General features: G+C 42.9%; 1 protein-coding gene and 1 pseudogene across 4 annotated transcripts; both read right to left on the reverse strand.

Moving 5' to 3' along the window:
• Positions 1-502: 502 nt before the first annotated feature.
• On the reverse strand, positions 503-40,869 carry FAM168B (family with sequence similarity 168 member B). Of its 4 annotated transcripts, none has more exons than XM_088458193.1 (9): positions 40,716-40,869; positions 37,064-37,124; positions 24,954-25,033; positions 15,711-15,791; positions 11,321-11,413; positions 8,190-8,332; positions 4,873-5,050; positions 4,285-4,410; positions 503-3,492 (listed from the first exon to the last, which is right to left on the reverse strand). In XM_088458193.1, exons 3-8 carry the CDS (start codon positions 25,021-25,023, stop codon positions 4,298-4,300), a joined length of 678 nt encoding a protein of 225 aa, XP_088314319.1. In that variant the 5' UTR covers positions 25,024-25,033; positions 37,064-37,124; positions 40,716-40,869; the 3' UTR covers positions 503-3,492; positions 4,285-4,297. The 4 variants fall into 4 exon arrangements, with proteins under 4 accessions (XP_088314319.1, XP_088314317.1, XP_088314318.1 ...); XM_088458191.1 differs by having other exon boundaries at positions 15,711-15,794; XM_088458192.1 differs by having other exon boundaries at positions 15,711-15,794; positions 40,674-40,869.
• A 1,911-nt stretch (positions 40,870-42,780) lies between these two features.
• Positions 42,781-44,161, reverse strand: LOC148474720 (uncharacterized; annotated as a pseudogene).
• Positions 44,162-57,525: the final 13,364 nt, after the last annotated feature.

Raw genomic sequence — 57,525 nt, forward strand, 5'->3', positions numbered from 1 at the left:
GTCAATGTCCCAATATTTATGGACCTGACTGTATATTCAAGTAATTTGGAAGAACATACTCCCAAAACAGCCATTTCCAGGGGATACCTGCAAACTTAAAGCATCCCCAGTATTTCTGAAAGGTGTTCCACAGCAGATATCAAAGTCAAACTTACATAGCTCCGGAATGCACAAACTACAACATTTATGATATAACTTAAGGAATATTATTATCTCCAACAGAGTTCCTCAGATTTCTTCTCTGGAATAGTCACTCTGCATTGTTTGATGTATGATCATGGTACATATTTACCATATTATTTACTGTAAAATATACATTACACCATATATTTAGGGGATAAAAGAACGATTGAAAATGCACTTATATATTACATCATATGAGTGCACTTCAACTTTCTACCCAGTCAGTTATAACAGGAGGGCATAGTCCGATATTTGTCATCATTTTTAAACGGACTGCAGTTTCCCTCAGTCATGGGATGAAGAAACAAGTTAACTGAAGTAAGCAACACAAGAGTCAATCTTTATTGAAAACAGTATTAATACATAACAATTCTTGTTACAATAAACGTGCTTTTAAATAAGTGAAATCTGAGCTGGTCTAATCACATTATACAAAAAAGTATACATAATTGAACTGGCTCAGAATGGATTCACCATCCGTCCACAATTGGAGACATTGTTTAATTTAAGAATGGTATTTTGCTTTCTTTTTGGAAGACAACATTTAATCTACATATAAAAGTATGAAAGATGCATGTAAAATAACGAACAAAAAATGTCAAAAACAATAAAAAAAAATTCAATATACTATATTTCATGTCCAAACCCTTTCAGACAAGGTGGCCAGCTTGTTTACATTAACATTACATTATTTTTAGTTACTTATCTTACATATTATTTTCCATGTAAGAATAACCCAAAATGTTTGACAGAAGTTTTGTTGGCTTTAATAGATGCACATTTTTTTTGCTGTTTACTCAGTTTCAGCTCTGACAAGACACAGAAAAAACAACATTACTTTATAAATGTACCCATTGTCACCATATTGCTTACATTTAGACAGAGAAAATAAACAAAATGCTGAACAGTGCAATATGGTATTTGACAATGAGGAACGGTCTTATAAGTGGCAGAATGTTTAGAAGAATACATTTTTAATGGCTGAAAATTAAATTTTTATGTTAGTGTTTAGAGTCAGGAAAAGGGGCACAAAGTAAGTATCAGGCCCTCCCTCAAGTCAAACCGCATCTCATTTGGTATACATACTTACTTTACCAAGGACCATAGAATAGTTGAGATTGGATAAAACATAGGGCACACTGCACCTCCATTTAAAATAGCAATGAATGAAGCCAAAAGAAGTGTAGGTAGGACATTGAATAGGGCAGTACAGACAATTTAAAGAAATGCATTGAGATAATTTGAGAGAGCATCAATTCATCTTAGAGTATTGAAGGAAAAAATAATCCATCTGTATTCCCATACATTGCTCTGCAAGTCAGAGTCCTTGAGATAAATGGATTTTTTTTTTTTTTTTTAAATCCTTCTGCTTTGTTCAACACTATCTGAATGGAAAGCTGTGCACATGTGCCAAACACGTTTATGTACCCCTAGGCACATGCCGTCACATATATTCCATCACTCCACTTACTGGCAGGAGTCTATCACAGACAGCCAGTCCCAGTGCTGGCCGAGTTCTGGCAGATATACAAGATTGCTTAAGAAAGAGTACAAGGGCTAAATGTGCTCTAAATACTGTATACCATGAGATGGCCACTAAGAAGGATCCTGTAAATGGATCATTAGGGGTAAATTTACTAACGTGAGTTTTTAGAAGTGGAGATGTTGCCCATAGCAACCAATTAGCTATTTTCCTCTAGAAGTGCTATTTAATTGTAAAGTAGAATCTGATTGGTTATGGGCAACATCACCACTTCTAAAAACTCTCACTTTAGTAAATATACCCCTAAGAGAGAAACTGAAGATTAAACACTCTAGAACTAGCAAAGTCCCAACATGCAGCAAAGCCCCCTGATTAAAATCAACACAAATTGTATAGGCAACAATCTTTTGAATGTAATTAATGTTGAATGTATATAACTCTGTATTCCTAAATACACACTTTCAGGTACTAAATTACTATATGATCAGTGTAAAGTACAAGTCTTCTATGGAGTTTTCTATGGGCAATGCAGAAATACACAATGAGATCAATCACTTCAGGGGGCATGATGTTATTAGAATCATCATAGAAGTGGTGATAATCTGGGTGTGTTGGCAAAAACGCACGCAGGATGGAACATTAGAAAGGTCTTAAAATAAAATCAATGTCTGATTTATTGCAGGTCCAGTTTCCTGGACTGTGTAGCTCGACACCTTCCTGTATGTATTATTTAAACAAAGACATTTCAATTAAAGCAAAATGTATACACATTAGAATTGGGAATGTTCATATTTCTTTATTATGTGGAATGCCAAAACAAAAACTTCTGCACAAAGTGATCAAAAAGTTATATATATTTATAAAAAATAATAAGATGACCTGTGGTCAATGTATCGTATGAACTGTTAGGGAGAACTAACCACCTCATTTCTGGGGTTTACTTTTTTCTTCACATTTTGTGATGCATAGAATTTTCTCTCTCCAATTTCACAAAAATATGAGCATAAAAAGGAGGAAATCACCTGCATTTCTGCGGAATGTGTCATTTGTCTAACCTGCAGCTAGTGCTGAGCCAATACTATTACATGTAAGCAGCCACTTCATGCATGGCAGTAGTTGCACCCAGGAATGAGATACATTTATAGTGTTACACAATAACAAGTCTGGTCACATCACCTGAATCAGCTATTCCTATTTAACACAATGTAAAAAAAAAAACTAAAGAGGATGCAAAAAAAATAAAACAAACAGTTTTCCTAGGGTGAAGTTGGGTATATTCTGAATACACTATTTGCTTTGAATGTAGTAATAACTTTTTGCTATTTTAACATGGCACCATTTAACTAGCAACAATCTTCAAACAATGGTAGAGCAACACTCAGTACACACCGTGGTCATTAGTCTTGCCTCAAGTCCGTCTGGCCTAATGGTGATAGGCCTTAAAATCTCTTCCTATTGAGTTTGCATATGATTTTTATTTTCTGGTTTTGCATATGTCACTGCAATAAAATGAGCAAGCTTAATTCTGTGGTTAAACATGCATTCAACTAGATATGGATCAAAACTTTATACTCCCTTTTTGTCATTAGAATTAGCTAAAAAAAACAAACAAACTGCAAGACTGTCCACAAAACAGGATTTTCATATTAAGACAACCACTAGCGTCCCAAGATGTTAAAATATGCAATAATGGAAATCTTCAGATCCTGAATTAGTGTTAGGCAAAGTGTTGAGAGAATTCAGAAGGAAGAAACTTCTCGCTGGAGGCATAAACACTTCAGCACCATCTAATAAGCCTCTTACTTGCATATCTTCCATCTTTCAACCTGCAAAAACAAAGTATAAAAATGTAACCAAACATATCCAGAAACAAAGGGCAGCAAGGATTCATAGGACTACTTATCCCAAAATATAGGCCGATGAAGGCATTACTAGGAGCCAATCAGAAGAGACAGTTCTAGACGGAACTTGACATCCCCAATGGGATCACTAACCAGATGTGCGTGTGCAGAATAGAGAAACCACTGAAAAAGGTTTGAATATTTGTGAATGTCATTAGGACCTCTTCTGGTTGAGAGAACCTGTATATAAGGTTTTGTTTCCAATTCAACTTCTATGGCATTTTAAATGCTGTGAATTAACACAGATATCAATGGCCTCTTAACACTTTGACAGACTCTTTCTTCATATGCATAAAGCGCCCAAAATCTGGTGCCAAATGTGGCCTGATACATATATGATTACAGTCTAAGTAGTCCTGAAGCCATTGGTGGTCATTTTGCAGGAGTATTTGCAAACATTCCCTATAATTATCTACTTGCCTTGAAGTTGGGCATCATATTCGTTTAGGGACCCTCTGGGCCAGCTTAACAGAATCGTATTAAGTAATAATTCAAGGATCAAACTACTTAAATAGTCTCAGACTGAAAGACGGTTACCAAAATAATCTAACGTAGATAAACATATTAGGGGATTTTTACCATGTTTGTAATAAGAAACCTGACCTTAGAAGAAACAAATCAACTGCTAACTACTGCTCCAAACGCATGCAAGGAGGCCCATGATTAATGGTTGGTATATCGCTGCACACCACAAGAGAGGCCACGAAATGCGCTTACACTGGTAGGTAAATCACCACTGTGGTGGGACATAACTATAGGTTGGTGTCCCCGGAGGCCGATATGCAGGCATCGTGACTTGATGAGGAGCTACTTGAGTTGGTGAATGGGTTGTCAACAACGTACCTACAAAACAAGATTTGTATCGATCCATCATTCTGAAAAAGCCAAAAATTACACTGTGCAGTAAATACATACAGATGTGTGTCCTCACCAAACTATCCTCAATAAATGCCATATAGCCCTGTTTGGCATGTCTATGAAAAATGTGACTAATCAGTGTCATGATTTCCATCGCTCTGTATTTTTCTACTGATATTAATGTCTGTTTCGCACTGCTAATGCGATAAAACACAAAGATGTACCTAGATCTGCTATCAAAGATTCCAGTAGTTGACTGAAGACAATTCTCTAGGAAAACAAAAGACAGACAGATAGGACTCACCAACCTCAAAGAAACTCTAATGGAAAATAAAGCTTCACAAATGAACATGACCCAGAAAGTCACAGAAATGGTTTCTCTTTTCGTTATTATGTACTCTAAAAAAATCAGTGAATCCAATTTGTAGTATCTGAAGAAACATTTACCTGCAGACATCGCCATTGTGGTTCCAGCTACCATCCCCATAGCCACACCGCTACCTCTTGGAGAAGCAATTTGTGCTGGATACATAGTTGCTGGCATTCCATTGGGTTGCACAACTGTAGTGTGATGGATTACGTGTGGAGGGGCTGCATACAGAGGCTGTGTATAGTACGTTCCTTGCTGCAAAAGATGGAGATATATTCATATATATATTGTTTTTACTGTAAATTAAAGTGAACTTATTAGATCCTACAATCATTCTATTGCTTAGTCTAAAGCTGGGTACACACTTAGCGATATTTTGAACGATTTGCCTGATTCTGATCGCTCGGAACAAAAAATCGTTGAAAATGTCAAGTGTATACCCACTATGGGCCAAATTCTATTAGGTGCGAAAAGCCGTGATCGGTGAAAAACTATTGCCGATTGGGTCTTTTCGCCAGCCGGAAACTATTCGCCGTATTCAAGACTTTTCGCATACGTGGAATGTCAATGCAATGTAACAGGCGTAAAAGTTTTGCCTACGAATACCCAGCGGAAAAAAGTGCAGAATTGCGGTTTTGGGGTGCAAAGGTGCGGAAACCACTCTGCACCCTTTGTACAGCCCCCCAAAGTATAACAGTCAAAAAAACGCAAAAAAAAAAAAACAGAGGAACTCCCCAAAAAAAGCACTTTGAAAATGGGGGTGAAAAAGTACAAAGTGGGGGTACAAACACAAAAACTAGCAAAAGAGACTTGTGGGGGGGGGGGGGGTCTGATAGTATGGGGGAGGTTTCTTTTTTATTGCAGGTGCATTTTTTGCGGCACTTAAAACTTTATTTTCATGTACCCCAAATTTGACAGGACTACTTATTTTCACCCAAAAAAACTGCTTAATGCTATTCTTTACCACTTGTGCAAAGCTGCTATTTTGGAGCAATTGACAGCACTTAAGTACCCCAAATAGCTTCAATAGGGCTAATCGGGGGCATCTAGGATGATCCCTAATGTTAGTGCATCTTTTGGGGGGTGTCAGACTGATTTCCCCAAATCTGACAGCATTTTTAGCCTGTTTGCGTTTCACCGGAACCCGTTTGAGTCCTTTGGAACTGAATAGGGCGAAAACCAGGGCCGCGCACAAAAAGTTTTCACATCCAAAACACGCGAAGTCGGCGAAAAAAGTACATTCTGCTGCCGGCTGCAAAATTATTGCGGCTAATTGAATACGGCCCTATGTCGGGTGCAGCGTGCTCCCGCAGGGTCATCGGCTGCATCGTCAGGTTGGTCCTACATGCAGCTCAGACGATGCAACTGACGACCCCATGCAGCGGGATGCCGACATATCGGGTACATGATCATCTAACATGTACTGACCACGCCATATGTCAGCCCGTCGGCAGGGAGGTAATCATTTGCATCACTGGGTACACACATTGTTTAGTGTGTATGGGGTACAAGGTGAAATGTCCAGCACTTAGCAGCCATCACCGCTAATTGCATTGCTCTATGTCAGGAGGGATATAGAAGCAACCTCTGGTTGATGGAGATGGATGGAGCATTATGTATCAGGCGTATAAGAGTATCCCATCAATACTCCATTGATCACAACACTAAGACCATAACATACAGATGAGGAGTAATTGTCAACCTGGAAGACAGCCACTGCATCAGAAAACACATTTTATACATGGCAATTAGTATCAGCAATTACTATTGACCTTGCATCTAAATCATGCCAGGAAAATGTGCCCCAAACATTGCAGAGCCACCAGACCCCCTCCACCGCTACAAGCTCAGTGATGTATATAGGTCACTACATTAGCACCACAGTTGCACTCATCCGTTAGTCAAGAACACTGAAGAACAAATTTGACTATATCGCTTTCATCCACTACATTGCCTGTGCTCTCTGCACCACCGTACAAACCTACGCCACCAGGTATGAATAATGGTTTGTGCACTGCGACCAGACTATGTTGCTCTGCTTTACAGAGCTTTCGCCAGATTGATCTTAATTAAGCTGGCTGTTCGTTCTTAAGGTCGAAAATTGCAGTCAATTGATCTGCAGTTACTTGATTGTACTTCAATTTAATGCACTTTCACCTAGTAGTGCCCTCAGAGTTATAGGCCATCATTGCTCATTAAATAGATAGCTCCACCCTGCTTTAGTGGCGCTAACCGGCATTCTTTGACTTAAGTGCTTCTAATTGGACTTAGCGCGCTGTTAAGTCTGACTAGAAGCACTTAAATCGGTGAATTGAATAGCTTTGGGACCTCCTTCCTGGGGCTATTTAACAATGGTCACTAAATCTACTCCCAAATGGGTCCAAATGCCTCTTGTACATAGACAAGGCCTCCTTTTGTGGCCATACTAATAAATTAAAGGCAACCTGGGCAGTCCTGTATTGTTATACACAATTAGGCAAATTTATACCTATATCTGAACTCACATGTCTACTTTAAGAAAGGCAATTTGTCAAGAGCTTTTTTCTTTTTACCAGTGAACCATTATAGAGTAAATTGTCTTTAAAAGACCAGATTGCTTACATAGAATACATATAGTACTACTAGTAACAAACATAAAAATGTACATATACTGAGACAAATAGAACACAGTTAATGTGAGGAACACACCTTAACTCTATCGCCAAACAAACTACAATAAAACCACACACACAGTTGGAGCAATATTAGTATCTGCATGTACCGCAGTGCTAGAAAGTTTGGGACCCTTTGAAATGTTCCTATTTTGCTGCATAAATGTGACCTTAAATGCATCTAGATCAGACAAGGCCAATCTTTGGCTCTCCAACTACACTTCCCAGAATGCTTTACCAGCTGATCGATGGGAAGGTATGGGGGGAATTGTAGTTTACACAACAGCTAGAGAGCCACAGGTTGGCCAGGCCTGGTCTAGATCATCACATAATTCATAAAAAATAAAGTTAAACCAATAAATAAAACACACAAAAGGATATATTTTTTAATTAAAATAATTGATAAAAATGAGCAGCAATCACTTCAAACATTTATGATAATTGTTGGTCAATCCCACACATCATCGTAGGGTAACGTTGGTCCATTCTAATGCGCAGAAATTCCCTGATGCCGCTTCAGTTTGTTCAAATTTCCCGATTTGCCAATCTGTTATTTTGAAGAAATTTAGGTGTGTGTGTTTTTGGCCATCTTATTTACCAGATATCAATAACATAATTGGTTTAACAACATGAGAATGTCACACAATGAAAACAAATTGCATATCTAAAACAAAATGAAATTACATTTAAACCTGCACATAAAAAAAATAAAAATAAATGGCAGCACAAGAGGCAGACTGTACCTGTGCATACGGGTTCTGCTGTGGGTAGGCACTTCTTACTGGGTATACTGCCGTCTGGTAAGGATTTGGGGAAGAGGAGTAAGGTGGCACAGTCCCACTAGTAGGGGAACATGACACTTTGTATGGCGTACCCGATGTATATCCTGTAGAAAATAGGACTCATGAGCAATACAGAACATTTGCCATTATAAAACACGGTACTTTATACTACTAAACAATTACAGAATATAGGTCTCAAATGTATTATTGTTATTAAATATTTACAACCCCATGAATCTAAGTGTCTGTAAGGTAAAAAAATAAATGTTTAAACATGAAAGGAGAAATGATCACTTGCAGATCTGCAGGTCAGTGCTCTCAGGCCATTTACAAGCCAGCCATCCCTATGACAGCCACCCAGACTAGAGAGCTGCCTACAGTGTGCACGAGCTGACAATGTCGGTTGTTAGTCCTCTCATATCATCTCCAAGCTCATTTCTGAGGACTCTATATATAAACCTGTGAATACTAGTAGCTCTCTTATGGAAGGCAACATGTATTTTAGATTTCGTAGCTTTTTAAATGGAAGTTTAAGACTCGGTCAAAACAATTAGCTGCGAGTTGGCATTGTCTTCTATACATAAATATGCTAACCACACACTAATTATGCATCTATGCGATTTTGTTTACTTTCTGTATTAGTCTACTTAGGTTTCCTGTTAGCTTTATCTCCTCGTAGAGCCTTATCTAACCCTTGTGGCACCTTATAAAAGATAATGACTGATTAACTGTTTCAAACGCACCAATCAAACACTGTTTATTAAAACCTAAATAGATGTATCTGAAGTGGTTATGACTGTAAATACAGTAGGTCTGGTTGCAGCACCTATACAGTCAGGCAGTACATGCAGCAAATGCCTCTATGCTACATAGTGAGGACATGGAATTACATGGGCAAAGTTTTTAACACAAATATGACACATAAGTGATGCTATTTGAGCTTTGTGGCCTTTCATCCATTACACTACATATTCTAATGGGACTCTTATTTTCCTTTGTATTTGTAAAGATGAACAAAAATATACTCAATACTTAAAATACTAGTCACAAAAAAAAAAAAGTATACATACACTCCCCAAAAAACCTGTCCCTGTTTGAGAGAGAAAACATAGAAGCCAATGTCCGATAATAAAAATCCAAGGAAACAGTCACTGTATTATGGTGCACTAACACAAGTACCACATGATCTCACGCCGCAATCATTGTACTAAACACCATCTCATACAGTAATGTATTTGAACAGCTAAACATATGCATCCTGGGACAAGCACATAAGCACGGTTCGCACAATCTGTACATGTTAAAAATCAAGGAGAGGTCTACTGCAACCCAACTATTTCACAACAGCACAGACTAAACAGGGTTTCATGAAAACAGAATGTACAATATATTACTGATTGGCTTTGAACTAATTGTACTATTTATATTTTTGTGTTGAACCTATATACTTCGCATAGACTGTACACAAAATACTTTACTTACATTCATTTTGGTTATTCAATAGATTTTTTGAGCGGCGATAATTAATGGGTGCCTGACAGAGCAAGTCAATTGTTTTGGACGCTCATTAACTATCGTGTTTGTGGCACCCAAAGTAACAGGTTTAGCCTAAACCAGGGACTTTCCGCACACGTTTGCTCACTACCTCAGGAGGCTGTGAGCAGAAATGTCGGCGCCGGTGGCTCTTGGCATGAACAGAGCAACAATTGAATTGTTCCATTAGGTGCCCTAAAAAAATAAATAAATGTATTACCCCCAATGAGGCATCGCCCCAACTAACATGAAAGTGCTCCCTATATAGACTCTTCCCACGCTACACAGTAAGCTTGTCCTGTAATATGATCAAACTCAGGGACACTGGTGCTGTATGTTATAGACCGCATTCAAATGCTGTTCATATTTGTTTAGTAGTAGTAACAAAAATCAAATATGCCCATAAAGTAGAACAAACTATCCAGCAACACAGTTGAGAAAGTATTAAAGCTGGATACACACTTTTACAATTGCAGGCTGATCGGGTAAAACTGTCCTGATCAGCCGTGCAATCTGTCCCCAGTGTGACTCTGTCAGCCGCGTACGCACTGTGCAGACATAGCAGTGTTTCCAGGCTTCTATGGGATCAGGAGGTCGAACCGACGAATATTAAACAGTACATAAGATGCGACCTCCTGATCCCAACCGTTGCTGGAGCGTTAATAGCAGTTTATCGGTTAACGCTCCTGCATCGGGACAGGGTACACACCTATACAAACCAACGGATGTTCTCTCGATATTGGATGAACGACCCGATGATTGTATAGGTGTGTACCCAGCTTACATGTGAAATCCTTCCCACATAAAATGACAAAACCAATGTCAGTCAGGAATGAACTTGGTTTAAACAGAGCAACTCCACTACCCCTTGCACTAAAGAATGTGGTCAGAAACACACACACACACACACACACACACACACTACATTAGACAGAGAACCTGAGCCCATCCCCATGGCAGTATTTACTGCAACCAATAATTTAAAGTAGGCCTGAGGTGCCTTGTTGCTAATTATGCATTGGAATGTTTGCTTTTGCACTTGTGGAGAACTGTATACTGATCATGGGGATGGATGCACTGAAGGCTCTACGTTTCATTTACTTGGTTTTCATGCCATGACACCAGGAACTACATTTTAAAAGGTTCTAAATGCAGACACCCAACCTCTCTGCAAATCTAAGCCGAAAACTAAAGGCGTTTTCACGGCAGATTTATAAAAACACTAATTTGCTTGAAATTCTGTTTATTGATACTGCAGTACTGCTCTAGTCAATACATAAACTTAACACACAGAGACAACGCTCAGGGTTACTCATATCAATAACCTGTACTAAAATACCTTCACTCCAAATCAAAATAAACAGAACTTAATCTAATGCAGAGGGCGGCAGACGTCTGCCCATCCTTGCTATATATTGCTAGGCGGAGGGGTCTTAACGAATAGCTTAGTAAACAAATTGGGTGTCATCAGGTACTTATTTTGCTTTTTAATGCATGTTATTTAAAAGGAAGAGCACAAATAAAAATAACTAGTGTTAAAGAAAAAGCAAAACAGGTACCTGAATTAATTGCACCGTTTCTCGCAGCAGAGAACGCGTGCCCGAACATGAACATTTGCACACCCGAAGTCACATATTGCGGATGTTCTACTTCTGAAAATAAAAGTTGAATTAAAAAGCAGTAGAGCACCATTTTAGTCCCAGCCCTCACACTTTAATTACATCACTGGATAATTCCAGCACAAGGATCACAAAAACGGAAAGAAAACATGCAAACCCGATTCAAAGTATTACGCAACACATCAATAAACAAGAACAACACTAAGCGATCTTGCACGGTTTGGATTTTATCATTTCTCAATAACCAGCAGCCAACTCACTTCTCAGAAAATGCTAAATCCTCCTTTGTAACCAAGAATTGATACTTAAGGGGCGACTGAATTGTTTTGTAAGTCGCACTAATTAATGGGCACCCAATGTTGCAATTCAATTGTTTGTGGGCGGCCATTAATTATCGCTCTTTTTACGCCCAATTAGACCAGGTTACCCGGCTAACCCCATCTAAAGTCCTAGTTAGGTCGCCCAAACTAAAGACTTTTGGCATATTTCTGCTTGCCTTCACAGGAGGGGGACGAGCAGAAATGTCCGAACGGAGCAACAATTCGATTGCTCCGTCGGACACCAGGCGCTGAAAGCCGCCGGTACTAACAACTGAATTGCCGCCTTAAATTCTTAATACAGTTCTAATGCTGTTGTTTGAATTTATGTTAATTCTTTTGGTTCTTGTAAAGTTGCGTTACCACTTCACAATAGCTGCAATTGAGGGGTACGGGGAGGGTGTAAAAACAAGGCAAACTAGAAGCTGCACGACTAGTCCTACCAGCCCCCACCCTCCTCCACATCGCATAGCCATATAGCCCAGTATTCAGACTGTTGGATGTACTGAGTCCTGGAAATTTTTTAATGCAAGAGCCCTGGGGCTGTAGTGATTTAGAGCAAATTAGCTACAGGTGTTAACAGAACTAATTTTAAATTGTTGTATTATATTTAAATTGGCAATTACACAAGTTCAAGTTACATAAAAAAAAAAAAAAAAACGTAAAATTCACACACACACACACAAGTACAAAACTACAGACATTTGCTAAAAGGAGATTTCATAGTGTGTTTAAAGGTGGGGGCAAACCTGTGTATGAGAGCACAGAGCAAGTCATGGTGTGAGGCACATACAGCACCAGATGGGAAGCCACTATTGGCAGAAAAGCTTTAACAAAATGATCACGTAACTGTCAGCTTATAATACAACATAAGGGAAAAAAATAATTATATATATATATATATATATATTAATTAACAGGCATTGAACGTGATCTTCTCATTCTCGAACAGTGACTGCAGAACAGTATGACTGGTGTGTGGCTCCATTCCTCTGTTTAGAGATCATTCTAATGTATATACAGACATGACCACCACCTGGCATTCCTGCAGATCAGCATCGTACCCACGAGATGCATTTTCCAGATGCCACAACCAGGGAATATGGGAATATGGGGGGGGGGGGGTAGCGCGGGGTGCTGCTCCCACTTACTAACAGCACAACAAAAAGACATAAAAGGGACCATAAGCAGTATTACAGGAAGAACACTAAAATGTACATTTAACCAAGAGTAAGCACATGCCCGCAGGGTATAGCTACGGGAAGTGCCCATGCTGTATACCGATCATTTTTCCCAATGAGACCTTGAAGCTTCGGTCTTTACCGAGATGTGAAGGAAGCATATGTGATCAGGGAATAAATGGTCTTCCAACAATGTGCATCGGAGCAGGCAAACTGATAAGGAGAATGTGGCCCCACCACTTGCTGTCACAGCAGGGTCACGTCGCAACAAAAGGAATCAAGCTACTAACACTGAGGGCCGAAGTCTATTAGCCAAGAGCCACGTAAAAGTTAATGCTGGTCAATGTAATGTCGCAACGTAATTGTACATCACATGGCTTGTGATAAGTGCATGAAAAAAAGAGTGCATATCACCATAAACCCCAAAACAGTGTGAAATATAGCAGTGCAGTGTTGTAGGCTGTTAATGGACATAAGCAAAGTATCTGATTTCATTCCTTTTTAACAATTGAAAAAGTATATAAGCAAGTGTTTCACAAAATTAAAGCCTCTAAATTTTTTTAGGGTACATTAAAATGCTTGTAATGTGATTTTAATACCGCAAAAAATATTGGGAAGTACAGATGTGTCCACATATACATCTAGCCTCCTTGCGCTAGAAACAGCCCTTCTAGTCCGCGGCGTAACTTGGTAGCGCTGAGCGTATATTTGTGCAACTCTTAAAATGTGCCTTATTCGCAAAGTGATGAGAATAGGACGCACAAGCTTCTGCTGAATATAATGCTATGCGGCATGCCTATATTCTGTGTGTGTGACTGCGGCTGTTTCTGCATGCGAAACGCTATGTTACAGTGTCAGCGGCTGTAACACTAACATAGTATTTCGTATGCAGGTACAGCCGCAGTCACACACATAATAAAGGCATGCCGCATATCATTTTAATCAGCAGAAGCTGCTTTTGCGTCCTATTTGTATCACTATGTGAATAAGGCGCATTTTAAGGGAAATGTTGCACAAAAAGATGCTCAGCGCTACAGAGTCACAAGGCCCTCACGCGTTTTGCGACATGCAGCGTGCGGAGGATAGATGTATGTGGACACATCTGTAACTCACATGTGCAAGTTCATATACTCATTTCCCAACTAGACAAAACCTACATGTTCCACAAAATTCACCCATTCCTAAGTATTTTAGAGAACGTGACCTGAAAACTTACATGTGTTTATTGTTCAGATTTTACCATTGAAATATCTGTCACGTACATGATTATTGATTAGGGAGTTGGTACCGGAGGTTCTGCACCATGTCCCACCATAAAATAAAGATTTGTCCCAGTTTTTCACCTTGCAGGGGGTTCAAACTAAAAAGCTGCAATAACTATTAATGACAGTTGCCTTACAGAAAATGAATTTCTAATTGGAAAGCTAACACTTAGGGATGCTAGTTACTGACCAATGCAAAACTTATTGCGGCAAAGTTGCAGCGAATTGAAGTGTAGATTCCATGCTGCCGCAGCCATTTGGTGCTGGCATTGCTGCAGTGTGAAGAGAAAATGAAGATACTGGCACTTTATCTAGCTTTTGTCTAGCAACAATCACAACAAGGTATGCTGCCTTCCTTTGTGCTTACAAGGAAGAATACAGAAATAAAAGGAAGAAAGCATATCATCTTATAAGAGAATTTATATGGTTTTAAAAGTTAAACTGCAAAAGAGGGCATTATAAATATGGATAATTTACTCAAGTGTCATGATACGTACTTATTGCACTGAAGGAACATAATTTGCTTTCGGGGAGATCTATTGTGGGGTCACTTTGTTATTTTGTAATGTGTATAATACACGTTATTCTTGAAGTATTAATTTATAAAGGACTGGTGAACAAAAACAAATGGTAATTACATCTAAGATGCATACATCCCAGGAGAGAGGAATACAATGACACAAGGTGGAAACTACAATGAGGGATGAATTAATTGGAACAAACTATTACATTTTTTCCCCAAACCTATGTATTATATTTGTGAAAACTATGGGAAAAATAATACCATAAAAACAGAGCTAGATCTACCACTAGTCAGAGGAAAAACAACAAACTAAACAGCATTAGCAAGACATCATGCGTTCTTAGACGCAGGCATTACACTGACAGCTGATGTGCCCCCCCTGAAATAATGCCAACGTTCACCTTACATTAGCCAGCTACTCGTCACCCAGCATCAGGTGATAAGATAACTAGATAGATACACCTATACTACCAGTGCACCATAGCCCCCCCCCACATCTCCTTTGCAAACATTGTACTTCATTGTTAGCAATTTGCTTCTTAGTATAGTTGTAGCCTGCAAAGCATCATTACCACCCTGAACCTCCACTGAGTTTTTTTCTGTGAATTAGAAAACATGTATTTGTTAGTACAACCTACTGTACTTCTGTGCTGCATTGTGATCATAAGCCAGTTTATCCATAAATTAAATGACCAATATAATGCCATACTCTTCGGACAACTCTTCTCAACTCTGAGAAAACGTGATGCGACTTTATTCCACAGAAAAAAATAAAACAGTGCAACCACTGGTTCCGTCTCACTGTAATATGGATATAAAACTATTACAACTCTATGAGGTCCTGTTCCTATGTCCAGCAACTGATTCCTGTGACACACAGATTTTATCTCTGCTGAAATCGCCACTAGGACCTGAGGAGGTGACTAGGGAGTCACTATGGAAGCTGCTAGTGCACATGTAACGTGAGGAAATAAATCCTTATAGTACAGTTTACATAAACCCGGCAGTGCAAGCTGCACAGATTACCAACAGCGGAGACTAGTTTACCTGAAGGGAAGGCAGGATTTGCACCAGCATACATATTGGGAGAGTAGGTAGGAGCAGCGGCAGCATAACCCATTGGGAAGCCTGCTGAAACGGAAAAAGAATATGGTTACAAAAATACCACCTTTATATTACTTTCAACATACTAATAAAAGGAGGTGGCCCTTCAAAGCTTCCTCAAAGAAGTTTTCTACAGCAAATGTGTAATATATTGTTGCTTAATGTACTACTGTGCGTATAGTTTGTTTTTACAGGAGCAGTATGAGCTCTGGCTTATCCTTAGAACTTGTGGTGGAATACGTATATACTTGGGACATAAAACAGGTGCTGCATGACCGCATGCAGAGAGGTAGCAGACTGTCAGTGATTGACAGTTTGCGGCTAATTGTAGGCGGCGCCCTTTATTCCACGAAACGGAGACGCGATACCGCCGATGGTGGTGGTGGGGGGCGGATAGTACACCAGTATCTGTCGGCTGACGGAGATTTTCTGGCCTCTGTTGTAACTGCGGCAGCCGGCTTTCTTGACCACATGGGTCACTTAGCTGGATGATGATGCAGATCATCCGATGCTGTGTCCTTGGACGCAGCTCGGATAAATAATGCATTCAGGAGGCATGACACCTCCTGCTGCATTACCATAATTGCAGGGACGGAATTGCAAAGCTGCTTGCATGCAGCTTTGCAATTCCGTCCTGTGCTGAATCAGGCCCTGTGTTCATCTTCTAAATGAGGTAATTAGGTAGTTCAGGAGAGGTGTCCTACTAGATCCTGTAGCAGCAGGAGGCTGATGCGCACTCTGTTCAGCTTCAAATTCAGGCAAGTAATTGCCACTTTCTTTTTATTCTGATAGAATCAAAATAGCAGGTTCTTCAACAAGTTTTATACCCTTATTCTGATATATGGCAATATGGTAGGCTGAGCCATTTCACTACACCACAGGCTGGACCCGGGATATTTTAGTTTACCTCTGCTGGCGCTTGGAGATTATGTAATCTCCAAGCGCCAGGAAATGCGGTGTGGCTCTCCCTATGCAGTGAATGGGACCTGGTCCCAGGATACACGTTTCCACTGAGCCTTACCCGGGTCTTACCTGTGTAAAACTCTGCTCAAGGCCCGGGAAGAAATGCCGGGTCAGTCAACCCGGGATTATTCCTAGAAGCCTTTTCCACTGAGCATCAACCAGTATTTTTGCATCAGTGGAAAAGGGGTATAAGAAGGGAGTCTGTTGGCATGACACAGGACAAATACTTTTGGAGGATGGCCTGGTGTCAATAAGGGCAGCAAAGAAGCCACTTCTCTCCAGGAAAAACCATCAGGGACAGACTGATTTTCTTAAAAAGGTGCAGGGATTGGACTGCTGAGGACTGGGGCAAAGTTATTTTCTCTGATGAATCCCCTTTCAGATTGTTTGGGGCATCTGGAAAAAATGCTCGTCTGGAGAAGGAAAGTTGAGTGCTACCATCAGTCCTGTGTCATACCAACAGTAAAGCATCCTGAGACCATTCATGTGTGGGGTTGCTTCTCAGCCAAGGGAGTGGGCTCACTCACAATTTTGCCTAAAGAACACAGCCATGAATAAAGTATGGTACCAAAACATCCTCCAAGAGCAACTTCTCCCAACCATCCAAGAACAGTTTGGTGACGAACAATGCCTTTTCCAGCACGATGGAGCACCTTGCCATAAGGCAAAAGTGATAACTAAGTGGCTCAGGGAACAAAACATTGAAATTTTGGATCCATGGCCAGGAAACTCCCCAGACCTTAATCCCATTGAGAACTTCTGGTCAATCCTCAAGAGGCGGGTGGACAAACAAAAACCCACAAATTCTGACAAACTCCAAGCATTGATTAGGCAAGAATGGACGGCCGTCAGTATGTGGCCCAGAAGTTGATTGACAGCATGCCAGGGCGAATTGCAGAGGTCTTGAAAAAGAAGGGTCAACACTGCAAATATTGATTTGCATAAACCTAATGTAATTGTCAATAAAAGCCTTTGACACTTATGAAATGCTTGTAATGTTACTTCAGTATACCATAGTAACACCTGACAACCTGACAGGTCTAAAAACACTGAAGCAGCAAACTTTGTGAGAACCAATACTTGTGTCATTCTCCAAACTTTTGGCCAAGGCTGTACACAAAGAATTGCCAAATATAGAGAATGAATTTAAGACGTGTGGAGGAAAGGACATTAGTAATGGAGAAACAAAAAGGTACTAAACCACAGCTTGATTAAATAAACCAATATGGAGATATTACAATTACAATAACTGTAAATGTGATAGTATGGATTATGCAGAAAACAATATATACATGGAAAGGTGATCGGTTCATGCAAAAACAAAGAGAATATAAAACGTTTAAACACTGAGAAATCTAACCACATCTGATCATGAACTTTAATCAAGCTCTTCTAGCAATGAGGATTTTTTTTCTCTTAAGGGTGTGAGCAAACATAGAAAATGGCAGAATAAAATCAGAAGAAGGAGGAAACAATGTGTAGATTTGGTTATAAATGTTAAAAAAATTAAATAATGCCTCTTTAGATGAAAACGATGCATTAATCAAGGAATTAGATATTGTCCCAGCAGGGGGAGGATCAGCCTTTGAAATTAAAATGTTCTATTTTTTAGATCTTTGAAACGGAACTGAAGATGAGCAAGTCTATGGTAGAAAGATATCCAAATACTTCACTGGACACTTTTTGTAATCTGGCTGAGAAATGAAGACTATAGTATAGGGCAAACCCATATATGTGTCTATTAAGGAACCCAAACATTGAGAAATGTGTCCAATGGTGATTCTATAATAAGAGAAGCATATAAAAGGAGGCCCTTTAGTTGTGTGGATGAATGATATATAATAGATAGGCAGTTCTGCAATGCAGAACATTACAAATTACTTAAAGGGGTACCAACCTAAATATTCAAGCAGATAATAGATGGAGAATTGGAAACAGCAGGGTTAAATGGTGTTATAGACAAGCAAACAAAACTATCTTGTATGAGAATCCCAATACACAATGAATATATTTGGTACATAAGGTCAATAAAGGGATGTAGTTATGATACCAGCGGCTTTAGGGACTTAAGATAGGAGTCGAAATACCGACTCCTATCTTAATGCCGACGCTGGAACACAGAAGGACACAAGCCCGAACGAGGTAAATCAGAGTGTTAGCCGGGGAGCGGGGGCAAGGTTAGGTATTATAGCGGGGTTAGCATTAGGTTTTGGGGAGGAGGTTAGGGTTAGGCACTAAAGGGGAGGGTAGGTATACTTACCTGACCAGTCGGGATACCGCAGTCGGTATTTTGACAGGAGGCATCCCGACAGACTGCATTACATACCGATTCCATCTATAAGTCGTTAAGTGACACCGCTGGACGCCCAGTATCATCTGGCACTGGCGCTCTTTTGAAACCATATACATCAATTGCCACCAATAGTAACATTATCTTTGGTGTTTGGGGGACACCTTAATAGGATAGACTTGATATGTGTATCAGATTTTTTTATAAAAGGGGTGTCTCTTATAATGAGGGCCTTACTGTGTTACAGAAAGTGTTGAAAGTAAATAGACAACAGTTGCCTCCTTAAATTTATATGGAATATGATTGAGTTTGTCATTATGCGCAACCACTACAAAATGGAAAATTTTGTACACAACTAAAAGGTTTAGTGATGTACACAGAGCCTGCATGTAATTTAATACAATATTTAATTTTGTGGCTCAAACAAAGTTTGTGGACATACATGAAATTAATTTATGTTTCATATACACAGAGCCAATTTTATACAATTATTTTAATAATTTTGGGCTTTAAACAAAGTTTGTGTATTTTTTTTTTTGGTAAGGTTTTTTTTTTTTCCTCTCTCAGTCATGCTCAAAAAACTCCATATTTTGGAGACTCGACGTGTGTGTGTGTGTTGAGACTTTTGTGGGGATGTAACAGTGCGTACAACACGGTACGATTAAAATGCATGATATGAACGATATCGATCATATCGTTACTTTTTCGGTGGCACCAACGACCTACGATGCGTGGGCGCATATGGACGATAAAGATATCGTCCATCGACTGTGCATGCAGGCCAACCTGGTCGATATCGACCAGGTTACTATAGGGACCTGGGTCGCTAGCTGCCGTTGGTGGTATGCTGGATGATCGATAGCGATCATCCAGCACACACGGGAGATCGTTCAACGATATCGTTACTGTTGACAATCGTCCAGTGTGTATGCACCATAAGTTATTACCCTAAATCAGTGATATTGTAGCACATTTAGAGCAGATCTGGTCAACCTGTGGCTCTCAGTCCTAGCACACCCTCCCACTGATCAGCTGGCAAAGCATGCTGTGACTTGTAATTTCGCAGTCACTGGTTGCCCAGACATTCAATTAAAAAAAAAGAAAAATTGTTTTTGAGAGGGACAAGAAATTTAGAAATGTTCAAAGATAGACCTTTATTTTCAATGAAGAAAGGGAAGACATAAGATAACAGATAAGTGGAAATAAATATTTGATACAAACAAAATACAGTTTGTTCATTTCAAAGTAAAGGCAACTTTGCATGTACAGTATGAACTGTGAACAATATAATGGGATCATAGAACAGATAATATGTCCCCATTGTTGGGGGATTAACACCAACAGGCCTTGTTGTTTGGTCTATATAGGTCGTCAAGAAAAGTAAAAATAAAGCCAAAAGAATAAAGGGACAGATACAAATGAATGAAATAATTCAGATGAATATGGCTGAACACTAATGAATTCAAACATACTCTGGACACAAATGGGACAGTGCGTTAGAACAAAAAAAAAAAAAAAAGTTATGGTAAAACTTAGCTTTGTTAACTCTTTCTTCGAAGTCCATAGGGTCCACTGGGAGACCTTGGGTGGTGGATGAGGAATAAAGGCACCACGCAGTTAAAGCTTTCAGCTCCCAGAATGCACTATTCCACTCTCCCAATACCCCACCCACGAGCCAGAGGCACCTCAGTTTGTGACAAGTCAAAGGCCGGAGGAGGATAAGAGAGAGAAGAAAGACTGGTACACAAGAATCACATTCTCACAGAGAAGGAGACGGAAAAACGGTGACAAGAAACAAAACCCCACTGAAGCCAGGTACATCAGGGCAGGTGCCCTGTGAACCCTATGCACTTCGAAGAAAGAGTTAACAAAATGTAAGTTTTAGCATTAACTAATTTTCTTTTTCAGGGTCCATAGGCTCCACAGTGAGACCTTGGGGATGTCCCAATGCAGTCCTTTAAGGGTGGGGACGCTCCTGCGCTGAGCGGAGAAAACGGCACCCAAAGGAAGCAGCCCGAAAGGCGAAGGTATCAAACGCATAGAACCTCAGAAATGTCTGGACAGAAGAACACATGGCTGAGCAGCCGAGGGGCCACGGCGAGCTGCCCACGAGGGACCCACAGAGAGTAGAATGAGCAGTAATAAAAGCTGGAACAGGAAGGCCTGCCTGCGTGTAAGCCTGTGAGATATTCATACGAAGCCATGTAGCCAATGTTTGTTTACTGGCTGGCCATCCCTTCTTGTGAAATACATAGAGCACAAATAAGGAGTCCGATTTCTGAAAGGAACTGGTATGGTCCACATAAATCCTGAGGGCACGGACCACATCCAAAGAGGCCTCACCTGCCAAGAGGTCCGGTGATTGAAAGGCCAGGACTATGTCGTCCTCATTAATGTGGAAACTAGAAAACAACTTTAGGAAGGAACTCAGGGCGAGACCGAAGCACAGCCCTGTCCTAGTGAAATATCACTGCGCCCCAGAGACTGGTGTCCATTGTTAGGATTAGCCAGTCCGGCATCCAAAAGGGACGACCCTTGGTTAGATGAGATGTCAGTAGCCACCAAGACAGACTCACCTCCGGAGAGAGCACCATTGTCAGAGCTTTGATCAGATGGGGTAATCCGTTCCACCTGGAGAGGATCAGCCATTGCAGAGGCCTGGAATGAAACTGAGCATATTCCACCATATAGAAGGTGGATACCATGGATTCCAGAACCTGCATCGCTGAGTGGCTTGACACCCAGCGACTGGAGGTATCTGCGTACACGTACTGTAATGTGGAGATCTTGTCTGAAGTCAGAAAGATTCTCTGCTGTTGAGAATCCAGCAGGGCTCCCAGATGCATCATCCTTTGTGAGGAATTCAGGGAGGACTTTTTCCAATTGATTAACCACCCATATGCTTGTAGAAAAGCAATTGTTAGTTGCAGATGGCGGTGTAGCACTTTTGGAGAACCCACTAATAGCAGGAGATCGTCCAGATATGGTAGCAGCCAGACACCCTGACTCCGCAGATGGGACGCCATGATAGCCATAACTTTGGTAAATACCTGTGGAGCTGTGGAATGAGTCTCAGGAAATGGGTAACATGAGACCAAGCACTTTTGAAGTTGATACCTCTTACCAGGCGATTGCCAGGCTACAGCCATGTGTTGAACTAGCTGATCTGAATTCTGCGGAAGTCACCTTTATTCGTTTAAACAGAGGGTGCTTGGATTGAGGGGCTGGCTCGTCATCCATTACGAAGACTGATCTGACAGCTCGCACCAAAGCAGGCATATTAATTTTAGACCGAGTCTCTACCTCCTACAGAGGGGAGTCGGGGTTAGAGACATCAGCAACCTCTCTGTCTCAGAGCTGTGTGGATTGTGATGACAACACAGTACGCTAAGCAGGTTTTAAGAGTTTCTCACCCTGCAACATGGTCTGAAGGGCAGTAGAGGAAGCCGCCAGGCTCTGCACTGAAGAAGAGAGAACGTCTACCCATGGTGGAGGCACATGAAGAGTCTGCATAGCTGGAATCTGTTGTAGTAATCCATAGGGGGAAACACACCCGGAACCGCTAAGCAGCCCGCGATGGAGGCCAGGACCTGAGAAAAGGCAGCCCAAGGGGGCTCCTGTACAGATGCCGGGGGGTTTGAAGTGCCTGGTGGATTATAACACCTCACACATAATCCATCCCGAATCAAAATCCTCCTCGCTTAAACCTGCAGCACATAGTCTGCAGGATAGCAGAAGCAGAATGGGTGCAGAAGTGTGCTCGTTACCCATGTCCCTGTCAGACATAGCTGCAGAGCAATATAACACACAATATGGCACTGGGTATAATGCAACCACGAGTATGTAGAATACTAGTAGGTGAGCAATATACTGGTCCTGTCTGATGCTTGGGTAAGCTGCAGGAGCCCACAGCCTAAATATGACAGTGCACCACACAACTGTATGTGACAAACCTCACAAATATGTTTAGTTCTATAGATGTGAGTTATAGGAACCACCACCTGTATTAGGGCAGAATCAGAGAAAAGGTAGAGATATAGGTTGACAGTAGAAAATAGACATGCAGCGCTAGCACAAGTCACATACAATGCAGAGATATAACTGCAATTTGGCACTACAGTCGACTACACAGACTCAAGTGTCTGGTAGGCTATAGCGCTACATACGCTGACTCCAGGGAGAGGTATGTAGGGGCACCGGATCTCGTGTTACCACGAGAGAGCTGCAACTGTCACTGAAAGAAAATGGCCGACAGATCTCAGAGGGGGCATGGTCGGAGAACAGCTAAGAGAAGTGAGACCTCAGGAATGGCGCCCAGAGGGGATGGGCCGCTTTAACAGGGACGCTGACCTCCCCTTGCCGATTCTTTGATCGCTGGGACACTGGTTCCTGCACCATATGTACCCTGGTGGTCTAGTGCATCACGGTGGCTAGAGTCTGTGTCCACACTCAGCACCTCCGGTCTGTCCCGAGACTGGAGGTATGACTCCTAAAGAGCGGTGACCCGCCTTACCTGTCCCCTAGCATCTGGCTTGCAGCCTTGGTCCGTCCACGGGGTCGGCTAGCAATGACCCTGGGTTACCCCCAGAAATCTCCAGCCAGAACTGGCATTGCAGTAATGGAGGGGCAACGCAGACTTCCTATGGACAGTCTGCTGCTGCGCGCTCTTAATAGGAGAAAAATAAATAATGAAAAGAACAAATCATAAAAAAAAAAAAAAAAAGGCTTTGAAGGGCTGCCTGAGCAGCGCCCCACATAATGGTGACCCGACTCCGGCCAGGCACCAACGAAACTGAGGTGCCTCTGGCCCGGGGTATAGGGAGAGCGGACCAGTGCATCCTGGGAGCTGAAATCTTTAACTGCGTGGTACCACGATTCTTCATCAACCACCTACACCCCAAGGACTGCCTATGGAGCCTATGGACCCTGAAGAAGAAAACCTTGTTACTAAAAATTAAACATTTGATTGGAACATTATATCCAAAGGGAACAATATAAAGTTTGGGACCTTACTGGTCCCAGTGGCATCCCGACTGTCAGAATCCCGACCCAACTAGGTAGGTGTTCCAACCCTCCCCCAGCAACCTAAACCTAACCCTCCCCCTAACCCTTACCATCAGGATTCCAGCACCAGTGTTCTGAGCACCGGCATCCCGACCGCTTGGATGGTAACTATACATCCCATCCTGAACCTATTTAAAAAAAGTATACAAGCTATAAAGAGTTAACGTTCAAGTGGAATAGGCCCAGCCTACCATATATCAGTATAAGGATATATATAATACATTTATTTTGCATACACAGGCTGTTCACATAGATTGATGTACACCTGATGGAAGGGTTGCAACCCCAAAACTGTTGTGTTATTATTGTGGAACCTGCTACTTGATGCCATCAGAATTAAAAGTGGCATTGACTTGCCTGAATTTGGAGTCATTTGTATGACTTTGGTATCCATGCTGGAAGGGTCCCTAATTAGCCTGTGAGGACCACTTGGAGAAGGTCTTGGCTGAGACTTTCTGAGAGAAGTGCCAGTAGTCGTCTTTTTTTTTTGTTGTATAAAACTTTTATTTATTACTAACCTTGAGATGCACAGCATAACGCAAAAGCAGCAGCCTCCTCCTCCTACAGAAACTAGTAGAACACATCACCTGAGCTACATCAATAGAAGTAATTGTTCATGTGGGCACTTCAATTCTGTGCGACACTGCTGCAATCAGAGCGGCTTAATTTGCTCTCTATTTTTTTGCGTAGATATTAAATGGGATATAGTAAGATAAGCACTTAAAAAAAAAAAGCCTGTGCGTATAAAATTCAACAAGATTTTTTAAATTAAAAGCTGTACAGAGAGAAGAGAAATGTAACTATATGAAACAGGTTTGACTATAAACATTTTTATACTGGGAGAGGTGAGCAAGTAACATCATACATACCAGGGTACCCGATACCTTTGGCATTTGCATATGGAACCCCAGAGGAACCTGGGCTATAGACGGGATTCATAATTTCAGATCTAAAAGAAGAGAAAGACAACAATTAACTCCCTCTGAATTAGGTCTTATTTGGTGTAACAGTACCAGAATAGAACACCTGTACTTTACAAGTGCCAAATGGAGAGAATCCAATCCACACCCAGAAGAAATAAATATGCACAAATTGCATTTGTTGTAGCTTTTTCACTTGCCAAGTCTTCCAGCAATAAAAGAAATGCAATTACGCACATTAAAAAAAATAAATAAATAAACAGTTAAAGAAATTTACTCAATGGTACAGTCTTTGGACAATATCGGGGAACCCCCATTTCGGCTGGATGCCTAAGGGTCCCTTACCCCAACACACCCCCCCCACTGGCTTCCTGATCCCGCGGCCTCGCTCCTTGCTAGATTAGGTATATAGAGAGATATGTATTTATAAATTGTCAAGTACGGATACGACAAGTATTGTTTGATTTGTCAAATATTTTGGTTTCAGATAAAAAAAAAAAAATTAGTCTTACCATAAATATTGAATACACAATCTATTTTCTATGCAAAATGTATAAATATTCACAGTTTTAAAGTAGAATTTGATGTATTCGGTTTTTTTTATGATCTGCTGCTATTTCAGAAGCAATGTATGACTTGTTAACATGGCGTTTCAATAAGGCCTGGAATTGGTGAGTGCAGGTTTGCACCCCAAATCTGGGAGTGGTGAGTGCAGTGGATTTTTGATACACACACACATCCGGAAAGTATTCGCAGCGCGTCACTTCTTCCACATTTTGTTATGTTCCAGCCAAATAGAATAAATTAATTTTTCTCCTCAAAATTCTACACCAAATACCCCATAATGACAAGATGTAAAAAGTTTTTTTTTTGAGATTTGTTCAAATTTAATAAAAAAACAAACAAACAAAAAAACAACAACACATGTACACAGCCTTTGCTCAATACTTTGTTGATGCACTTTTGGCAGCAATTACAGCCTCAAGTCTTTTTGAATATGATGCCACAAGCTTGGCACACCTATCTTTGGGCAGTTTCACCCATTCCTCTTTGCAGCACCTCTCAAGCTCCATCAGGTTGGATGGGAAGAGTCGATGCACAGCCATTATCAGATCTCTCCAGAGATGTTCAATCGGATTCAAGTCTGGGCTCTGGCTGGACCACTCAAGGACATTCAGAGTTGTCCTGAAGCCACTCCTTTGATATCTTGGCTGTGTGCTTCGGGTCGTTGTCCTGCTAAAAGATTAACTGTCGCCCCAGTCTGAGGTCAAGAGTGCTCTTTAGCAGGATTTCATCCAGAATGTCTGTACACTGCTGCATTCATCTTTCCCTCTATCCTGACTAGTCTCCCAGTTCCTGCAGCTGAAAAACATCCCCACAGCATGATGCTGCCACCAGCATGCTTCACTGTAGGGATGGTATTGGCCTGGTGATGAGTGGTGCCTGGTTTCCTCCAAACATAACGCCTGGCATTCATGCCAAAGAGTTCAATGTTTCTCATGGTCTGAGAGTCCTTCAGGTGCATTTTGGCAAACTCCAGGCGGGCTGCCATGTGCTTTTTACTAAGGAGAGGCTTCCATCTGGCCACTCTACCATACGGGCCAGATAGGTGGATTGCTGCAGAGATGGCTGTCCTTCTGGAAGGTTCTCGTCTCTCCACAGAGGAATGCTGTAGCTTTGACAGAGTGACCATCGGGTTCTTGGTCACCTCCCTGACTAGGGCCCTTCTCCCCCGATCGCTTAGTTTTGATGGACGGCCAACTCTAGGAAGACATGCACTGTCAAGTGTGGGACCTTATATAGACAGGTGTATGCCTTTCAAAATCATATCCAATCAACTGAATTTACCACAGGTGGACTCCAATTAAGCTATAGGAACATCTCAAGGATGATTAGTGGAAAGATGATGCATCGGAGCTCAATTTTAAGCTTCATGACAAAGGCCGTAAATACGTATGTACATGTGATATCTTAAGAGTTTTTTTTTTTATTAAATTTGCAAAAATCTCAAAAAAACTTACACGTTGTTATTATGGGGTATTGTTTGTAGAATTTTGAGGACAAAAATTAATTTATTCCATTTTGCAGTAAGGCTGTAACATAACAAAATGTGGAAAAAGTGATGCGCTGTGAATACTTTCCGGATGCAGAGTGAGTGACAGAGACAGAGTGTGTGAGTGAGTGAATATACAGTCAGGTGCATAAATATTGGGACATTGACAGAATTTTCATATGTTGGCATTCACCACCACAATGGCTTTGAAATGAAACAAACAAGATGTGCTTTAACTGCAAACTTTCAGATTTAATTTGAGGGTAATTACATCCAAATCAGGTGAACAGTGTAGGAATTACAACGGTTTCTATATGTGCCTCCCACTGATTAAGGGGCTAAAAGTAATGGGACAAACTAAACAATCCTAAATCTAACTTTCACTTTTTGATACTTTGTTGCAAAAACTTTGCAGGCAATTACAGCCTGAAGTCTGGAACGCATAGACATCACCAGACGCTGGGTTTCATCCTTGGTGATGCTCTGCCAGGCCTCTACTGCAAATGTCTTCAGTTCCTGCTTGTTCTTGGGGCATTTTCCCTTCAGTTTTGTCTTCAGCAAGTGAAATGCATGCTCAATCGGATTCAGGTCAGGGGATTGACTTGGCCATTGCATAACATTCCACTTTTTAGCCTTAAAAAAACTCTTTGGTTGCTTTTGCAGTATGCTTTGGGTCATTGTCCATCTGCACTGTGAAGCGCCGTCCAATGAGTTCTCAAGCATTTGACTGAATATGAGTATATAATATTGCCCGAAACACTTCAGAATTCATTCTTCTGTTTTTGTCAGCAGTCACATCATCATTAAATACAAGGGAACCAGTTCCATTGTCAGCCATACATGCCCACGCCATGACACTACCACCACCATGCTTCACTGATGAGGTGGTATGTTTGGGATCATGAGCAGTTCCTTTCCTTCTCCATACTCTTCTCTTCCCATCACTCTGGTACAAGTTGATCTTTGTCTCCTCTGTCCATAGGATGTTGTTCCAGAACTGTAATGGCTTTTTTAGGTGTTGTTTGGCAAACTCTAATCTGGTCTTCCTGTTTTTAAGGCTCACAAATGGTTTACATCTTGTGGTGAACCCTCTATATTCACTCTTGTGAAGTCTTCTCTTGATTGTTGACTTTGACACATATACACCTACCTCCTGGAGAGTGTTCTTGATTTGGCCAACTGTTGTGAAGGGGTTTTTCTTCACCAGGGAAATAATTCTTCTGTCATCCACCACAGTTGTTTTCCGTGGTCTTCCGGGTCTTTTGGTGTTGCTGAGCTCTCCGGTGCATTCTTTCTTTTTAAGAATGTTCCAAACAGTTGATTTGGCCACATCTAATGTATTTGCTATCTCTCTGATGTGTTTGTTTTGATTTTTCAGCCTAATGAGGGCTTGCTTCACTGATAGTGACAGCTCTTTGGATCTCGTATTGAGAGTCGACAGCAACTGATTCCAAATGCAAATGTCACACCTAGAATCAACTCCAGACCTTTTACCTGCTTAATTGATAATGAAATAACAAGGGAATAGCCCACACCTGTCCATGAAATAGCTTTTGAGTTGATAGTCCCATTACTTTTGGCCCCTTAAAAAGTGGGGGGCACATATAGAAACAGTTGTAATTCCTACACCGTTCACCTGATTTGGATGTAATTACCCACAAATTAAATCTGAAAGTCTGCAGTTAAAGCACATCTTGTTTGTTCCATTTCAAAGCCATTGTGGTAGTGAATACAGGCCAAAATATGAAAATTCTGTCAATGTCCCAATATTTATGCACCTGACAGTGTGTGTGTGTGTGTGTGTGTGTACACACACACACACATATATATATATATATATATATATATATATATATATATACACACACACACACACACACACACACACACACACACACTACTGTACCATGATGTGATGAATCTCGGAATAATGGAAGAAATAGTAACGCATTACTAAATCAAACAAACTACAGAGTATAGATACATGGTTATGATGATAGTGTTTGCTTATAACTACTGTAGATATATATACAATAATTTATGTATGATGTGGCAGCATAGCTTGCATTAAAAAACAGAATATGCCCAATATAGTATGCCACATATGTAAGGCTTTGTAACCAAAGATACAACATGAACCATTCTCAAATACAACCGCCAGGATATGCTTTGTAAGCAGGGCAGGCTGGCTTAAACCATGGTTTAGGTCAAATTGTTTTTATTAAAAAAAAAAAACTAACTAACTATGGTTTTATTATTTTGCTGTGACTACAGGTACGGTGCGGTGCCTTCTTAAAAATAGCCTATTATAAGGGAATCCCCCTGGTATTATTCCACATTCTTGTTGCTTGTGGTCTTCATCTAAGTGAGCTGAACCAATACAGTAAATTCACACAGAACAGGGAAATAGGGAGGGTGAACCAGATCAGAGAGGTACTAAATATGCCTAGTATCAGCTAAGACTCTACAAACTCCTTCCCTAACAATCCTATAAATCAGAGAAAACCACAACATTCTCAGTCATAGGGGTCAATCCAATTAGGTGTGAATTGTGATGTGAGAGTTGCTGTTATCGCTTCAAACTCACATAGTGAATTCATTTTACAATCCAATTAACAACTCGCACTGAACTAGTCAGACTGAACTCGCATTTTTTCATTCGCACCTCCCCAAGGGTGAGAGATGGAAAGGAAATTTTTTATTTTATGGTTAAAATATCAGGACACTGTGCTGATATGTTGATTATCTTTATCTAGAACATGCATAGAAAACCTGTGGCACTCCAACTGCTGAGGAACTACACATTCCAGCATGCCCTAAGAGCAAAACTGTGGCAGAGCATGCTGGGATATTAAGTCCTACGGCAGCTGGAGTGCCACAGGTTGCCTAAAACTGATCTAGTATATAAGCCCGCATGATAAGAACTATACTTTTTTTTTTCTCTACATAAATATGAATTCATGTAAATTTATCTGCAATTGTTTTATGTTGTCACCTTTGCACTTGTGTAACTTGTTTTATATTCTATCCCATATGTACAGTATAGAACAACTTATCTGGGCTAAAACATCCTTTGTGAGAAGCAAAGAGCATTGTATTCTTTAAGCTATGTAGTGCCTTGAAGGTCATCTCACAGCTCAACAACCTCCATGATCAGTGGCACCTGCCGAACTAGGACAGCAATAGCGTAGCACCTATTTGTGAAACAACTACTGCCGTTATCTTACCCCAATGGCCCACAAATGGTCAAAAAATATTCTAGTTACAAAATAATTTTATAACCAATTGAGTTTGATGGTATCTCTAAGCAGCAACAGTTCCGATAATATGCATTTTGGGCAAAGTGGAGATTGAGGATAATTCATATTTAATAGGAAATTACAATAATATGGATAAGCCATCAGATAAACAGAAAAAAACAAAAAATAGGATTTTGGTACTTACCGATAAATCCCTTTCTCCGATTCCACAGGGGACACTGGAGTTCAAGACAGTAGGGGTATAGACGGTGGTAGAGCAGAGCCTGGCACTTTAAATAATTCTGAAGTGTGACTGGCTCCTCCCCCTCTATGCCCCATCAGCCCCAGTTTTAAGAACTGAGCCCGAGAGGAGACGGTAAGGAGAAGACCACAGAACGGAACAATACCGACTGAAGGAGAACAGAGGAACCCACTGCAGGGAACACATGCAGTCACACAACTAGATAAGGACCCAACAAAACGGCAGGAACGCAGCGCTGGGCGGGCGTCCAGTGTCCCCTGTGGAATCGGAGAAAGGGATTTATCGGTAAGTACCAAAATCCTGTTTTCTCCTTCATCCACTAGGGGACACTGGAGTTCAAGACAGTGGGGACGTCCCAAAGCCAACCTCCCGGGTGGGAAGCGCGGAGAACTTGCCGACCTTTCGGCCAACCGAAACAGAGACAGCCCAAGACTGGAGGCATGTCGTAGAGCCAGGAGACAATCAGAGCTCCTTGCTGAACAGTCACAGACATTCCACAACTTACAGCGTAAATTCAATGGAATACGGCTAGAGAGTAGCCGCAGATGAGAAGCATCAGAACACCGTAAGCTCAGCCAAAAACAGACCAAGCAAGACCGCTGGGAGCAGAAAAACCCCAACTAGAATCCATAGAATGGCCGTAACATGAGAACAAAACTCGAGAAAACTGTACCAGCGACAACTACAGGAAGCTGCAACAGTCTCAGACAGCAGAATCCCAGCACTGCGGGACATCAATCATATAGATAAAAGTATAATACCACCAATATACAGAGACGGAGCTGAACCAGTCCACAGACTCCTAACCAAGCAAACAAGGAGGCAAGAGTCACGACCTAACAGTCGCCCTGAACCATTCTCGAGGTCCAACTACTAAAGGGTTGGTAACCAGTGTAAGGTTTAGACCATAGAAGTTGTCAACGAGTGGCGATCCCACTGGGCATGAGGCGGATACGAGAGGATTGAGACTACACTTCCTTCCAGTGGGTCAGACGGCAGTACCACCCCTCCTGTCAAACAGCAGACAACTTCCTACATGATGGTAGAGTGTAATCAGTACCAACTACTGGCCTGAACATAGTATGAAAACACCCAGGATACCCTTAGCAGAAAAAGAGCACGGATGCCACCTCCACCCAGGGAGAGTTACCAATATAGGGAAGTATCCCATCCGCAAGGCTAAAGCACTAGGACAACTATGAAGGTACCATTCAGGTACCTGTCAGTGTGCTGAATTTATCAACAGATACTGAACAGGAAACAAACCAGGCCCCCCTGTATGGAACATAGAGACTGTCACACTTTATAGTAAAAATGTGCATTAGCCCATAGATGCGCTTCAGTCCATAAACCCAACAGATTCCAGTAGAATAGGGTCACAAATCTCAATGTTACAACTATGCACCTACATACCAGGAAAGCTCTAAAGTGTACAGCCAACTGATTTAAAAGAACTGAAGGCTGCTAGGACAGCAGCTAGGGTGCGTAAGATAGAATAACAGCTATGTCAGGATGCATGAAAAGGAAGCATCTTCCGAGGCATTAGTGGGGTAAGCCCGCTTACCTGTGAGCGACCAGAAACCCTCTGGACGCTATGTAGAATGTCACTGACCTTATTCATCTCACAGCAACCCACCACGACAGGTACAGAGAGTAGCCTCAGTGGGCAAAGATCAATGCTCTACAGCACGGACTTCAGTCTGGAGATGCTGCAGAAGAAAATACTGTAGAAACTAGCAAATTGTTAGTGGAGACAAGAAGGCCGTACAACAGGACGCTATACCTGAGCCTGTTCCATTAGGGATATGTATCCATATAGAGATTACACATACCCCAAAAACGGTCTGCTAGTGTATCCTTACATTAACACTTATAATGGTGAAGTGTGTATTACGCCCACAATCTGATACAACTCAGGCCAGACCCTGCCTATATCGGCGGGTGGCCCTAGGCCTCATGTAAATTAACTAATAAGCCATGAGGATGGAATAGATCCTGGATTCTCTATGTACTGATAGGAAATGTACCCAAGGGACCATCAGATACCCATTTTATTGAGATATGCGACAAGACAATAATATAAAGTACCAGAATCGATACTGGGAAAGGTACCTGTACATAGACATAGAATGCGTTAATTATCCCAAGTAAGAAGAGATATATATATGTAGTGATAACGCCAGACAGGGCCAAAAACAGATTTCTCCAATTATTAGGAAAATTCATACAAGGAACGGGAATATATCAGTATATATACACATACACACACATAAACATAGCTGCATGAAAAGGCAAACTCTTTGAAAGGAAGAGTTAGTACCGACATAGTAAGTCAGTTGTCAAACTCCTGCACCAGGAGATCAGCACGCTACATACATATACACACATATATATATCCCGCAATAGGAGATCAGCATGCTATATCTATATATACACACACTGCATTCCTAGTGTCTTACAAGTTGGTTACTAAGTGCGCCCTAGAGTGTAGTTGTAATTAATAGGTCCCCCGAAGTGGACGCCGTAGATATAGACTAATGGAAACAGGACTATAACCCGAGGCGGGTGTAAGTACATATACATGTGTGGACATACAGGAAGGCCCCAGGACATGTATAGAGTCCATACTAGAAGCGATGCCGTAGGAGCCTGTGACTATCCTATGTAAGCTGCAGAACATGACTCTAGTCTATAGAGCCACCATATAATATGTATAACAGACAGCTTCTGGTAAACCCTGGCAGCTTTCCAGAAGTGGAATAATATGTACCTTAATGATTGTGGAAGTATAGGCATACCTACACATATCCATAATTATATACATATACACACACACCACCCAATCCCTAGGGAGAGATGGTGTTAAGCGGAGTTATAGAACAAACTACCGGATCAGGAGAGTCCAGCCTCTCGTCGCAGCATCCTCTTTAAATATGCTAGGTATCAGACATAAAACTGAGAAGAACATATCCTACCCCTGCTTTAATGGTAAGGATAAGAAGCAAAACATATATATATATATTACACACACAAATCCCCACATGCCTACGCGTACCTACATACAAGATTAGTAGGTGACGATATAATTTGAAAAATATAACATGGGCAATAGTTAGAGCCATGGAAGGAACTGAGCCCCAGGTCTTAACGCCGGGTTTAGTTTAAAATACAAGTATATACATACATGTGGCTTACCTCCACGCAGGGAGACTGCTCATGTGCCGTGCGTGGCTGTCATTCTGCTACGGCGTTGGGGCAGGAAATGTTAGCAACGTACTATCCCAGACTGATTGCCATCCTGGGACCCTTCCGTTACCGGTGTACTCGCCTTATCAGGTGTGCCCTTCTGGCTCCAGATGATGGAAATCAAAAGATGACCTCAGTGATGCGAGACAGCAATGCCAACCACCACAACGGCCATATGTTACTACTTCGTGTTGTGTGTGCTGCCGAAGGGAATAAATAAGATATAAATCCATATAGATGCACAGATGCATACCTTCTAAGGTAAGCACCGAAGGCTGTTGAGATTTAACATATGTGCAGCCACATATGTGACCTTCTTATGCATGAGAAGAGTACGGCTCATTGTTAAGGCGAGCCAATGTGAGGCATAAGCCTGAGGATGGGACGCACCCTTTTTGTAACCTTGAGTTAAAGATATGCAATAACCGTAATTTCTGGCAGCAGCCAGAACAGTGGCCCGACTATGCATACTATACACAAGGGGGCAGAGTGATCTCTGGCAGCTATAGATGGAAGAAACACACTGCATTATTCTGTTACACATCAAGCATATTTGCCCCAGATGTTCAATGTAATAAGCCTGCCGCACCTGGTATACCCAGGCGGTCTCCCATCCAAGTACTACCCAGGCCTGGCGCTGCTTAGCGTCCAAGATCAGACGAGATCGGGCGTGTGGCCGTAGGCGCTGATAGATATGTGGTGGGCAAAGTGGCGTGGACACAACCTCTATATTAGCCTGTGACATGTTCCTCCCTGTGCTTCATTTTTTTTTTTTTTTTTTTTAAATATAATATTAAACCAGTACACTACCCAGTTCCGTAGGGGAACTACCGACGTGCAATATAACAGAGATGAGGCAGAGCCAGAATCTATATAAAGACTGCAGGTTAAATTACAAACTCCACAGTTGTGCCGTTAAACCTAATAAGACCAGGTGCTGTAGGTTTAAGTAAAGAAAAAAACGGAAGAGGCCATATGCAAGCACAGGGAGAACATACAAACTCCAAACAGTTAGGGACGTACTGGGAATAAAACCCACAACCCTGTTAAGGGTTGCACCCCCCACAGAACTCCAGAGTGAGGATGCAGGAGATGCTGGCAATAAGCCCCGGCTCCTTTTAAGGCAGGTGCATATGCTGTTTAAGAATACTCGCTGGAGGTAATGGCGGCATCTGTGCACGCCAGCATGGACTAGACTCCGCCCCTTATCAATAAGCTGGCGGGGTGCAAACAATGGCTGGTATAGCAGGCATAATGCGAGTGGGGGAGCGGGAACGTAATAGCCAGCGCCGGTGCATCTTCATACAAGCACCGGCGCCGCAACCAGCAGCCGAGAGCGCTGTGAATAACAGCCTTGCTCTCCGGCGGCTGTGTGCAGAAGCCAGCGCTTCTACAAGCACCAGCGCGGCAGGGAACAGCCGCGCTGAGCAGCTCCCTAAGCCCCGCCATGCGGCCAATTGTAGCCAGCGCCGGTGCAATCTCCGGCGCCGCAACCAGCAGCCGAGGGCGCTGTGAATAACAGCATCGCTCTCCGGCGGCTGTGCTCCTCCCCCTGCAGAAGCCCAGTGCTTCTTCAAGCACCAGCGCGGCAGGGAACAGCCGCGCTGCTGCGCAATGTAGACTCCCTTATGGGAGTAGCGGGTCGCGGCAGGCTCCCTCCCCGTGGCGATATAGCAGAGGGAGGATTCGGCTCTCGTGAGAGCAGCAAACAGAGCGCTGTCAGGCTCTATAAAGTAAGACAGCGCTCATCGTGCAGGGATCAGGCATGCTGCTAGGCAGCAACATTACAGACTGTCTGAACAGTCTCCCTGTACATGTATCCGCGCTCTATGCGCGGTACCTCCGCCCCTTGTAACAACGCTAGCGGCGTTATAACAGGATTCCAGGAGGGGTTATACTACAGTATATACCACCTGAGCCTGGGAGGGGGCAGAGGGGCCGCAGATTAAACTCCGTTCCCCATAAGGGGAACAGAGCTATACTTACCACTGCTGGCATCAGGGCTGCGGCTAGGCATTCGGAAGCACGGACACAGCCTCTATATTAAGCTGTGGCGTGTCCTCCCTGAGCTACTGCCAGGGTGCCTGGGACTCCGACACACACTCTTTTTAGTGGAGGCGGGTCTCCTGATGCCTCCATGTAGCAGGCTGACAGACGCAGTACTCTGTCAGCCTGTCCTCAATGCTTTGTGAAAGCTAGAAATTAAAATAAAGTTGAAATAAAAGAAAAAATACTAAGTGTGGGCTGGAGCTCAGCCCTATGTGACCGGCTCTCTCGGGCACATTCTAAAAACTGGGGCTGATGGGGCATAGAGGGGGAGGAGCCAGTCACACTTCAGAATTATTTAAAGTGCCAGGCTCTGCTCTACCACCGTCTATACCCCTACTGTCTTGAACTCCAGTGTCCCCTAGTGGATGAAGGAGAAACTTTACATACATTGTGATTCAAAAATAAATACCACATTCCAAGCTCTTAAAAGCAAGCCTATTTTAAACTCTCACGTTACATGAAATAAAGTAAGTTAATCCTTTAAAACAAGAAATAGTAAATAACTTGGGGCCATTCAATTAGCGGCTTTGCCATGATATGCAAATTGTGGTCAGGAATATTATTCATTTTTCCTCGCACCCCTTAGAGTAGAATTAGCAATGCAGAGCCTGCTGTAATTGGATAGAAACATGCATAGTCGAAGTCACAGTGATGTTTGGTGGAACATCGCCTGCTATTGAAGCATGTGCATTTCCCCCAGTTTTTGGTGAATATAATTCAGTATATAACTTTCACTGTCAGATGCATAGGGAACCTAAATACTATGCTCTTCAGGAACCAGGATGTACAGGTCTCATCATACACCCACCCTTTTTGCACAATGTGACATCAGGGGCCTGGTGCAATTCCCCTGCTGTGCACGATTTGCATCTTAGTATGCATGTAGTGTACTAGGTACATAGGATTAGTATTTTTGTAGCAAAGGAATAAAGTCGCAGAAGCAGCATAACAATGCACGGTGCGGGTCACTTGTATTGGACCGGTCTTCGGTCTTTTACCCTAGATTGTGTACTTTTTTCATTTTAGTTCACTTGTAGTGTACAAGGTACTTACCCGCACCAAAACAATCCTCAACTGCAAAATCTGTGGTGCTCTAAATGGGGTTATTAGGCACAATTTGATAATAGGTGTTTGTGTACAGATCTGTATAATGCATATTTTGGATAGACTTGCTGTATAACAAAAAAGGAAGAAGTCAAACTGCACTTACAAGAGTTGTCAATTGCGTTTGAATCACTTGATACGATCCTGTCAAGTAACTGAGAAAAATACTAGGAGGAGAAAAAAAATATATCAGTGCTGGTCTAATTATAATAATTGCTAACATCATTATCAACAAATCCACATATACAATTTACCCTAAGAACACAAAGATGCAGGAGAGGTTTTAGCTGTCCACAGTAAAGTAGGGACTAAATAATCTTTAATAGATCTGCAGCGCAATGCTATCTTTTGGCCAGTATTTTTCCTTTCTTGGGTCATATCTGATCATTTCAGTTTTAGGCTTCAGACGTTACTTAATAAAAAGGATCATTCTACTATCACTTATCATCCAAATGACGATCAAAAGGCAGTTTGTGGGCCTCTGACCATCCACCTGCAGCCCCATGCCCTAAGCTTCACCCATGCCCACAGCTCTTAATAAAGCCGTTGAAGCTTGGTAGATGATGAAACAGAATGAGACGGATCATATTTGTATGAACAGCAAACTTCTGCATGATGTGACCTCCACAAATACCTGAAGGTCATACAGAGCCAGCAGCACATCTCAGATCAGATCATAAGTGGACGTGCCAGTCAGCATCACACAGTCCCTTCCTTTGCACTGGGAAAGAACTATGGGGGGGAATTCAATTGAACGTGATATAGCGCTGGGAATAACTGCCCGATGCTATTCAACTGTACGTATCGCACCTGGTATTAAAGTCGGTAAATGCAGTTTACTGCGCCTAATACGGGTTTAGTCGTGATAGACGTTATTCTCCAACTAAAGTGCCGGGTGCGATGCTGTTAGTGCACGCAGTAAGCCTACAACTAGTATCGCAGCACTAGCTCAGTTGGATTTCTGCTTGCACCTCAGGAGGATGCGAGCAGAAATCCTCTAGTCGCTGGTTTACAGCACTGCCAATTGAATAGCTCCCAGCACACACTCCCGGCGCTGTTCAATATCACATACAATTGTATTTTTCCCCTACGTGACTTCTGCTTATTTCAATATAGCAAAGAAAGCAATGTATGCGAAGGCCCTATTATGTATCTGTGGTTCCTGTATATTCTTGTTTCCACTTAAACATGTGAACAGGCCTACTATACCATTAAAAACAAACAACCACCTCCAGGTCACGTATGTGCTCAAGAGCCCTGATGCCCGGTGGAAGTATCTGAAAGGATGCCTCTTCGAGAGCCGGGACTCCTTCCCGTTATTGGGAGCATTCATCATCTGAAGACGGCGAATGCTCCCGCACTCAAGCTCCGAAAATATTGTATTTTTGGAGCTTGACTAATTCTGTCCCCATAATAGTGTATGGGTACAGCGGGCCAATCGGCCAGAGTAAGATAAGCAGGAGATATCTGTGATATCTCCTGCTTTACCTTCTTGATGAATGGCCCAATAATGAAAATTTTCACCTGCAATTGTAAAAATTAAGTGATGATGAATAGGCCCCATGGTCTGAAGTACAAATTAGCCTTTTGCAGGAGATTCCGGTGATATCTCTTGGATTAGGCTATTGTTACATGGCTGGGATACTTAAAATCATGCACAAGTTGCAGTTAAATGCGTTAATTGTGCTATAGCTTTGCACTATGTTAAGAGACCATTTTCATTGAAGAGTGAAAACCAATTGTTGAATGATAAACCTGCAAGAAAACCTTATGCTAGGTACACATTTAAACGGCGGATCACTCAGCAGAACAATCCGCTGTCACTTGATACGTTGAGGCCAACAATTTCCAACCTCAGTCCTCAAGGTGCTGACCATACAGCAGACCAACATTCCTCCAACCATCCAACTCGTTGGTTGGTTGGAATGAATATTGGGTAATGCATGGGAGCCAATGACAATCAGCAATTTGCTCCCAAACACCAGAAAACACAAAAAAGGTAATTGAGTCAAGTTGGTTAAATCTGTTCGATGTAAAAAAAACACTTGTCTGAACAACAAGCTTTAGTCCGTTTTCTGGTGTTTGTCGATTGTCATTTTGCTCCCATGCATTACTGGATTTTCATTCCAACCAACTAATTGGATGGTTGGAGGAAAGTTGGTCTGGTGTATGGCCAGCACAACAGTCCTGATTTTAGCGATCTTCCATGCTTCAGCACAGATGGTTAAATCAAAATAACTGAGGTAGTAAATAAGTATGGCTCTCCTTAAAACCTGTTAGCATGCCTTGAGGAGTGTGGTTGGGAATCCCGATCTATTCTGACACCACAACTGGGCAGGCATTTATATTTGCCCACCCAGTTGAGATGTTAGTGTAACAGTGTACTGGTGGTCAGCAGGTCGCCTGTACACACCTATAGATGCACATTGGCTGTGCTGTAGAGTCGACCTGATATGTCTGTGAATGTTGTCGCTCACAAACCTATCGGGTGTTGACATCCGCCGATGCATTCACAATATATCACCAAGTGTGTACCCAGCATAAGGGGACAAAAAAAAACTAAAAACAGAACAAAAAAAAAAAAAAACAGCTTACAAGCTATTCTTTTACTATAGAAAAACAAAAGCAAAACAAAGTCACCAAGAATACAAGGAAGCATGTGGTAAAATCTGCATACAAAATATTTACAAAAACAATGCATGTTGAAATGTGGTGTGACTGGATAGTCATGAACTGACGGGAAGGCTGCACATAGGTGTACAGCCTAGTACTAGTCGGTGTATACTGTATTACAGCCCAGGCCGCGTCTGCAGATCACACAGGTATAACAGCACAGTATTAGTGGGTATATATCCAGCTCCTGCATAGACACAGATAAACAGTACTAGTAGATATATACAGTCCTAGCAGCACCTCCAGATCACACAGGTGTACAGTACTAGTGGCTAAATACAGTTCTGGCAACACCTGCAGGGCACACAGGTGTACAGTACTACTGGATATATACAGTCTTAGCAATGCCTGCAGATCACAGGTGTACAGTACTAGTGGGAATAGACAGCCCTGCAGAGCACACAAGTGTACAGTACTAGTGGGTATATGCAGTTCTGGCAACACCTGCAGGGCACACAGGTGTACAGTACTACTGGATATATACAGTCTTAGCAATGCCTGCAGATCACAGGTGTACAGTACTAGTGGGTATATGCAGTTCTGGCAACGCCCAAAGAGCACACAGGTGTACAGTACTAGTGAGTATATACAGTCTTAGCAATGCCTGCAGATAACAGGTGTACAGTACAGTACTAGTGGAAATATACAGCTCTGGCAACGCCTGCAGATCACACAGGTGTACAGTACACTACTAGTGGGCATTTATAGCTCTGGCAGTGCCTGCGGAAACACAGGTGTACAGTACTAGTGGGTATAAACAGCACCGGCAATGCTGTCCTGCAGAGCACACAAGGGACACACGGATGGTGCATGGACAGGTAAAGGGGTAATTGTCCCTACTGTGACCGATGGGGGCACGAAAATACCAGCTACAGGTCTCCTGCACAGTACCAGGCGGCTCCCCCACTACTAAGGGCATACATATGGTGGGCATAGGCAGACAGGGTGACTGAGCTGCAGGCCGAAAGGACACAGCGGTGGGGACGGCTAGGCCTCACCCGGGGACACCTGTGAATGAGATGCCCGTACAAAGAGCAACTAACCCCTCCCCCCAGCACAGCACGGCCCTCCTGCTGCCGGGTCACCTCTCAGTAGCGACAGGCAGACGGTCGGTGCGGGTCAGGACGAGCAGCAGCTACAGGCGGACGTGTCGGGATTTTCCTTTCTTCCAGATACTGCGCAGCAACAGCCAGCGGGCCCGTGTCGTCACTTCCGGCTACAGGAGGCGGGGCTAGCATTGGCCGGCGTCACGTGATGCCGCGCAATCAGTCTAATTAATATATTTATATATGTTATGTATACCCGGTGGCCTGGTTCTTTTGTTGCTCTGCCCCATGTGTGTACTGTACTGTACTAGTAATGCAGAATGCGGCCCCGTGTGTACTGCACTGTACTTAGAAGTACGCTACCGCATAGTAATGCAAATATAAATAAAGATAATGTCTAAGGGGTCTATTTACTAAGCAATTTTGGGAGACAGAGTAAAAAGTGATAAGGTGCCAGCCAATCAGCTCCTGACTGCCATCTCACAGGCTGTGTTTGAAAAATGACAGTTGGGAGCTGATTGCTTGACACCTTATCACTTTTCACTCTGTCTCCTAACTGCTTAGTAAATAGACCCCTAAATCCCTTCACGGAGAGGATCCTGATGTCATTAGTCAGTGTCCAGCGTCATTCTCTACCATGGCATAAGGGTAGTGTCTAAGGGGTCTAGTTACTAAGCAGTGTTAGGAGATAGAGTGAAAAGTGATAAGAAAGTGATAAGGTGCCAGCCAATCAGCTCCCAACTGTCATGTCACAGGCTGTGTTTGAAAAATGAGAGTTGGCTGGTACCTTAACACTTTTCACTCTGTCTCCTAACACTGCTTAGTAACTAGACCCCTAAATCCCCTTCACGGAGAGGACCCCTGATGTCATCAGCCAGTATCCAACGTCATTCCCTACCATCCAAGTGGGCATAGAGGGGGAATATAACCATGTGGCGAGCGGACAAGTTTTTTTTTAAGTGGGGACACTTGTTTAGCTGGCCTTCATGAACTGCACTTTCGCCCTCACTCACATCACTTCCAGGACCCTAGCAAGAAGAGGAAATACAGCCAACCATCATGGCATAAGGCTGCCCCGGTAAGTTTACTGTACTGTACTAATGGAGAGTGCTGATATGTGTGTACTGTACTGTACTGTGATAATGCAAAATGCTTCCCCATATGTACTGTACTAATCAGCACGCTGCCCAGACTGCAGGGCTGTAAGGGCTATTTCGGAAACACAACGGTTTTGTCCGGATGGAAAATAAATTCCGCTTATTTTTTTTCAATGGATTAGTCACTTTCACAAGCAACGGTTTTGTGCCATGTGTAATGTTAATGGCGTGTGTTTTCTATCTCTTCAATATTTAAAACTGAAGACTGGAAGGGTAGAAGGTCAACGTACAACTAAATACCGTGGTGTGTGAAAGCATGCATAAAATCGTGTACCTTACAGTGACGGCACAGCATCCGTCCTTGTCAGTGGCTATTCATGGCTGTAACACGGCGACCGTGCCGTATTCGTGTCATCTGAAAGCATGTATGTATTTCTTTGTTTGACTACAAGCACTCTACAAATAAAAAAAGGTTTTTTTTCCGTCCGGACAAAACCATTGTGCCTGAAATAACCCTATTTGTCTGCGACGTGCCTTCGCACATGGCTGAGTGCCCTGGAGGTGGCACCGTCCTGTGTGTCCATCGGACATCTGAGTATCCCTAAATAAATTTTTGATTGAAAAAAGCATTCTTTATTAACATAAAGATAGCAAAAAACATACATAAACCATACATACAAGTGTACTGTGTCGCAGCACAGCCTAAACCCAATACACTATCAAACATAATCAAACCTACAATGTAATGCATTGCAAAACATATAGCACAAGACATCCTATACTATACATAATGCTTTGCACTATTCATTCAGCACTTAAACAAAAGAAACAATCAACAAGGTTTATGGGTGTGGAGGGGGGAGGGGAGGGGGAATCACAGATCTGAAGTTTTTATTGAAAGACAGACACATATATGGGAAGGGTGAATAAATAGAAAGACATATCAACAAAACATCAGTCTCTGTGTTGGACAGTCACACATGGGGAGAGGGGCAGAAGAAGGGGGTTTAGTCCTCTTCTTCCTCAGGGCTGTCCATGATGGAATAGTCTCTTAGCAGGCTGTGGATCAGCCTGCGACAGTCCTGGATAGACACATTCTCTCTCCTGAGAATGAGGCGGTTCCTGGCAAGCCACACAGCGTCCTTAAAACAGTTCATAAGGCGCCAGGCCTCCTGGATTGCCCCATAAGTGTGGGTACCAGGAAACAGTCCATAAAGTAACGAGTGGTACGAAAGGTTGCTCCTTGGCACACAGTGTCTGAGTTCTTGTTCCAGGGCATCTAACAACAACTGTGCATAAGTACAGTCCCAAAACAGGTGCATAGATGTTTCCTCATGTGAGATGCACCAGGGGCAATGTCTGTACCTGCACAGGTTACGGGAGTGCATGAATGACCTTAGGGCAGACCCCCTTGGATGGCCATCCATGACATGTCCTTGTGTCTATTTGTGAGCCTTTTGGAGGCCACATTTTCCCATACCTGCTTGGCAGTTGCTGAAGGGAGCCCTGGAATTGGCTCCATAACGTCTTTTGTTCTGATGAGCTTGTGGATTGTCTTAGGTTTCCACAAGTCAGGTTTAACTCCCTCCAGTTGGTGCTCCCTCACAAACTTGGACACATCCAGGTAGAACCAGGGCCTGTTCCAATTGTAAGGGATGGAGCTGTCCCACTTGTCCCAGTCTAGGGCCTCCAAAGGGGTAGGAGGAGGAAGCGAGACATGGAGTTTCCTGCAGAGTCATTATCAGTCTCACACAAAGTCCTGCGGATACAGTTGCAAACAAAGAAGGCTCGCAGCATGGTGGGGATATTGGGTATTCCCTTTCCACCTTTGACGGGCTCCTTGTACATAACTGCCCGCTTAACTCTGTCCATCTTGGAGCCCCAGATGAAGTGAAACACTGGCCTTGTCATGGCCCTGCAGACCGTGACCAGAGGTGGCCAGGCCTGCGCTGTGTACTGCAGAACAGGAAGGATCTCGTTGCGCAATACAAGTGCTTTCCCTTCGATGGAATGGACTTTGAGGCTCCACAGTCCAATTTTTTGCCTTACAGTGGCAAGTCTCTCGTCCCAGCACTTCAAGTCAGCACCTTCACCACCAAACCAGACTCCCAGAATCTTCATGAAGTCCAGCTTGACAGCAAAGGGGAATGGAGCGGAGGTTGACAGGTGCCACTGCCCGAACAGCATAGCCTCTGACTTCCCGCAGTTGACCTTTGCCCCTGAAGCTCAGCTGAAGTTCTCGCAGGTCTGGACGAGTGCTGTCACCGAACTCTGGTCTGTGCAGAAGATAGGGACGTCGTCCATGTACAGCGAACACTTGGCCTCTCTACGGTCTGGACCCGGTGCGATGACCCCTCTGATCTCTGGTTTTCGTCTGATGCATACAGCCAGGAGCTCTACAACACAAACAAAAAGAAGAGGTGAAAGAGGGCAGCCTTGTCTGACCCCAAATAGAATAGGAAAGGGGTCAATCTTCCAGCCGTTCACCAACACCGAGCTGTGAATATCAAGGTACATCAGGTTAACATACGTGCAAAACATTTCACCAAGCCCAAATCTCTGCAGGACCCTACCCATCAACTCATGTGAGACACGGTCAAAGGCCTTCTCCTGGTCAAGGCTGACCAGAGCCGCATGCACTTTCCGGTCCTTGATGTAATGGATCGTGTCTCTGAGGAGGGCAAGGCTATCTGCAATCTTGCGGCCAGGAATGCCGCAGATCTGGTCCGGGTGAACGATCTGTCCGATGACAACCTTCAGCCTGTTGGCAAGTACCTTGGCCAGGATCTTGTAGTCCACGTTTAGGAGAGAGATGGGCCTCCAATTTTTCAGCTCGCATCTCTCCCCCTTACGCTTATACAAGATCGTGATCAGTATCCCTAAATAAATAACTAATTTACATAAATCTCTGAATTAGGCTCTGAAATGCAGAATATAGCCCTGTTTACACTGTATACTTGCCAACTCTCCCTCATTGTCAGGGAGACTCCCTGAAATAGCAGCAATCTCCCTAAAAAGTCTACCAATCTCCCTCATTTCACTTTACCCCCATTATGACACTGTTATATAAAAGAAAAAACAGAGATATATATATTCAAATGGGATCATTAGTGTAATTTCCCTGCATTGGTTATAAGGCACAATGATCCCTATGGGTACATTTATTTTCTGAGAAGTTTCAGTGTGTTTTCATCAACAAGTAGATCTTACTGACTGCTTTGGGGCTCATTTACATGTGGATGCAAATCAATTTTATGACACGCCTCTCAGATGTAGCAGTACACACCCACTTACTGCCGCGCTCATAGGTGCTGCTTTCACAGTCTCCCTGAAATGCTTTTTCAAAAGTAGGCAAGTATGTTACACTGTAATGCAGAAAAGCCACTCTGTGTATACTATTATGCAGAACACTGCCCTTGAAGTATATTGTAACACAGAACCCCGCCCGTGTGTTTTGTAATGCATAGCTCATTCCCATGTATGCAGACCTGCAGATTGATGCCTGGTGTTAGCTTATAAATGCATTGTTCCACCTTGAATGATCTGTAACCCACATCACTACCCGTGTGTATTGTAAAGCAGACTGCCATCCCATGTGTGCAAACATGCAGAACGATTCCTGGTGTTTGCTGTAGTGCAGTGTGCTGCCCCGTTTGTTCTGTAACCCAGAACCCGTGTGTTGTGTAATGCAGAACTCTGCCCCATATGTATTATAATTCAGAATGCCCTTTGTGCACTGTAATGCAGAACATTGCCCTGTGTGTACTTTGCTGTAGTGCAGATCCACACCCTATATTTACTGTCAGAACCCTGCCCCATAGCTACCCTACTGTAAGGTAGAATGCTGCCTTGTGTGTAATGTAATGTAATACAGAACGCCTCCCCATGTGTACACTCAGAGCCGGATTTAGACCTCATGGGGCCCTAGGCAAGATACCGGTTTGGTTCCCCCTTCCCTCAAAGAATCCAGTGCATATATTACTATACATATATATATATATATATATATATATATATATACATATAGACATATTTATATATATATATATATAAATATATATACAGTATATACACACACACATATACCCATGGCCCGGCACTCCTGTGTCATAAGCTGAAGTAATGCTGAGGTGCCCTCCAGGGGGATGCAATCGGGAAACCGGCTGACGTGATCCCGACAGCCAGCTTCCCGATTGCTTTATCCCAGCGTGGGTTATCTAGACGCCTGTCATTTTCCCGACGCCGGGAGACAGGTGCCCGGCATCCCGATGGAAGGGATGCCAGGCGCTGCGAGCGGGCAGCCGCGCGGGGGGGAGGGTTAGGTTTAGCGCACCCGGGGGGTGGGCCTTAGGGTTAGGCACCCCCCCAGGTGACTTAGGTTTAGGCAGCGGGGAAGAGGGGGATTAGGGTTAGGCACTTACAGGGGGGATTAGGGTTAGGCACTTGTGGGGGAGGTTAGGGTTAGGCACCCCTAAGGAGGGTTAGGGTTAGGGGGGTTAGGTTAGTTATTACTTACCTGAGGACGATCGGGATTTCCAGCGCTGTCGGGCTGCTGCTGCCGGGATCTGTCCATCTGTCGGGCTGCCGCTGCCGGGAATCGAACCATGCGGCCGGCGGTATTTCATACCGATTCCCCTCCAATGGTGTGCGAGTACATCCAAATGAAGGTAAAGAAACAGATCGGCAGCACTCTGCAGGCTTGTCCTTTTAAATATAAAAGTCCTTTATTGCCGACATTTCGGGGAACTGAAGATAGGGGTCAGGTCCCCGAAACGTCGGCAATAAAGGACTATTATATTTAAAAGGACAAGCCTGCAGAGTGCCTCCTAACTGTTTCTTTACAGATATATACAGTATATATATACAGTCAAGTCCATAAATATTGGGACATTGACAGAATTTTCAGATTTTGGCCTCTATTCACCACCACAATGGTTTTGAAATGAAACAAACAAGATGTGCTTTAACTGCAGACTTTCAGATTTAATTTGAGGGTAATTACATCCAAATCGGGTGAACGGTGTAGGAATTACAACAGTTTCAATATGTGCCTCCCACTTTTTAAGGGGCCAAAAGTAATGGGACTATCAACTCAAAAGCTATTTCATGGACAGGTGTGGGCTATTCCCTCGTTATTTCATTATCAATTAAGCAGGTAAAAGGTCTGGAGTTGATTCTAGGTGTGACATTTGCATTTGGAATCAGTTGCTGTCAACTCTCAATATGAGATCCAAAGAGCTGTCACTATCAGTGAAGCAAGCCATCATTAGGCTGAAAAATCAAAACAAACTCATCAGAGAGATAGCAAAAACATTAGGTGTGGCCAAATCAACTGTTTGGAACATTCTTAAAAAGAAAGAATGCACCGGAGAGCTCAGCAACACCAAAAGACCCGGAAGACCACGGAAAACAACTGTGGTAATAATAATAATAAATAATTATTTCCCTGGTGAAGAAAAACCCCTTCACAACAGTTGGCCAAATCAAGAACACTCTCCTGGAGGTAGAAGTATATGTGTCAAAGTCAACAATCAAGAGAAGACTTCACAAGAGTGAATATAGAGGGTTCACCACAAGATGCAAACCATTTGTGAGCCTCAAAAACAGGAAGACCAGATTAGAGTTTGTCAAACAACATCTAAAAAAGCCATTACAGTTCTGGAACAACACCCTATGGACAGATGCGACAAAGATCAACTTGTACCAGAGTGATGGGAAGAGATAAGTACGGAGAAGGAAAGGAACTGCTCATGATCCAAAACATACCACCTCATCATTGAAGCATGGTGGTGGTAGTGTCATGGCGTGGGCATGTATGGCTGCCAATGGAACTGGTTCCCTTCTATTTATTGATAATGTGACTGCTGACAAAAGCAGCAGAATTAATTCTGAAGTGTTTCGGGCAATATTATATGCTCATATTCAGTCAAATGCTTCAGAACTCATTGGACGGCGCTTCACAGTGCAGATGGACAATGACCCAAAGCATACTGCAAAAGCAACCAAAGAGTTTTTTAAGGCTAAAAAGTGGAATGTTATGCAATGGCCAAGTCAATCCCCTGACCTGAATCTGATTGAGCATGCATTTCACTTGATGAAGACAAAACTGAAGAGAAAATGCCCCAAGAACAAGCAGGAACTGAAGACATTTGCAGTAGAGGCCTGGCAGAGCATCACCAGGGATGAAACCCAGCGTCTGGTGATGTCTATGCGTTCCAGACTTCAGGCTGTAATTGCCTGCAAAGGATTTGCAACAAAGTATTAAAAAGTGAAAGTTAGATTTAGGATTGTTTAGTTTGTCCCATTACTTTTGGCCCCTTAAAAAGTGGGAGGCACATATAGAAACCGTTGTAATTCCTACACCGTTCACCTGATTTGGATGTAATTACCCTCAAATTAAATCTGAAAGTCTGCAGTTAAATCACATCTTGTTTGTTTCATTTCAAAGCCATTGTGGTGGTGAATAGAGGCCAAAATATGACAATTCTGTCAATGTCCCAATATTTATGGACCTGACTGTGTATATATATATATATATATATATGACAAGCTGCACCTCCTTTTAGGCCCCCTGTTAGAAGAGCCCCAAGAAATTTGTAGAAACAAGAAAAAAAAGTGCGCTACAATGATATTATATTGATAGTTTCAATCTTTCATCTCACATTGTATACTGTATATATTTATATATACAGGGAACAGGGGAACATACAGAAGGATACAGGAGAAAAGGAGGAAGAATAGGATGAGACAAGAGGAAAGAGGAACAAACAGAGGGAGATGGTAGGAAAAGGGGACAATCAGAAGGAGACGGAAGGAAAGAGGGACGAACGGAGGGAGACGGGAGGAAAGGGGAAAAACATGGTGAGAGAAGAAAAGAGGGGCGAACAGAGGGAGACAATAGAAGGTGGGGGAACAGATAAGAAAATAAATACATACACAATAAATAGTGATTCGGTGAAAATAAATATATATATATATATATATAATGGAATATGGGTATACTTCAGTCAGAGGAACCCGTGGAGTATGAGGAAGATTTAGACGTCATGAATGGATCACAATATGGACTTTTTTGAACATTTAAACATCTTTTTATGCAACATAGAAAGATTTGGGACTACAACTTAACCTAATCAGTTTGCTACATGTCCCATTATTATTGTATGCAGTTGGCTATATTCTTAGCAGTTCATCTCCACTCAGTATAAACATCACATTTTTATTATAACCTGTTGTACAATACACATGGATAATAACTGTGGGAAGTAAGCTCCATATAGGTTTTGACATCCTCCTCTAATATGCTTTTCTAAAGAAAACTTCTCTCTTTTTTATTATTAGTATTTAAGACAGATGCCAACTAAGGGTAAAGACGTGTCTGATTAATTAGGATGGAAGACCGATGTCCCCTTGTTGATTGATTGGCATTGAACTTAGCACAAAGAACTACAAAGATGGCCGCCATATGATACCAAAGAACTACAAAGATGGCCGCCGTGATATCCTGAAGTGACCCCGTGATCCTCCAATAGGGAAAGGACCATGAAGATATGCGGATATATGTAAGGGACGCATTAACCTCATTTGATATGGAGGAGGGAGAAAAGTAACAAGGAAAACCAAAGACGGAGAAGCTATACAGCCGCGATACACAAAGCGGACCGGAAGCCATGTGACACTCACGTGACACGCTTAGCCTATTCTCTATGGAGTAGGAAGTGACGCAGGGTGCTCTATCTGCGTTTCACCAGGACAGGCACTACGATGAGCCAATGTCAACATGAGCACTTCGAAACCGGAAGTGACGTGGTGCGCATCATATGCGTTCCACAGAGTTAGAATTGTGATCGTTAAGCAAGAAAAATACTTGCTTATATAAATCCTTAGCTTTCTATATATTTTATTGTTCATACCTATTGATATATTATATATCTTAGCCCCAAAATCATTATGTTAGAAGGCCTTCAGCTACGTATGGAGAACAGGATGTGATGTCATGAATTAAGGTCATGTGACTCCAATTTAGGCCTGTATCTATGGTATAAAAACCCTGTTATGTCTCTACATGCACATTCCCCTTGATGAAGTCCAGATGAGAGGACGAAACGCGTTGGTACAGCTGCCTCTTGCCTGAAGCTAAATTTACCACAGATAAGCACCATATGAATTCTTTTAAGCTATTCTATCATATTTTAAAGCTTTTAAAAAAACTTTTGGAAATGTTTTCTTAAAGTTTTTAACTGTTTACTACTGTTCATCTGTGTATACCCTCCTGTGTTTTAATTATATTTATATTTATATATTCATATATTTATATATATATTTTTATATTTGTACTATTGATTTACTCTCACTGTATATGTTTAAAGGTTGTCTTTTTAAATATTTATTAGCACCATTTCTGCACCATATTTGCACGTACGTGCCTTCTATATGAATTTTTTGGCTTATCCTTTTGAACAGGATTAAGATATCCATGAGCATTTGTTTGTTTGTTTGTTCTTTTTGTGTTTATATATATTAAATTGAGATATTTTATTCTTCAATTATTTGGTCACAGCTTACATTTTATTAATTCATATCATAATTTATTTATTCATTCACTTATTATTTCTTGCACATTTGCATAACACTGGTTATAATGTATATGTCAGCTGCTTAAAGACCTGGTATATTTAAACTATATATATATATATATATATATATATATATAAAAAAAAATATATATATATATATATATATATATGTATATAACTATATTAGAAATGTTTTCAATTAAACTTACCCGGAATGCCATCTTTCTTTCTGTCTGTGCTGGGTCATGTAGTCTTCATAGGCAGAAGGTGAAATTATTTGGGGGAGTAGAAGTCTCCAGCGGTTCCTACATCATAGGGAGGGAGAGTAGGTGGCTGGCTGCAACACGCACACTGCAGGGGGGGGGGGCTGCACTCACTGTGTGACTGCGGGGGGTTGCTGACAGCAGTGTAGGGTGCGGGGGAGGTTGGTTGAAGGAGGCAGCTTAGATTAGCGCATGCTGCTGGGAGGGGGTTGGTTACACTGGGGGCTGCAATGGAGGAGGAGGCTGGCTGCACAGGGGCTGTTGGCTTGCTACAGCAGCGCATGCTACGGGGGAGGTTGGTTGGAGGGGTCTGGGCTGCTAGATCAGCGCACGTTGCGGGGAGAGGGGCTGACTACACTGCGGGGGGAAGGCGGAGGAGACAGGCTGCACTCGGTTACTCACGCTGGACTTATCACGTGACGGAGGTGGAGCTCAGCTGACTGAGGAGCAGGAAATGGAGTCGCGCTGCAGTGTTGCTGCTGCTATACTGCCTGTGTGTCCAGCAGCAGTTCAAACACAGTGCAGCAGGTTGAAGTTCTCTCCAGCGACAGATTTCAAGGGGGAGGGGGCCCGGCTAAGGGCCCCTTGGGACCCGACGGGCCCTAGGCGGGTGCCTAGGCTACCTAATGGTAAATCTGGCCCTGTGTACACTAATGAAAAGTGCATAGGACACCTACTGGTGTTTCTGTTTATAGATGGCTGCCTGAGTATTACGTGGTTCTAGCCTTGAACCTGATTTATATAGCAATAAAAAATTATGGTGGACCTCAAAGGCGGGAAAACCATATCGTGGCTACAATCTAAATATATTAATTTAGTAGTAAAAATATCCAGATAAGGTATAAAGTGCATACATGATAAAAAGCAAGAAAGAACAAACAGAAATCCGCTTTCCTTACAAATCTCTAGGTACACTTTCTTTGGTGCCATGTAGTCACCATCAGTACATCAACAAGTGATTGACATGCAGCGGCCATTTTGTGGGAAGTAACGGGGAGTGGGGAGAAAAACTCGGGCATGTCTTGACTGTTTTAAGGGCCTGTACCAACCGCCGACTGCAATCCTGTATGCAGGAAACATAGGGCCAGATTCAGAGGTGGACGGTATTGCGCAGTCGGACAGAAGCGGCTGTGCAATACTGTCCAACAAAATACAAATGCAGCAGGAGGTGTCTATAGGAAATAGACACCTGCATTGCATTTGCGATCCGCATGTAGCATCTGTAGATGCTGCCTCGGATCACCGTCGCAACCATCATGACCGATAGTCACAAGGGTTGCTCCTTTGGCCAGGTTCCATAAGCTGAAGCTTACCTCAGCTTTGCTGGTGCCTGGTCACTTGTGAGGTCAGGAAATCTCCATCCACTGACGCAGACCCTGGCCTCATCTCTCCTAAAAACACCCCCATTTCCGGGAACGGTGGCCAACCACTCCCCCAAACACTGCATTAAGTCAATCATGCTGCGGCTAAGGGGAGACTGTGAACGACATCGCTGGGCCTGTTCTGCACACGGAACGGGTCCTGTGCAGACCCCTAAACAACGGAGATGTGCGCTAACCATCGGGTTAACGTACATCCCTGAATCAGGCCCGTAGCCTCACTCAGGAAGTCAATGTTTGCATGATCTGCGTCCGATGCTGCGTATGTGTACGCAGATGCAGACAGCTGTGATGGCTCAGGTGGGCATCTCAGGACAAGTCTTGGCTGCTGTTAAATATTTTTGCACATCCACAGCTGCGATAATGGACGCAGCGGCAGCAATAGCGTACAACACTAATTCAGGCCCATTATTTCTATGTGGGGGATGGTGACCTTCATTCCCAAGTGAGGCGAATACCCTGGGAAAATCATGGAATAGATTAATATATACTAAGATAATACATCATGCCTATGTTTGTTCCAAGTTGGCGCAAAAACTACTGATCCGATTTTCATGAAAATTGCATCACTTTATAGTGGAAACTCCTACAAATAACCTGCGCTTTGGGCCAGATTCAGAGATGGACGCAATGCCGATATGTATGCAGGTTGAGCGATTGTTTGCCATTGCCCATGCGTGTAAGCCGCACTGCGCAGGCGCAGCGATTGTTTTATGATCACACTCACACAGGAATCACTTGCAGAGTGAGTGACAGGTAGTTAGCGTTTGGGGGAGATAACGGGTGTGGTTTGAAAAATGCAGACTTGTACCATTTAAATACTGTTTTCTGGGCGTGTATAAATTAGGCACTGCATCCTTGCTCACAGCAGGAGAGCCCTCTGCGTGATTGGAGACCCCCTGTGTCTGCGGAATCTTAGACTTACTCAGAAAGCTGCTGGCTGATGGATCTGCATTCAATGTTATCAATGTTTTCTGTTTTATGCATGGGCGGTGGATCTGAGATGCTTTCAGTGTGCACCTCTAAGCACAGTGAGGGAGTGATCTTCATAATTTCACAATTACGATCCGTGAGAGATCGCATTTGCGTCCATCTCTGAATCAGGCCCTTTGTTTCATCTTGATCAGTCAAGTTAAAGCTGAGCAATAACAAAAACAAAATGAATGCAAGAGATAGGAGTGGCACCATGCATGCAGCCGGAAAGTGTTGTGGGGAGAGGTACTTTGGGCTCATGTTCACTTGAATAGGATAGACTACATAGCAGTCAGTGCACAGGGCACACAGTGACATTAGTGTGAGTGGTGGGTGAATAGGATAGGCTACATAGCAGTCAGTGCACAGGGCACACAGTGACATTGGTATGATAGGTGGGTGATTAGGATAGGTTACATAGCAGTCAGTGCACAGAGCACACAGTGACATTGGTGTGAGTGGTGGGTGAATAGGATAGACTACATAGCAGTCTGTGCACAGGACACACAGTGACATTGGTGTGAGTGGTGGGTGAATAGGATAGGCTACATAGCAGTCAGTGCACAGGGCACACAGTGACATTGGTGTGAGTGGTGGGTGAATAGAATAGGCTACATAGCAGTCAGTGCACAGGGCACACAGTGACATTGGTGTGAGTGGTGTGTGAATAGGATAGGCTACTTAGCAGTCTGTGCACAGGGCACACAGTGACATTGGTGTGAGTGGTGGGTGAATAGGATAGGGTACATAGCAGTCTATTTACAGGGCACACAGTGACATTGGTGTGAGTGGTGGGTGAATAGGATAGGCTACATAGCAGTCTGTGCACAGGGCACACAGTGACATTGGTGTGAATGGTGGGTGAATAGGATAGGCTACATAGCAGTCTGTGCACAGAGCACACAGTGACATTGGTGTGAGTGGTGGATGAATAGGATAGGGTACATAGCAGTCTGTGCACAGGGCACACAGTGACATTGGTGTGAGTGGTGGGTGAATAGGATAGGCTACATAGCAGTCTGTGCACAGGGCACACAGTGACATTGGTGTGAGTGGTGGGTGAATAGGAGAGGCTACATAGCAGTCTGTGCACAGAGCACACAGTGACATTGGTGTGAGTGGTGGATGAATAGGATAGGCTACGTAGCAGTCTGTGCACAGGGCACACAGTGACATTGGTGTGAATGGTGGGTGAATAGGATAGGCTACATAGCAGTCTGTGCACAGAGCACACAGTGACATTGGTGTGAGGGGTGGATGAATAGGATAGGCTACGTAGCAGTCTGTGCACAGAGCACACAGTGACATTGGTGTGAGGGGTGGATGAATAGGATAGGCTACGTAGCAGTCTGTGCACAGGGCACACAGTGACATTGGTGTGAGGGGTGGATGAATAGGATAGGCTACGTAGCAGTCTGTGCACAGGGCACACAGTGACATTGGTGTGAGGGGTGGATGAATAGGATAGGCTACGTAGCAGTCTGTGCACAGGGCACACAGTGACATTGGTGTGAGGGGTGGATGAATAGGATAGGCTACGTAGCAGTCTGTGCACAGGGCACACAGTGACATTGGTGTGAGGGGTGGATGAATAGGAGAGGCTACGTAGCAGTCTGTGCACAGGGCACACAGTGACATTGGTGTGAGTGGTGGGTGAATAGGAGAGGCTACGTAGCAGTCTGTGCACAGGGCACACAGTGACATTGGTGTGAGTGGTGGATGAATAGGATAGGCTACGTAGCAGTCTGTGCACAGGGCACACAGTGACATTGGTGTGAATGGTGGGTGAATAGGATAGGCTACATAGCAGTCTGTGCACAGAGCACACAGTGACATTGGTGTGAGGGGTGGATGAATAGGATAGGCTACATAGCAGTCTGTGCACAGGGCACACAGTGACATTGGTGTGAGGGGTGGATGAATAGGATAGGCTACATAGCAGTCTGTGCACAGGGCCCACAGTGACATTGGTGTGAGTGGTGGGTGAATAGGATAGGCTACATAGCAGTCTATGCACAGGGCACATAGTGACATTGGTGTGAGTGGTGGGTGAATAGGATAGGCTACATAGCAGTCTGTGCACAGGGCACACAGACATTGGTGTGAGCGGTGGGTAAAGGCGCTGCTGCCATCAGTCTGTATAGTGCAGCTGGACATGGGCCACTCCCGTGTGGGGTACGGGTGCTCCCTGCCTGCTGGAACTTGTAGTTCCACAAGTGCCAAAGGGCAGGCATGCTGGCACTGTAGTTCCACTGTAAAATACAATAGTGTCTTTCAATTTAACACTTTATTACCCCCGTACCCACAGTCCAGGAGCGCGGGAAGAGCACCAGGCTTCAGACCAGGCCTGGGGTTTTGGGAGAGGGGGTGCCCTTTTTTGAGGGGTCCCCACCTCCCCTGAGATCCCCGGCTTGGCCTGAGCGGCTTGGGGTGATAATGCTTTGACCCTGGAGACCCAGTAATAGGGTCTCCAGGTTGTGGCATTACACCCCGGTAGTTTTGGGTCCGGTGCGGATTGTAAATATAGGGGGACCCCTACGCATTTTTTCCCCCCTATATTTAAAACCAGGACTGGCCATGCAGCTTTGTGCTGGTACCTAAATTACGGTGGAACCCTACTCGTTTTGTTCCCCATAATTTTAGGTACCAGGGCAGGCAGACAAGTCCGGGGCTGGTTAGGCTTTTTGGGGGGGACCTTACGTCATTTTAAAAAAAATAATTTAACACGTTTTTAACTAATTAAAGGAAGAAACATACACAAATCACAATGATTTGTGTATGTTTCAGGTTAACTCGCAGCTCAGGAGGCGGTGAGTTTGAAAAGTGATTTGGGCAGAGAGTTTGCTGTCAACTCACCCGAGCTTGTCATCCCGGTTCTTGGTAAATTTGAGAGATGTATATTTTAGGTGAAAAGTACTTCCGATTTGCCCGATGGTGAGTTGATTCGAGTTAGCTTTCTCCCCCGAGTTTTACGAGTGAGAAGAGAGAAATCTCTCTTTATCTCACCCGACTTTACCTTTAGTAAATCTGCGAGATGAAAATCAACCCTTAAATCACCCGAAGTGCAATATAGAATAGAAACGTGGAAAAGAAACACAGAGTGCAGGTGTTAGCAGCAGGTGTGGAAATCAACTTAATGAAGGTATTCCCAAACTTTCTAATAGACAAGCATGCAAAAAAAAAATGAAGCAATCTCATACATTTGCGCTAAATATACTTAACATCCCCAAATTCAGATGGTATGTATTCAATTATCCTGGAGTGTTTCCCTCAAAGGACATCCGTCCATAGAACACAGAAGAAGGAAAATATAGTGAAGTACAATTTTAATATGTGGCTGCAAATGAAACAATTACCGAATGAAAGTGAGAACTGACAATGGACAGTTCTTATGAGCATAAGTTGTAAATGTCACCGTGTAGGGCCGGATTGTTATGAGAGTGTCTTAATGAATGGAAAAGTGTCTCACCAGAAAGGCAGGCAAACTTGGCTTGTAGAGAAGCCTGCCAGGAGGGCAGGATAACTTGGTTAGATGAGTTGCCTGTGTCGAAGCTGGATTATTGGCTGAGACAAGATCAGTTTAAAATTGAATCACAGCGACACCATCTTGTGACTGGCCGCAAGACGCCATCTTGGAAATGAGATTGCAAGATGCCATTTTGCGAATGGCCGCCTAAGCGCCATTTTAGATAAACTCACACTTTAGTACATGTGGCGATATTACTATTAGCATCATGCGATTGCATCTGTGACCATCGCCATAAGTTACGGCGATTCATCAAAAGCCCATTTCATGCATTTACGTAGTTTGGGTGCTCTGGATAAAGTGTGTATATTATTATAATTCCCCTAAAGGATATATTTCAGAAATGGCTGTACAGTATGTAACAGAGCAAATGGCCACGTGACAACTAGTATGTGAAGACAAGCTTCATGGACATAACGTCTGCTCTCACTCCAGGTGGCCCTGCTCGAATACAGCAAGAGGGTCATTTGTAGCACCTTACATTAGCAGGCTTCCTACAATAAAATACCTTCAAAGCCAAGAGTGTTATCTGAGGTTTGGGTCTTGTAGCTGTGCTAATTTGCATTTACACAAGAACCTGGGAGAACAAAGGACTGTACTTTTGAGCCTGGGAAGGGTGGGGGCTGCTGAGAGAGGGGGGCATGTGGAACTATAATGCTCAGCATTCCACACTGCTAGGTGTTCACTTAGTTTAAGTGAGATTTAAGTGCACCATTTCTCATACACACATTAATACGCACAATTGCATATTAGCGAATGCATAAGATCCTGTATGAAAACGCTGTTTATTAGTTCATGCGCACACATCTGCCCCAAGTTAACTAGCATCTTTACATCACATCCCGCATACTTACACATTACATATTCACATAAAAGGTTTAATAAGCTTTAAAGTATAAGATTTAAGTTTGTTCATTTAGCATAAATGCTGTGAAATAAAGATTATTTGGTAACTAAGGTTTTATATATGAAAAGTAAGCCGTGATTGGTATTGTACTGATGCGTACTCTTTCAACAGTATTCCGGTACCATCGGT

This window comes from Taudactylus pleione, unplaced genomic scaffold (genome assembly GCF_031769625.1).
Source record: "Taudactylus pleione unplaced genomic scaffold, aTauple2 ptg000815l, whole genome shotgun sequence".
Taxonomy (NCBI): domain Eukaryota; kingdom Metazoa; phylum Chordata; class Amphibia; order Anura; family Myobatrachidae; genus Taudactylus; species Taudactylus pleione.

Excerpts from the sequence above, each read along its gene's own strand:
- FAM168B (XM_088458191.1), bottom strand. The coding sequence starts at position 25,023 with ATGAATCCCGTCTATAGCCCAGGTTCCTCTGGGGTTCCATATGCAAAT. Across the intron at positions 5,051-8,189 it reads AGCAGAACCCGTATGCACAG|CAAGGAACGTACTATACACA; the intron begins GTACAGTCTGCC and ends CATCTTTTGCAG. Across the intron at positions 4,411-4,872 it reads CACAATGGCGATGTCTGCAG|GTACGTTGTTGACAACCCAT; the intron begins GTAAATGTTTCT and ends CTTGTTTTGTAG.